Source organism: Lactuca saligna, chromosome 5 (genome assembly GCF_052625555.1).
Source record: "Lactuca saligna cultivar CGN05327 chromosome 5, ASM5262555v1, whole genome shotgun sequence".
NCBI lineage: Eukaryota > Viridiplantae > Streptophyta > Magnoliopsida > Asterales > Asteraceae > Lactuca > Lactuca saligna.
In genome coordinates this window covers 309721770-309780416 of record NC_136421.1, presented here as the reverse complement: position 1 = coordinate 309780416, position 58647 = coordinate 309721770, and the positions used below count along the sequence as shown (strand labels likewise).

The following is a 58647-nucleotide window of genomic DNA, read 5'->3' as shown; positions in this document are numbered from 1 at the left end:
ATTGAAGGGATTCACTAGATTAGATTAGTATATATACAACATTAGGGTTAAACCCTAATGTTGAGCGTCTTGTAAACCGCTTGGTTTCATGACCGTATTTGTGACAACTCGTCTTCTTAGTGAAGACAAAAACTCATTCTTAGTGAAATATCAATTTGGAGAGTCTCTTTCTTTCTTTATGTTTTTTTGTTCTTCATTGTTCTTCACGTTTTCTGTTCTTCATTGTTCTTTATTATTCTTTCTTGTTTATATTTGATCTATGAATCTACAAAGTGTTTGGGACCTTCAACTGGTATCAAATCAGGATAGAACATTTTTTAGGATCTGTTAAAGATTCAGAATTTCATTCCCATTCAGAATCTAAAAAATTAGAAGAAGTACAAGAAGAAGATATCTTTTACATTCATCCAAATATAAGAATACATCAGATATTCAGAAGAGAGAGTATGGTATGTTTTCTTATCTTTAGTATTATCTAACTGTATCAGGTATGTTTGGTCCATATAATGTTTCTTAGATAAGAGAAGAATTTCTAACTGGAAGGATCAACAAAGATACAAATCTTCTTGATGGAGAAGAATACAAGGAAAGTTTGAAATATAAAAGGGAAGTTGATGCAAATCCTTTATCATGTTTTCATGATCTGACGTATGATCCAAATACACTTCTATCTTTGTTCTTCACTGTTGACCTTGATCTGAAAGACAAAATCATCAATCAGAATCAAGAAGATATTGAAGTATTGAAGAAGGAACTGATTCAAAGGATAAAAGAAATATCTGATCTGAAGGAGAAGATTAAAGAAAATGGCGTGAAGAAAAAAAAGTATCTGAAAAATGTTCATCTTCAAGAAACTCTAGTTTTCATCCAGATGAATATCGTAATAGCTTTTGCCCTGACAAGTTTCACGCTGAGAAAGTTCACACTATTACTTCAACTCGTATTGCAAAGACATCAGAAGCTAACAAATCAGTTCACCCTGATAAGGTTCACACTGCCAAGTTAATTCAAGCTGACAAGTCGAGTAGCACTGCAAAGACCTTTCACACTATCAAACGGTCTCAAGTTGTGAAGACTCCATCTCACCTTGTCAAGACTCATGCTTGAACTCCATCTTCAATCATCAAAAGATCTCTTGTTGGTAAGTATTCTAATGTATGTTCTTGGTTCAATAGCTCTCCTTAAAAGGCATCATTTGAAAATAAAAGGAAGTAGATTCACACTAAGCCAAAGAAGGTATAGGTTCCAAAGAAGTCATATCCAGATCCAAGGAAGTTGAAGCAAGTGAGGGTTCCCAAAAAATTGTCTTCTTAATTTGAAACAAAGCCATGTAGAGAAGTCAGACAAAATAAATGGAATTTAAAGTGTCTTGTTAAGTTTGTTGAAGAAAGTTACATAAAGAAAAAGGGAGTTTAGAGTTGTGAAACTGACATTTCTTTATCTAGTCAAAGGCATTCAAAACCTACTCAAATGCAGCACGTGTGTTGGGGGTCATAAATGACATTGACCAAGTCCTCGAACGATGGTCGTTGTGCTGCAATCAAATGTATGGTCCTGGAGGGTTGAATGCGTTATATGGGTTAGATTGCACCATTTCTAACATCAATTGGTTTTAGATCAACTGGTAGCATTGATGTCCAACAGTTTGCTTAGGAGATTCGTCTCTTAGAGTTCAATTCATGAGAATATACCATATTGAAAATGGAGAAAGTGATCACACTTCACTCTAAAATGGTATAATTTGGTTAGTCTTAGTCTTTTCGTCATGAACCAAGAGAGTTGGTTGAAGGGATTCAATAGGTTGATCTTCTTAGTCTTTTAAGGTTGGTTCCCTCTCTACTCTTCCTAATCGATGATTCAGGTAATTTTTTAGTAGGGGTAACTAGAAATTGTATTGATGAGCGCTTGTTGATTGCAACTTCTATGCCTATTTCATAGAATTCGTTAATTCCCATAAAGGCGAATGTTCTTGCTTGGTGGTTGTGGTTGAATAAGCTCCCTACAATGGATAACATGGTGAGTAAAGGGGTTGGCATCCCTTTACTTGGTTGCCCAACTTGTGAAGTGGGATTCAAGTATATTAATCATTTATTCTTTTCATGCCCCATTGCACTTGTATTTTGGTCTTAGCTTGGAACTTGGTGTGGTTTGCTTATTCTAAATTTTACTTCATATTATGATTGGTTAAACTTGTTCATAGCTTTGCGTTTGAGGTCAATGATGAAAAGGTCATTGGAGGATACTTGTTTCACGACTTGGTGGTATCTTTGGATTCATCAGAATGCAATGCTTGTTGGTAATATTAACCTAAAAAGGCTTATTTATTTGATACGTATTCATGCGTTCTTTTGGATTTTTAATAGAAGAAGGAAAGTCAAACCAAATTGTATTGGTTGACATCAAAACTTAATCTTTGTTTTTTTCTATGTTGTAATATTTCTTTGTTTTGTCTAACTTCTTGCTAGTTTTATAATATATTCGTTGTTTAAAAAATATTTAAGATTTTTTAAGATTTTCCTGTTATTTTAAACTGATATTTTCTTCAAAATATATTATTATTTCAAACAAACCCTAGGAAGAGTGTTACAACTTACTTACAACACCCATGTAGGAAATATGTGACTTAAATTGGTTCAATATGTTGATTGATGTGGGGTTGACAATATCAATTTAGATTAAAAAAAGATGTCTTTCTTTTTGGACAACTATAATTGTAACATGACATCTATTCATGGTCATTGTATTCACGTATTCTTCTATTCTTGTGAATATTTACTTATATTTACTTATAATACGTTGTATTCACGTATTCGTCTATTCTTATGAATATTTAAATATAATATAACATCCTCAAACTATTATAGAACAAGATTAAAGAAAGAAAAAAGTTAAAGACTTTAATCGTAAATTGTTTGAGACTCTAAAACAACTTTCTTTTGTGGCCATCGTTCAAGATGCTTGATTTTATCTTCTTTTAGTTGTAAAAGAAACCAAACATCATAAATATCTAATATGATTAAAAAAAGGAAAATGAAATGATACTTGTTGGATTATCCATTAAAATTATTAAACTTGTCAAGCTCTTAATTGGGCATGGGATAATTAATGTTCCTGTTTTGCTAACAATAATCATATTGTATGTTACCATATTTAATTGGAGTTGTAATGACACAAAATTTGAAAGTATATTTTAGTGCATATAATATCTTTTTGTTTTATTCAAAAAAATTGGTTATAGTAATAATATAGTTTTATTAAAAGTTTTATAATATAATTGAAGATTAACAAGTTGTGAATCTAATCTGTCTATTCTTCCACCCTTAATTGTTTTTATTGTTTTTATCAACAAAATAAGTAAAACAAAATACAATATGACATCATACGAAACAATAAACAATTTGTGTAAATGAAAATAAAATGTAGAAAATACTTAGTCAATTATTTATATATTTACCAAAAAAGTTAGGGATCGAAAGGCATGGTTAGTGATGCTAATGATGATGAACCATTTGTATATTTATATATAAAAAAGATTGTGGCTGAAATATAATTGCAATCATAAAGTACAATGATGCCATGCTTTTTAATTTTTTAGTATTTAATCGATTTTGGTCAAAAGAATAGTAGAAATTTTTGTTAGAAATTAGACTATGGTTGATGAATAAATGTTCTTTATTTCGAATGACATAATCCATTTTTTACCCAATATCACTCATGAATTTATCTATATTTGTTTTTTTTTTGGTGACAATGAATTATGATCTAAAAGTTATTAAGAGCTAGAAGTTTTTTATTCGTTTAATAATGAATATTTAAAAAATGATCGATTCGTGTGAAATTTGTATATGAGAAATTTATTAAACTAATCATTTTAAGTGAATTATTTAAAGAAAATAATCATATATATATTTTTTATTTTTGAATTTTTTTTTTCTGAAATGATAATTTCGAAGTATTTAATAATTAATATATTTGTTTTTCGATTAAGTGTATAATCATTTTATGTCCTACTATAGCAAATAGTTTACATTTATTACTACGTTGCTTAACTTTATGTTAAATTTTAATAAAAAATAATTTTTTTCTCAACATTCCGAAATTGTTTATTGGATTCCGGATTTGTTCTTGAACTTGAGAGTTTTTTTTTTTCTGAACTCCGAAATTTTAGTCTGAAATCTGGTATGTCAATCCAGAATCCATAACATCTAGAATTCAAAACGTTAATCCGAAATTTATTTTTAGTCAGAAAAATGTTTTTGTTTAGTCCAAAATGTATCAATCCAAATTGATGGTTATTTTTGGAAAAAATAAAATAAAAAATTAAACACATATAGTAGGTATTTCCCTTGTCTCGTGTGTTGTTAAATTATATAAATTTCAAGATACTTGTAGCATTAATCAAAGGTTTGCTAAGATTTGAAGCACCTACCGTATGTAAGATTGGATAGTGATAGCCTAACAATTGTCCAATCTCACAGCGATCTTTGTAAGCATGTGCATGCCCTAGAAAAAAAATTACATGATATATATATATAATGCATACAAAAAAAATCAAACAAACAATAATGCCTAGAGTTTAATATTATTATCAATTGAGATGTACAAGATAAATAAAAGGAAAAAACATAATATATAGATAAACTAATTAGGATTTTATAGCTAATGTGTCAACATAAAAATAAAGCCCAAAACCTTATTAGGCTAACATCCCCCCTCAAACTCACAATACAACAACAATAAACATTGAGAGTTTGTCAGACAGAAAATGAAATCGAGGGGCAGTCAAAGGCATCGTAAGAATATTAGTAATCTGGAAAGTGGAAGGAACATAAGGAAGGGAGATAGTGCTCTTCTGGAGATGATGTTGTGTGAAATGACAATCAATCTCAATGTGTTTTGTGCGCTCACGGAACATTGAATTCTTGACAATTATTATCACACTCTCGTTGTCACAATACAAAGGGGTAGGGTGAGAGATGCGAACGCCCATATCTGTAAGAAGCCATCTCAACCAAACAATCTCACAAGTGGCGATAATCATGGCTCGATAATCAGATTATGTAGAAGATCGAGAGACAACATCTTATTTCTTACTCTTCCATGATATCAATGAATCTCCAAGAAAAACATAATACCCAGTAGTGTACTTACGATCATAAATATCACTATCCCAATTAGCATCACTATAGGCACGCAGTTCAAGAGAGGATGTAGATGAAAACACAAGGGTGTGAAACTGAGTACCACGAAGATATCTCAAAATACGAAGAACAACTCCTCGATCAACGGTAGGAAGGGCAGTGACAAAATGGCTAACCACATGAACTGCATAAGCAATATCAGGTCTAGTGACAGTCAGGTAAACCAAACTCCCTACAATGGTACTATAAAGGCTTGGATATGATAAGAGGACACCATCAGTTGGAGAATACTTTGCATTACTCTCTATAGGCGTATCAACTATTTGATTATCCGTGAGTCGTGCGCGTTGAAACAAATATGAAATATACTTCGTTTGAGATACAAGATAACCCTATGGAAACGGAGCAACTTCAATCCACAATAAATAACTTAGCAAACCCAAGTCTTTCATAGAAAAATGGTGATCCAAATCACACTTTAAAGACTATATACCATCATAATCATCACCGGTAATAATCATGTCATCAACATATAAGGAAAGAATAATTCGACCTGCAGTCGTACATCGAAAAAATAGAGTCGAGTCATGGTTACTTGGTTGAAAACCAAGAAAATTAATCATTATAGAAAATTTCTCAAACCAAGCACGAGGGGCTTATTTGAGGCCATATAGTGCTTTTCGAAGTCGATAAACTTCACCTGGTTGATGAGCAATATCAGGAGGAGGAGACATGTATACTTCCTCATGAAGATCACCATTCAAGAATGCATTCTTGATATCCTTATAATAAATCTTCCATTAGCGAATGGAAGAAACTGCAATCAAGGTACGAACAACATCATTTTTGCAACACGAGCAAAAATCTCCTCATAATTCATACCATACTTTTGCGTGTACCATTCAGCAACAAGTATGGCTTTATAATGCTCAACGGATCCATCAGACTTTGTTTGATTTTATATACCCAACGAAAACCAATTGTGTGCTTTCCGAGCGGAAGAGTAACCACATCCCATGTATGAGTCTCATAAAGAGTTGCAATTCCCTCAACCATAGTGATTTGCCAAAGGGGATTAGTGATGGGTTTTGAGCAATACATCATTCCTATGGTGTACATGAAAACCCTAATAGCTTTTGGATCTAGTTTGTCTAATGGACATGCAATTGAATATCCAAAGCTATAAACCTTATATCTAGCATAAAATTAATCATATTAACATAAAATAGGGTTTAGATCTAACCTTTGATTGTTATATAGCAATAACAATCAATTTCTTGGCTTCAGAAAGCTTAATGCCTCAAGTATTGCACCTCTAATGGAGTCACAAACACCACTAAGCAACAAGATGAAGGAGAGAAGAGGAAAGGCACCCAAATTCGTCTAAGAACCCTTAGAGATCAGATCCACATGTTTTTGGGGCCTTAGGGGTCCTTTATATACTTGTGTGGGCTGCTAGAGTTTTAGTCAAAACCCTAATGGACAGCTTAAACTCTAAGCAGCCAATGGAACCTTCTGGAATAAGGCCATGGACGAAAATATGATGGGCTCCCATCATAATTTCGTTCACCCCTTGTTCCTTTAGCATTCCCTAGCCCAATAATTCAATTATCCAATAATTGCAGTTAAGTCCTCTATATTTAATTAATCTCTTTTAGCCACAAAATTAATTCTTAATTAATTCTTGATTAATATTAATTAAACAATATGATTTCTTCTTTAATATATTATTCTTAAAATATATTAATAAATCATAATTAAACCTTTCTCTCCTTAATTCATCCTACATATTGATATGGTGAAGGCAACCCAAAAGGACCATGCTCATAATCGGGTCAAGTACATACCAAAATAGTTATGGACTTAGACACTAATCCAACAGTCTCCCACTTGGATAAGTCTAATAATTATTTTGCATAACTTCAGAACCTGATAAGCAATCGTAGCTTTCAAAAGCCGCTGACAACTCTGATCTTATCAGATACGCGTGTCATTTAGATAAGGGATCATATATTCCTCCATTCTCAAGATATCTTTTAGACTGAGACATGTATTTTAATCATTCTCTCTATATTGTTTCCCGACATCCGATTTATGACGACTGACAACAGACTACAATTGAACATATCAACTTAGTCCCGGCTTGGCCAAGCACTTAAGTGTCAGTCTCGGTTTGGCCAAGCGCTTAGGTGTTAGTCCCAGCTTGGCCAAGCGCTTAGGTGTCATCACTAAATCACTGAGGGGCCCACAGATAACGCTTTTATCCCACTCTGGGTAAAAGGAATGGATAAACTTTACTCAAATGCTCGCTTGCACTTACTCATAAAATCACACACAAAAATAAGTTTTATAACACCAAGTTACTGGTGCGTTTACTTATCATCAATGTGCAACTGACCAACAAATAACAACTCACACGTCTCGGTTTCTAGAATATACAATATTATCGTCGCACAATCACTCGTGATAAAATCTATTAAGTGATTCATGTGAGCGTGGGTTTAATCCAATACTCTAATCTTATTAAAGCACTCATGAACTCTGCAGCAAACTTGTGCTATGTCTAAACACTTTAGACACTCTACAGACATATTCATGATAGTTTTTGTTCATACCTATTTCCAACGTATGATCGACTGTGGAGGTTCGAATAACCCAATTATTCTGGAAGTCAAAACATGCAAAGTGAAACACAATAATAATATTTAATCCTATATGGCCCCAAAGCTTTTGAGGGTAAATAAAACACTTTCATTTAAACACCATATTGATTACTCATTATTCATTGTTTACAGTCTCAGAAAATCAACTTATTACTTGAATTACAACAGTAGTTGTACCTTGCTCCGAGCATGCACACTATGTTTCCTATGGTCCATGCTTTGTGAAATAGATCAATTGAAAACTTTTCCAATGATGCTCATTTCACAATTCCTAATCCTCAACGATAGTGTAAGAGTACAAGGTTCTTGCCACTACTAGAATATGTTAGATTCTAAGATTTTATGCAACGATCCTTTTGTAAAGTCATAGCAAAAAAATCACCAAGACTTGGTCAATGAAAATACAAGGTTCTCTATCAGAAATTGTTACAAAACAATTCTATAGATGTCATGTCTCTCACTCAAAGTACATTCCTTTGAACATCCTTTTGCATAAAAAATTTCTAATCTAGACATAAATTCTTAATTTCCAACTCCCAATATGGAAACATTTCCATATTTGTCATACGACAACTCATTCTTAATAGAATCTTATCTATTCACAATAATGTCGATATGGTTCATGCAACACTATACTTCTAACTACTCACAAGCAACAAATCATTGGCGAGCCTTAGATCGTCCTTTGATAGTTGTTTAATAATTTCAGTCAAAAACCGTTCTAGTCCCTTTTCCCTCTAAATACGCTAAGCATTTGGAAAAATTTAGAATGATCAAACATTATAGCATATGCAATCGATCCTATACCCGAAGTGTATGAGACACAATTCATAATGTCTTACATAGAGACGTGATACTTTACCAGTCTTTTGCTATAATATTTCTAATTGCCATGTTCTCACAATTTTGATTATGAAAAGGGATGCCGTAATCATAACCAAACTCTGAGAATGCAATTATCCTTTCCATATATAGAATTTCCTCATGTTGAACCATTCCAACACAACATTCATATATATATATATATATATATATATATATATATATATATATATATATATATATATATATATATATATATATATATATATATATATATATGGCTAAATTTGATTTAAATTCCACAATCTAAGCCTTTAGATTTGAAATGAAATATAATATTATCTCCCTTAATTATAGAAAAACAACTTTTCAACCCTTGCAACTTTGAAAATTGAATCTTTGTTTTTCTATAATTAATATTGCTAACTTGAAATACTTAACATAATAATCATGCTCCCAATAACATGATGATTATTTTTCTTATTGGCTTAACACTTATGCTCTCACTAGCTTTGACATATATTCAGAAAACAATTGAACTTCCAGAAGACAATGCTTATTGAATTCCTTAAGTTCATATTTTTAATACTTGATGCTTTGATAAGCCTTTATCTAAGCTTCTTAAACTTATATACATTTTTCTTAGAAAGCTCACATGTGTGTCTAAACAAATTCAGAACTTATGTTACTAAGTCCCAAATGTTCAGACTAATTGCCAAATCTCACAATTCGAACTATGAAGAGGGATGCTGTAATCATAATCGAATTTGATAATACAATTTACACAACTGCTATCTCCATAAAATCTCTCTTAGTGAAAGCATTTCCTCACAATCATTTTCATGAAGGAGGGAAACCTTATGTCACTTAGATTTTATAGTGTATGTGTTCCTATCCATATGAATTTTTCCAAAACCAAGGTTTGCGACAAATTCAAACTCATATGGACTGAACTTGTTCAATTTTGATTCATTGCCTCACGGTAGCATGAATGCCCACCATGTCTTCCAAGCAACTCACCCCTACATATCAATGTACTTTCTATTGATCAAGGTGCATTGTCTTTATGCCTTCAAATGAGAACTCATAGAACTCACATGCATAATTAAATCAATTGGAATGGCATAGAAATAAGAGTATGACAAGTTATAAACCTCAAGTCACGTGCTAGTGATGATCAACTAGGTTTACTCTTAATTTGTTCCAGAACCTTTTCAAGACCATTAAGACTCCCACTGGCTCCTTGACATATAAGATTTTGTTGTCAAGAAACATTCCTTGACAAAACAAATATTCAAGAGTTAGTGTAGCTTCTTATCAAGTTTAACACTTCACTAAATTGGTCTTTGTCTTATCTAAGACATCACAACTTACCAATTTCAAATCTACAATAATAAGAAACTTTCTTATTCTACATTTGATAAGTGTTACAAACCTACTTAAGACTTGTTACTCAAGTCACAATCTTGGAGTATGACTCAAAGACTTGATTTTGGAACAAAGTATGATTGACTTCTTGATTTAAGCATTTCCACAATTCTCGATTCCTCTTTTTAGACATACAAATGCACTAAGACTCACTTAGAGGATCAATCGTGATATGGTTCTCAATCATCAAGACGATCATAAAACACAATAAAAGGTACTCTCCTTTATTCTTAGAATAGAAAAACTTTTATCTTTCTACTTACTTGATTCTTCTTATTCGTTCTACTATTCATTGAAACTCTTCCAATCAACTTAGAATTACACTTATTCTTATAAGTGTAATCAATACATAAACATAAGCATAAACAAAACTTACATTCATTTACACTAGTGATCTATATCTCCTTAATCTCTCAGTGTAATGTAACTTCACATCGTCACCTATGATACAAGTAAACTAAGTGGGTCAGGTTGGGAAACCTGGTGAGTGCATAGGGTTTTCAACCCACAATAATATAATTATTATGTTTAATTATCAAACAATTAACCCAATTACCCATCCCCATTATCTTCTTTATTCCTAAGTACCTTCCCTAAGGATTTATCCAAAGGGTCGTCTCCTACATCATATTTACCTCTCATCTCCTTACATTGCATTTCCTTATATGTTTGTTCCTAAGGACTCTCCCTAAGGATTATCGCCTACATCGCATAGACAATATTGATTCAGGGATTACTCCTTCAATACGTGTCCAAAAAGGGTTAGGGTATCATCGCATGAATACGTAGTTACAACATCGCCTAAACTCGTAATTCATCACCTACAGATTATGATCCTGCCGGTGTTTCCATGGGGTTGTCTATAATAGTCTGTGGCCGCTATCTATACTCTGGTAGATGACTACATCTCTAAATTTCCGGACAAGGTTATAGTATCTTTCATCCTACATTATCGATTTGTCATCATCTATCTATCCTCACCTAATTATCATCACCTATCTCTCATCATTTTATTTCATCACACATCAACTATTTCATCTACCCATGTTTTATCCCAACATATTTGTAAGTATAAAATAAATATATAGTTTAAATAATTTATAACATGTATAAAATCATTCATCCGACATAGACAACAAGTATCTAGATAATATGCACACATGACATGTAATTTATATAAAATACTTCATATATATGTGTAAGATGAAAGTAACTGTGCACTCACTTGTTAAAGTGATGATTCCAAACTCGGACAACGTTTCGATTCTGAACAATATAATTTCCTTCGATGAAACCTAGTATTATTACCACTAGATTTTAGTCTAATATTTACCGTGACTAATTATTAGTCTTAGCATTATTATTATTATTATAAGGTCCTAATAAAATTACTATATTTAAATAAAAGCTATATTAGAAATAGTGTAGGCTTAGCTCACTTACAGTGAGTTTTTATTAAAAAAATCGGGCTTCACTGATTGATGACAGGATCGTACACTGATGATCAACGAGCTGTTGTTACTTGGGAGCAGTTCAGGGATATGTTCCGCACTTGTTACATCCCACGGGTTGTGCGGGAACAATTGGCTCAGGAGTTTTTGAGTTTGAGACAGGATAGGGAGTCGGTGACAAAGATCACCCTCAAGTTCACATAGAGGGTGATGTTCTGCCCAGAGTTTGCTTCCGAGCAGGCTCAGATGAAATGTTATCTGAGCATGCTCAAGACTGACATCCTACAGTTTGTGTCTACCCAACAATGTGATACTCTTCTGGATTTAAAGGAGGTCATGAGGCGGCGTGAGTTGGAGATGCAACTATAGTTGAGTGAGAAGTGGCAGGCCCCGATGTAGTCGCAGCCGGCACCAAAGCAGTCTAGTACTGCTGATACCAGGATTAGAGGACAGTCAGGCCACACTTGTGGGAAGTGCGGAAAGGCTTATTCAGGGACGTGCCGATCAGGGAGTGGGTGCCACCGATGTGGCAAGCAGGGCCATCTGACCCGGGATTGCAGGTAGCAGACTCCAGCTCCCAGAGGCAGACTTTGTTATCATTGTATGCAAGTGGGCCATATGAAGGCCCAATGTCCTTTACTAGCAGCCAAGCCGGTGCAGGCTCCAACACCGACTACATTAAGGATTGTGGATGGGAGGACAATTAAGGCAGAGCCTCCAAACACTTAGGGGCGTGCCTTCCAGCTTACTACCGAGGAGGCCAGGGCAGCATCGAACGTAGTTGCTGGTATGTTTCTATCATCTATTTCTTTTATTATATCTGTTTTATACTTATATGTTGTACCTGTGATTAGGTACGTTTTTAGTGAACTCCCTGCCTGCATTGGTTTTATTTAACTCGGGGGTGAGTCTATCATTTGTATCACAACCATTTAGTAGGGAGTTCAGTATTCCAGTAAGCGAGCTAGAGTGTCCGTTGCGAGTCTCTATCGCCAACAAACACGGGATTTCTGCTTCTTCAATCTACCGAGAATGTGAGTTGGAGATCTTTGGGGTGTCCTTCCCGATAGACTTGATTCTGATTCCCATGGAGGAGGTGTGTGTGATTGTGGGGATGGACTAGCTTAGTCGATTTGGTGCCATGATTGATTGTGAGGGCCAGTGGGTGGTAGTTCGGACCCCAAGTGGGGGAGAACTGATTGTATATGGCGAGGGCACCAGAGTGGGATTAGGGTTCTGTTTAGCTGCCAGGGCTTGGCAGTATATTTAGCACGGGTGTGTGGGTTATCTAACGTATGTGGAGGATACGCGATCCAGGGATCGGATTTTAGTTTCAGAGGTTCCTTTATTCAGGGAGTTTGTTGATGTGTTTCCGGAGGAGTTGTTAGGGATACCTCCGGAAAGGCAGGTCGAGTTTCGGATTGACCTGGTGCCGGTTGCGGAACCTATCGCCAAAGCGTCATACTAGTTGGCGCCACCAGAGATGCAGGAGCTGTCATCACAGCTGCAAGAATTGTTGGGCAAGCAGTTCATTCGTCCGAGCAGTTCCCCGGCGGGGAGCACCGATACTCTTCTTTAGGAAGAAGGACAATTCGCACCAGATGTGCATTGATTATAGGGAGTTAAACAAGTTGACGGTGAAGAACCGTTATCGACTCCCGAGGATAGATGATCTCTTTGATCAGTTGGAGGGTGAATCTTGGTTTTCCAAGATAGATTTGAGGTCTGGGTATCATTAGGTCCAGGTCAGAGAGAATGATGTGGAGAAGACCTTGTTTCGGACCCGTTATGGACATTACGAGTTCGTGGTGATCCCGTTTGGGCTCACCAACGCGCCAACAGTATTTTTGGACCTGATGAATCAGGTTTGCAGACCGATGCTTGATCACTCGATTATCGTGTTTATAGATGATTTCTTGGTGTATTCCAAGACCCAAGAACAACACGAGGAGCACCTCATGGAGTTTTTGGGAGTTCTGAGACGGGAATGGATGTATGCCAAGTTCTCCAAGTGTGAGTTTTGGTTATGAGAGGTCCAGTTCCTCGGGCATATCATTAACTAGGAGGGGATTTTCGTCGACCCGACCAAAATTGAGGCAGTTATGCAGTGGGAGGTGCCGAGATCTCCTTCAGACATCAGGAGTTTTCTGGGATTAGCAAGGTACTACCAGAGATTCATACGAGATTTCTCCAAGATTCCAGTAACCCTCACTCGTCTGACGAGGAAGGGGGTGGATTCCCGGTGGGGCCCTGAGCAGCAGAGGGTGTTTGAGACCCTTCGACAGCGTTTATGCGAGGCTCCAATTTTGACTCACCCGGAGGGAGTTGAGGATTTTGTGGTGTTCTGCGATACATCCATCACAGGTTTGGGGGCGGTCCTCATGCAAAGAGGATGGGTCATAGCCTACACATCGCAACAACTAAAGCCGCATGAGACAAGATATCCTATACATGCTATGGAGTTGGGAGTGGCGGTATTCGCTCTCAAGATTTGGAGACATTATCTATATGGGGTTCGTTGTACCATATACACATATCACAAGAGCCTGAGACACATCATGGATCAGCCGAACCTGAACAAGAGGCAGTGCAGGTGGCTAGATGTAGTCATGGACTACGATTGTGAGATCCTTTACCACCCCGGTAAAGAGAATGTGGTGGCGGACACTTTGAGCCACAAATCAGCTGAGTCTTCCACCCCAACGATATGTATGAGGATAGAGGTGGATTCTCCGTTTGTGAGTTTGATCAGAGATGCTCATGTCGAATGCATACTACCAGAGCACTAGAAGCTGTAAAGGATTAGGGGTGAGAACGCCCGATTTGTGCAGGATAACCGAGGATTATTGACCCGATGCGGTCGGTTATGGGTACCGATGTTTGTTGGGGTCAGACAGACAATCATCGAGGAGGCTCATAAGTATCACTTTTCTATTCAACCATGGGCCATCAAGATGTATCGGGACTTGAGTTTGAGTTACTGGTGGCCGTGCATGAAGCAAGAATTCACTTGGTACGTCGAGAGGTGCTTGACCTGTAGGATGGTCAAGGCCAAGCATCAGAGGCCGCATGGCCAGCTGCAGCCCCTGGAGATTCCCATGTGGAAATGGGAATAGATTGTGATGGATTTCATTACCAAGTTGTCAAGGACGACGAAGGGGTTTGATGTTATATGGGTCATCGTGGATCAATTGACCAAGAGTGCCCATTTCTCGTTCATACAGAAGAGTTCATCAGCTGGGAAGTTGGCTGATGTATATGTTCTTGAGATCATCGCTCACCGTGGGGTTCCGGTCTCCATTGTTTCTGACCGGGATGTTAGATTTACCTTCCGTTTCTGGCAGAAGTTCCATGAGGAACTGGGAATTCGGCTGCATTTTAGTAAAACTTTTCATCTGCAGAACGACGATCAGAGCGAGCGAACCATTCAGACCCCCGAGGATATGTTGAGGGGGTGTGTCATTGACTTCGGTGGGAGATGGGATTCCCACCTACCCTTGTAGAGTTCTCCTACAACAATAACTATCATTCCAGCATTAGCCCCTGCCTTTCAAGCTATTGTATGGTCGAAAATGTCGCATTACGGTTTGTTGGGGTGAGGTTGGAAATAGGCTGATGGGATGGACGGAGTCGGAAGAAGAGTTACGCCGACAGACGCTGATCTGAGTTAGAGTTCTAGGTTGGTGACGTTGTACTCCTGAAGGTCTCGCCCTGGAATGGTGTGATCCGCTTCAGAAAGAGGGGGAAATTGGGTCCCCGATACATTGGGCCATTCATGATCGTTGCAAGGGTTGGCAAGGTAGCATACAGGTTAGAGCTACCGGAGGAGCTCAGTCGGATCCACAACTTTCACCTTTTGCAATTGTGGAAGTGCATTTTGGATGAGGAGGCAGTAGTATCATTGGATGACATTCAGGTTGATGAGCGCCTGAATTATGTTGAGAGGATCGTGGCCTTTCTAGTGAGGAAGGTGAAGGTTCTACAGAACAAAGAGTTACCTTTGGTAAAGGTACAATGGGAGCATCGAAGAGGGTCTGAGTGGACGTGGGAGCCAAAGGCGGGAATGTCGGAGCAGTATCCAGGGTTGTTCACCGTAGCAGACTTCGAGGATGAAGTCTAGTTCAAGTGGTGGAGAATTATAACCCCCCGACTCTCAGGTAATAATTTTATAGCTTTAATTATCTTAAATTGCAAGGTCTACTCGACGAGTTGGATGCCCTGACTCGTCGAGTGGAAGCGGGTTGGGCCACGTGTTTAATTGACCTACTCGCCGAGCCCAAGATAGGACTCGACGAGTAGGAGCTGGAGGGTGAAACCCTAATTTACGGGGTTTTGCACCCGATTTAAAGGATCATTAGCCTCCCTTAGCCCCCTTATAGCTTCTTGAGAGTCTAGCAAACCCTAATTCATGTGTGTGCTCCATTCTTGTGTGTTTTAAGCCTCGGAAGGTGGATCTTAGTGAGAAGAGCTTGGAGAGAAAGTGGCTAGAAGCAAGGAACATGTGGGGATCTGAAATCTACCTCAGTTAGCATCTTTTGAAGGTATCAAGTCATTACCTTGACCTCATTTCCTTCTAAATCTCATTTGGCTAAAGATTAGGGCTTTCTAGCATATTAGGAAGCTATCCTTGGGTATGAGCTAAGATCTGAAGTTTCAACTTCAGATCTGAACTCTCTTTAGTCTCTAAGTCCATAAAGCTTCCAACTTTAGCAAGTATGAACCTCTCCTTAGGTGTAAAACTCCATTACAAGCTTGGTTTTTCCATTATAAGTCTTTATAGCCTTGCATGCACATAAAGTTTGCAACTTTACATGATAAACATGCCTTGGGAAGCTGGATCTGCAATATGGAACCTTAAAATTGCTTAAAAAGCATCTGAATGGATAATGGACTGAAGGGACTCAGCGAGTTGCATGGCCAACTCGGCGAGTCCGATGAAGATTGTCGTGCAAGGACTTCTGCATGGACTCGGCGAGTCAATGGGGTGACTTGGCGAGTCAACTAGGGTTTTCCAGACATTAGACACGTATGGAATCGACGAGTTGCAGGGGAACTTGACGAGTCAGTCGGGGGATTTCACGATTGCTTGAGTTTTGGAAGGACTCGACGAGTCAGTGACTGCACTTGACGAGTCGGGTTAACATGGACTGTTGACCTTGACCATTGAATTTGACTTTGACCAAGGGTTGACTAATTGAATTCTGGGGAATTTAGGGAAATTGGAAATTTATGAGTATAGTTTTATGGTGAATATAGGTGGTGGAGTTGGTGGCGGTGATCTTACAGTTTGAGCTTATCTTTTGTCACAACTAGGAATTCTGATGCTTTGTAAACGTTGAACAATGATAACAACGTGATTGAAACTTGAAAACATGTATGATGTTTATGCAATGACAACAAAATTTCCATCAAACACTCTATACAACACTCAAATAGTCAACAAAAGGTTGGAAACCCTAGAAATCCCGGTTTAAGTCCAATATGGACTAGGATTTCCTTATTGGGCCTAATGGGCCAATAAACTTCCAATTTGACTATTCTGGGCTTAGAACTCTTAAATGGGCTTTAATTGGACCCACTTTCACGAGACTTAACCTTTTTGGGTCTTATAAGCCTAAAATGGACTAGTTTATCTTTAATGGGCCTTATTGGGCCATATCAAATCCATCTAGCTTTAATGAACTTAAACCCACTCCTTTATGCTAAATTTGGGCCGTGAACTACTCTAAAGGCCCAATGGGCCGAGCACCCTCCATTTAGACCTTATAAAAATCGAAATAAAGCTTTATGGCCCAAACTTCTATTATCTCTTTTTTCTCTTTTCCCCATTCTCAGCCCAAATTAAAACAAAAAAAGAGGAGAAATGTTTGTGTAAACTAATACCATGACACCTCTTTATTATTTTTGTGGTAGTCCAAGCATCCAATCCCATATATCTAGGTTAAATCCCTTAACCCCTCATGTAATGCCCAACTAATCCTCCTCCCTTTCCTCCATAAAATTCTCGGCCCAACATCACCACCATCTTTCCTCATTCAAACTTGTTCAAGCATTTCTCCTTTAGCATGAGAAGTTCCTTCCTTCATTCTTCAAAAATCGTGTGTGCATGAGTGTGTGTTCAAGAACTCTTCAACAAGATCACTTCTAGGTAAGTTATTATCACCATCAAATGAATTGTTTCCATTTTATACAAGGATTCTCACTCATGAACATTCCATTTCGTGTTCTAGTTTCTAAGAGACATCCAAGTTTTTAAAACTCTCCTCAAGAAGTGAGCTAGGCCAAGAACATCTTCAATCTCCTTCCAAAAACCGATCCAAACCCCAAAGCGAGTTCATACCCCTCTATTTTCGGTTTTTATATGATTTATGGGGGAGAATGCAAGTAAAGTGTGTTGATCTATGTGTATTTGTATGTTATGTGTGATTCTATGTGTTTATGTGGTGAATATATGCTAAAAAGGAAGAATATTTCGAGATCTATAGTTTAAGAAGAATAAATATGTGTTCTAGAATGTATTATATTTAACAAGATAAGAAAAACCGCCATGTAATGTTCATAATAAACTTGTTACAACATAAAACTCATTTTGGGCCATTTTTGTCAAATAAACAGAAGTTGGGGAAATGGTTGTCATTCACGGTTTTTACAAGGTTCAAGAAGTCAAAAACAGTTAAATTAGATGTATTTACGAACATTACGCTTTTCTAAGGATTAAAAATGAAAAATGTGGCATAATGGGCTAAACTTTGGGCTTTTCGGCCCATAGGCCCAAAATTGTGAAAATTTTGATTCTCAAGGGACTGAATTCGTAAATTTCATTAAACAGTGGGTAGAAAAGTAAATAAATCCATTTCAGGGGTTAAAAAGGTTTATTTATCAAAAAGGACTAAAATGAAAAGTTTTTGGATTTTGGGTCAAATTTGTAAAAGTTGTAAAAAGTTTTGATTGTGAGTGCAAAATTATTTTCAAAAGGGGCTGAATCTGCAAAAATTGAATTTTGACTGAAAATATGATTTTAAATAAGTATTTTGGGTCAAAAATGTCAAAAAAAATAGTTCAAGGACTTAATATGTCATTTCTCACAAAAAGGGACTAAATTTGTCATTTTTATCAAAAGAAGGGTCTAAATTAGTCAACTAATATTTCTGGGTCAATTATGTTAATATTAAAATAATTAAGTCAAAATATACAAGATTCTTATAACCTATGAATTTAAGTGGAAACATATATAAACACTTTCTATAAACAATTCTAAATCGTTATAAAACAATTAGCGAGTATTGCGACATTTCGATTAAATAAACCGTACGACATTAATGCTATGCAAAACAATAATTATTTATTTGTTTGAGCTTGTATAAATACAAATTATGCTTATTGGGCTTTCGAGACCCATTAGCATAACTACCGAGCCCAACATTAATAATACACGCTGATTCGGCTTCCAGTGGCCCAATGGCATATTTAATGGACCTTCAATGGCTTTACATGGTATTGAGCCTTAGTGGCCCATTAACATTGCTGTAAGGTCCAAATAAATTACACAGCTAATGGACTCTCGATGGCACTAAATGGTATTGGGCCTTAGTGGCCCATTAACATTGCTAGTATAGTCCAAATAAATTATATGCTAAATGGGCCAACGTGCTCGTTGCATAATTCGACAGATTGTTTTAGCATACATGATTAGTGGGCCATAGATGTCCCTTTTTGTGTTTGTTAGACATTCTTCATAATTCACGAAAAACATTAAACAAGTATGGGCAAGGTTATTCATATTCATAATCTATTAGGATCTAGTGAGAATTATCGTTCAAGCACCTACGAGTGTTCTGGAGTAGTCTGTAGTTATAATCAAAGTCTCCTGGAGGGAGAGCGAGAGTTTGTGTATAGATCTATACGTAGGTGACTCCCCCATACCTAAGTTGTTCGCTACAGTTAGACTCGGCCAGTCTAAGGTGACAAAATCTTGATCAGAAATTCAGCATTTTTACGAATGCTAAGATAGGCGAAATAGTCATCATCATGTATGGTTATAACGAATCACATCATGATCCGTTACTCATTTCATCTTTGAGAAGGCGAATTCATTTATAGTTTACGTACAAGCGATCATTCAATAATAAAAATCAACGTGATAGTTTCAAGTGGAAAGCATCGGGTTTTCCGGGGGTAACAATAATATTCATTTCAAACATATACTCATTATACAAAGAACAAATAGGAAGGTTATTCATTTTACAAGTTTTAAATCGCACTATACAGACATTTATGGGGTCATCACAATATTTTGCTTATTCATACAGCCTTTCGACATAAAATATTGGATTTTCTGGGTTTTACAAAAGGCATAAACTATTTTACATCAAACCTACTTATGAACAAACCAACATTATATATGTTGACCATTTTCAAAATAACTTGCATTCTCAAGTAATCGTTAGATCAAGGAAGCATCCAATATGTGTGGAAAGTTTCTTTTGTATTGCTAATCATCAAACATTCTATGTTTTGGAATTATGTAATGTAAACAATGTACTGATGTAAGCAATGCCAGTTGTACTATGTAATGTTTGGTGATGAATGTGTTATGTTTCATGTATATTCGCTGTAATGATATTTCAATTGTAGTCACACGAGCCCTCGGACGTTTCCACCGTCTGGTTCGGGGGTGTGGCATCTTTCGAGTCAACAGTTGCAAGGTGAGTTTTCCTCACTATACTTAAGGGTCTAAGGCACCAACGTCGGCCCTTTTGGATTGTTATCATGATATGTTATGCTAGTATGATCTGTTAGATAAGTATCCTGGTAAATGGGATGTTATATGATGTTATGATCCGTTAGATCAACATCCTGGTAGATGGGATGTTATATGCTGTCATGATCCGTTAGATCAGTATCCTGGTAGATAGGATGTTATATGTTGATATGATCTGTTAGATCAGTATCCTGGTAGATAGGATGTTATATATTGCTATGATCCGTTATATTAGTATCCTGGTAGATAGGATGTTGCTATGTTGTTATGATCTGTTAGATCGGTTTGTCTGCCTATAGACTGTTATGTAATTATCTGTTATATGCGCACATGTTTGTTTGGCGGTTGAGGCTTATCTGCTTTGTGCGAAAGCCAATAGACCTGGGCATTCCAACTTGTTGGTTGTGGGTCGTGAGTATTCCATTGCGAGGATGATTTGACTCATAGTATGTGGGTATTCCAACATGTTGGTTGTGGGCATGGGTTATTCCATCCCGAGGATGACTGGACCCGTAGCATGTCGGCATTCCAACCGGAAGGTTGAGGGCCTGGGGTATTCCAACCCGATGGTTGACTAGACACATAGTATGATGTTTATGATTATATGTGTATTATTTTGTGTATGAGTATTTTGGGGGAACTCACTAAGCTCTCAATCTTACAGTTTTAGTTTATTGTTTTAGGTACATCAGGGGACCACGGCAAGGCAAATGCGTGATCGTACCGCTCCTCACTTTTTATGACTTCGTTTCTGGGAGACTCTGATATAGACTATTTTGAAAACAAATTTGTGATAACTGTTGGTTTTTAAATGTTTTAAAAGGTTTAAATTTGTATGATTTTTATGGGTGTTACAAGACTAGCAACTATACAAGATGATTTTGGAGAAAGAGGTTGATTTATTATTTGATTAATAAATTGAAATAAATGATTAATTAATATATTATGAAAATAATACATTAATTAGTAACCGTAATATTTAATTAACATATAATAAAAAATTAGTTGGAATTAATTTTGGGATTAATATAATTAATTAAAAGTGTAGGGACCGAAGTGCAATTGTTCAATAGTTAAGCAAGAGGCAATCTAGACCTCTCCACAGGCTATGGAAGATTTTCATATGAATTAGGGTTTCCAGAATAGTCTTTGGTGGATAAACAGGAAAATGGATAACTGTCCGGTTTAAGATTATCTTGGATTAGGCTTTATCTAGGGTTTCCTAACTGCACTATATAAACAACCTAAACCCTACAATTTTCGACCACTCATTCCCTTGAAGACCCAGCTGAAAATTTGAAGCCTCTCTCCTCCTTCTCAATCATCTTCCATTGCTAGTGTTGGGTGTGAACCACTAGAGGCGTGACATTTGTGACGCTTGCTCTCAAGGCTTCAACAATACAAGGATTTGGATTGTTATTACAATATAACAATCAAGGTATGACTCTTCTAACCCTAATTGCGTATTTGGATTATATACTAGCATTTTTAGGTTTTCTATTTTATTTAGGGATGCATGCACACATATGATTATATATTTTGCATAATACCCATCAAGACCTTGATCCCGTAGGACCCCCATTTCCTCGAGAAGGTATTTTACAAATGAATTTGAGTTTGGGGGCAGAGGCGGGTGCGATTTTTACGTGTAACACCCCACTTTCGCTTTCTAAGATAAAAAGATATAAAGCATGGTTTATAAAAATGAAAGTGAAAATATATTGCTTTTTATCCAAAGTGATCAACATGAAAGTTGGAGTATACGTCAATACGAATGCATGGATATAAAGAACGTCGAAAACAAAGTTCATACGTGAAAGTCGATGGGTTTTAGCCATATGAACATTCCTGTGTGCACATACAAACCCTAATACTTGGATCTAGGTTTCTCTAATTGAACATGCATGAATCCAACACTTATAATGGTTATTCTAGCATAACAACATTGATAATTTAGAGTTATGAGTTTACCTTGAATCACTTGTTTGATCTTCTTGTTCTTGGAGCTTTAGAGTCACAATTGTCACTCCTCTAATGGCTTACCAACACCAACTAGCAAGAGGATGATTTGAAAGAGTGGGAAAGGACTTAGAAATCGGCCAGGGTTTCCTTAGGAACAAGGTGTGTCGATTTCCATGACCCCAAGGATCTATTTATACTTGTAAGGCTCCTAGGGTTTCACCCTTAAACCCTAATTGGATAACTTAAGCCCAAAGCAATCCTAATCCCTTTATGATAACCCTTTGGACGGATTTTAGGATTATCCTAATCCCTAAAATCGTCCACCATACCATCCATAAAGGATTACAGCCTAAAGTATAACTATCACACATTTGACAGTTTAAGTCCTTCTATTTAATTAATCTCTTTAAGTCACCAAATTAATTCCTAATTAATTATGACTTATATTAATCAAACAATAATAATATTATTCCTTATAATATTTCAACTCTCATTGTAAATCATCCTATCAAGTTGCTATGGTGAAGGCAACCCAAAAGGACTATGCTCAATCGGGTTAAATACTTGCTTAATATAGTTGCAGCCTTAGACACTATTCCAAAAATCTCCCACTTGGATAAGTCTAGTAACTATATTCACCGATTAGCAATCCTAGCTCTCAAAGATGCTGTCAAACTCTGATCTAATCAATCTTGTCCTTTAGATAAGGGATCGTACAGTCCTCTGTATAGATATCATGCTGACATTTATATGGAACCAATTGTCTAGCATTTGGTTTCTCGATCTCAGATTTATTTGATATAGAACTAAATTGAACACATCAATTTAGTTCTGACCGGGCCCGACACATAAGTCAAATCAAATCATCGAGCGGCCGAGAGATCGCTTTTACCTTCTTAGGATAAAATTAACATATAAACTTCGACTTATATGCATTTACTTATTTATTAACAAATTATACACAACAATGTGTTTTATAGCATCAAGTTACTGATGCGGTTTCACATTATCAATGTACAACCAATTAACAAATAACAAACCATATATCTAGGTTTTAAGACCATATGATATTATCGTCTTGCGATCACTCTTTTGTCACATTCCATAAGGTGATTCCAGCAAGCGCAGGTTTGTTCCAATGCTCAAAACTAGTTCATAAGTACTCATGAACGTTGCAACAAACTTTTGCTATGTCTAATACCAATTAAACAATCTACACACCAATTAATGACAATCTTCATTCATACCTACTTCCAACATATGAACAATTGTGGACATTTGAATAATTCGATTATTCTTAATAAACTCAGTTATTCTGGAAGTCAAAACATGCAAAGTGAAACAGTAGTTAAATGATTAACATAGGATAGTAACTTTACTTATAAATAATACTCTTTTATTTAATCATCAAATGTTAATTACATTTATCTATTATACGTTTCTAAAACTATCTAATCTATACTAATATCATCCTTCAGCCCAATGCTCCTAGCATGCTGCAAGTACTTAACCATGCTCAGTACCTTCGTAAGCGGATCTGCTGGGTTATCTTCTGATGATATCCTCTTCACCACGAGTTGTCCTTCTTCTACACGATGTCTTATAAAATGATATTTTCTGTTGATATGTCGAGATCTACCATGATCCCTTGGTTCCTTGGTCAAGGAAACTGCTCCTTCATTATCACAGAAAATCTCCATAGACTCTTTTATGGTAGGTACAACTCCAAGATCACCAATGAAGTTCTTTAACCATATTGCCTCTTTCGACGCTTCGCTCACTGTAATGTACTCTGATTTGCACGTTGAATCGGCTACGGTTTCTTGTTTGGAACTTTTCCAAGTTACTGCTCCTCCATTCAGGGTAAAGACCCAGCCTGACTGCGAACGGTAGTTGTCCCTGTCGGTCTGAAAGCTGGCGTCACTATACCCTCGCACCTTCAAGTCATCACTCCCTCCGAGGACTAGAAACCATTCCTTGGTCCTCCGAAGGTACTTAAGGATATTTTTCACCACAATCCAATGGGCTCTGCTAGGATTCCCTTGATATCTACTAACCATGCTCAAAGCAAAGGCTACATCAAGGCGAGTACAAGTCATAACATACATGATTGAGCCAACTGCGGAAGCGTATGGTACTCGGCTCATTTCTGCTATTTCGGCTTCGGTACTCGGACTTTGAGTCTTACTCAACTTGGCATTATATTGTATCGGTAATTCTCCCTTCTTCGAGTTTTCCATACTAAAACGTTTTAGTACCTTATCCAAGTAAGTGTTCTGACTAAGACCTATTAGTCTCTTACTTCGTTCTCTCACTATCCTTATTCCCAGAATATAGGAAGCCTCTCCAAGGTCCTTCATAGCGAAGCACTTCCCGAGCCAGGACTTAATCTCCTGCAGTGTCGGGACGTCGTTTCCTATGAGCAATATGTCATCGACATACAAAACGAGAAAGCTAACTATACTCCCACTGGCTTTGACATATACACATGATTCATCTTCACTTCGTACAAATCCAAACTCTTTGACTTTCTCATCGAATCAAATATTCCATCTGCGAGACGCTTGCTTAAGTCCATAAATGGACTTCTCAAGCTTACACACTCTATCTGGATGCTTCGGATCGACAAAACCCTCTGGCTGAGCCATGTAAACATCCTCAGCCAACTTCCCATTAAGGAAAGCGGTTTTGACATCCATTTGCCAAATTTCATAATCATGAAATGCGACAATTGCTAGCATCACTCTAATAGATTTTATCTTTGCAACTAGCGAGAAGGTTTCATCATAGTCAACTCCGGGAGTTTGAGTAAAACCCTTCGCAACCAATCGCGCCTTATATGTGTGTACGTTTCCATCCACGTCGGTCTTCTTCTTGAAGATCCATTTGCACCCAACGGTCTTACGTCCGGGAACATAATCAACCAAATTCCAAACTTGGTTGTCATACATGGATTGGATCTCGCTGTCCATTGCCTCTTTCCACTTCGTAGACTCCAGGCCTGCCATGGCTACCCTATAGCTATTAGGTTCATCTAGATTTATTAATGTACTATCACTAATATACGTGTCCCCTTCGGTAGTAATATGAAAACCGTATAACTGGGGTTGAACTCTAACTCTTTCGGAACGTCTAAGAGGTAAGGACTCGTCAATCGGTTCAACCGGAGTTTCCTCCTCGGGTTGAGGCCTAGCGGTAGAGGTTCCTTCATCTATCGACTCTTGAATCTCTTCAAGCTCGATTTTCCTCCCACTGTCTCCTTGGCTTATGAGTTCTCGCTCTCGGAAAACTCCTCTCCTCGCAACAAAGACAACATTGTCCTTCGGCCTATAGAAGAGATATCCAAAGGATTTCTACGGGTAGCCGATGAAAATACATCGCTTAATACGAGGTTCGAGTTTGTCGTGAGTGTCTCGTCTTATGAAAGCCTCGCAACCATAAACCTTGATATGTGCTAACGAGGGAGCTTTCCCTGTCCACATCTCGTGAGGTGTTTTGGCAACCTTCTTAGTAGGGACTCAGTTAAGGATATGGGCGGCAGTCTCTAAGGCATACCCTCAGAATGAGATAGATAGCGAAGCACGACTCATCATAGAGCGGACCATGTCCAACAAGGTTCGATTTCTCCTTTCTGCCACACCATTCAATTGTGGTGTCCTAGGTGGCGTCAATTGTGAAACTATTCCACACTTTTTTAGATAGTCGTTGAATTCAAGACTTAGGTACTCTCCTCCTCGATCGGATCGAAGCATCTTGATTTTCCTGCCTAATTGATTCTCCACTTCATTCTTGAACTCTTTGAACTTTTCAAATGTTTCTGACTTTTGCTTGATTAAATAGATATACCCATATCTACTATAATCATTGGTAAAATTCACATAGAAGCGGTTTCCATCCTTTGTGGTTGATCTAAACGGTCCACATACATCGGTATGTATTAGGTCCAATAAACCCTCACCCCTTTCACATGTGCTATTGAAGGGTGACTTAGTCATCTTTCCAAGTAAACAAGATTCGCATGTGTCATCTTCCCTAAGGTCGAATGACTCCAACACTCCATCCTTTTGGAGTTGGGCTATGCGCTTCTTGTTGACATATCCAAGACGACAATGCCATAAGGATGCTCTATCCACACTATTGGAAGAATCCATGCATAAAACATCATTTCCTAGGTTATCTACAATCATAACAGTTTCATAAATTCCATTACATGGTATTGCTTCAAAATATAAGACACCATTTAGATAAGAACAAATAGAACCATTCTCATTATTAAAAGAAAATCTAAATCCTTGTCTAAACAAAACATGAAATGAAATGATGTTTCTTGCCATTTCTGGCGAATAGCAACAATTGTTCAAATCTAAAGATAAACCATTCCTAAGCACTAGAGAATACACTCCAATCTTGGTCACATGCGACGATCTTTTGTTCCCCATGATTAGATTTATTCTTCCATGCTCCACATCCCTATTTCTTCTTAGTCCCTGCAATTCAGAACAAATGTGGTAACCACAGCTGGTATCGAGGACCCAAGAAATAGCATGAGATGAATCATTAGATTTGATTGTGTATATACCTGCGAAAGACGGCTTGATCTTTCCTTCCTTGATGGCTTGCAGATACTCTGGGCAACTTCTCTTCCAATGCCCTATTTTATAGAAATGGTGGCATTCTACTTCCTTTGGGTTAGAAATAGGCTTGGTGGGATCAACTTTTGTCCCACTAGAGGAGGAACCATCTCGGGACTTTCTCTTGCGGTGGCTCTTAGACGGAGCCTTCCTCTTCTTGCCTCTTCCTTGCCCAATGGCCAAAACAGGAGCAGCGGGTGGATTGGGAGTAGGTGCAACGGACTTTTCCTTGAGATTGCTCTCAGCAACCCTAAGGAGACCTTGGAGCTTGCTTAGGGTGACCTCTTCCTTATTCATGTGGTAGGTCATCTTAAATTGATTGTAACACGGCGGCAAAGGGTGAAGCACCATGTCGATCGCCAAGTCTTCCCCAAAGTCAACATTTAACTTACGAAGTCGATCGACATACCTTTGCATCTTTTGCAGGTGCACGGTAAGAGATTCTCCATGACCCATTTTGGCGGAAATCATGTTAGTGAAAATCTCGTAACGCTCTTGTCTCGCTTTTTGATGGTATCTCTCCAACAAGTCTTGGTGCATTTCGTACGGATACACGTCCTTGTAGGACTTTTGGAATTCGGCATTCATGGTGGCTATCATGATGCAATGTACCTTCGTTGCATCACGCTCGTGAGTTTCAAAAGAAGCCATTTCAGCCGGAGTAGCGATTTCAGGATTGATCTTCTCGAGCTTCTCATCGGGGACATACTCTTTGTCCTCGTAGCGAGAAATCGTGCGAATGTATCTTATCCATTCGCTAAAGTTCGTTCATCGAAAGTCACCTTTTGGCAAAGGCTCATCAATGTGAATGAGCTTGCAGCAACGTTGTTTGCGTTTGACATCTACAAATAGAAAGGATAAAGATAGATTAGAATTTGGATCCCTAATCATCACCCAATAAGAAAAATTAGGGCTAGGATCCAACAACAATATTTACATATTAGAAAAGGGATGCCGTAATCTAACATGTAAACAATGAAGGTAAGTGAATGACGATCCACCAATTCTCCACCACAGAAACATAACTTTGACTCTTAGTGTAATGAGAATTCCTAGATTTAGATGAGATTCATTGAACTTTTCAATGGCATGTTTAAATCTCGATATGCCCCTCTCGTTTGTGATTGGGATACCGGGGATCACAAAGTGGGTGTGAATTACCATGCAAGTTCACATGGTGCCTTCATTGTAACGATCACCTATTCGATGTGCCGGTAAACCACACACGCTCCATCGAACTATGATAAATAATGAATCACCCTTTGCCACCTTTTCTTAGAACCAATTAGTGTGCCGGTAAACCACACACGCTCCACTAACTTCTTAGCAAGGGTGCAAAGTGTAATTTCATGGGATTGCATCAATTCACTTTTCCTAAAGTAACTAGGATTGAGAATTTTGAAAAACATGTAGTTACTTTGTATTTCATATTATACTTTTAATGAGGAAATGAGGTTGCGCTATCCTACCTGTTCGGCTAACGACCCTCCACCGATCAAGCAAGCGGTGGGTGTGAGTGTACACCCATTAAGCGCCATTTTATAGGCAACAACCTTATACCCACCTTATAGACCGGCTTCGTGAATGAGGCCTACTAACGGTAAGACTAGCATTTTAATTATACATATATATATATATATATATATATATATATATATATATATATATATATATATTAATCTTGTAATATTATATTAGTATAGGGTTGAATTTTAAACTTGTAAAATTCTAGGGTTTAAAATTTAAATTTGTCCAAATTAAACTTTTAATAACAAAACAAAAATTTCAAAACTTGAGGGTAGGTTTTAAACTTTTCAAAACATAGAGGATCAAATAACAAATAATCTCAATTAACATTTAATCACATAATTATCCATATTTGATTTATTTAATTATTTCTTGCAAAACAATTTACCAATTTAATTAAAATAATTAGTCAATTATCACATAAGGAAACTAATATTTAATTAATTGATAAATATCTTCAATTAGGTCAAGGATATACTCAAATATATCAAAAAAATCGGATTTATATTGACCTAATATGATTAAGGTAAGTTTCAAAAGGATAAACAACAAGAAATCCCGAAATTAGCTCTTTCTGATGCTCGAACTCACCGAGTACCACAATGGACTCGCCAAGTTGAGGCCTACTCGCCGAGTCCACTATGGAACTCGCCGAGTTCATCAGGCAGGAACACAAAATCGAATTTTGCAAGCATCAAACAAGTAACCAATGCATCAATTCAATAGAAACCAACCTAGGCTCTGATACCACTGATGGGTTTTAGCCATATGAACATTCCTATCTGCACATACAAACCCTAATGCTTGGATCTAGGTTTCTCTAATTGAAAATGCATGAATCCAAGACTTACAATGGTTATTCTAGCATAACAACATTGGGAATTTAGAGTTATGAGTTTACCTTGAATCACTTGTTTGATCTTTGTTCTTGGAGCTTTAGAGTCACAATTGTCACTCCTCTAGTGGCTTACAAACACCAACTAGCAAGAGGATGATTTGAAAGAGTGGGAAAGGACTTAGAAATCGACCAGGGTTTCCTTAGGAACAAGGTGTGTCGAATTCCATGAACCCAAGGGTCTATTTATACTTGTAAGGCTCCTAGGGTTTCACCCTTAAACCCTAATTGGATAACTTAAGCCCAAAGCAATCCTAATCCCTTTATGATAACCCTTTGGACGAATTTTAGGATTATCCTAATCCCTAAAATCGTCCACCATACCATCCATAAAGGATTACAGCCTAAAGTATAACTATCACACATTTGACAGTTTAAGTCCTTCTATTTAATTAATCTCTTTAAGTCACCAAATTAATTCCTAATTAATTTATGACTTATATTAATCAAACAATAATAATATTATTCGTTATAATATTTCAACTCTCATTGTAAATCATCCTATCAAGTTGCTATGGTGAAGGCAACCCAAAAGGACCATGCTCAATCGGGTCAAATACTTGCTTAATATAGTTGCAGCCTTAGACACTATTCCAACAAAAGTTACAATTTTTATAAATTTGTGTGATTTTATAAACTTTGCAACACGCTTGTCGGGTTTAGTGACGCAAGCATTAAATGCACTGATTGTAAAGCCCGAGGGTTGTGTTCACGAAAGGATGATCTAAACTGGTGTGACATCCTCTATTTTTCAGAATCAAATAAAAAATTTCTTTATTCTTTCAAAACCATGCTGTCTTTGTTTGCGAAAAGTCCTAGTTTATTAAAACCTTTTTAGTACATATGTTGTTTCAAAATAACAAAACCTTAAGGATGTTATAATCAATACACAACATAAGTTACATCGTAAAGACATATTGGTCCTGAATATTATTGCAAGATGTCTCATATTCACTCGACATCTTAATCAAGTTCCAACAGCCTTAATACCACTACCTGTGATGTACATAATTTGAGTGGGTCGGTTTGGGAACCTGGTGAGACACATAAGGTTTTCAATCCCATAATATCATTATGATAATAATCTATAAATAATAATCCTACAAAACCATCTGTTACCAAACAATATAAATATATCATACAACATAGATATTTGTAAGACACTATACCCAATTACCTAGCCCGTCGATTCTAACAAGCTGATCCTGTAACAATGATCCCTTGAGATCCAACCTGATGGATCACTGTAAGAAATGAGTAGAATAAACTGTTTCAGGGATTGCTTGGCAAGTATAAGTCATTAAGGTAACCATGTTGAGGGGTGGAGTACAAAAACAACTACATGAGTAAACACCCGACAATGGTCCACAAGATAGTATATAGAGCTTCAATGATTGTCAAATTACCCTGGGCGATGACCGGACATACATTATCGGTTGCATGATACAAACCTATCATATCGATCTGTTTAAAGGAATATTAGTGTAGTACTTCGGTATGTAACCCGTGTCGTAGCACGTAATAGTGCTACTATACAGAGTTCCAATCTCCATTCTAATTCTCACTCACACCCCTAGTATGATACTACCTACTTATTCAAATTAGTGTGAACTAAGTGTCCTTTATATGTCTAAGTTTATAACTATATCAAATTACAATACATGTAATTAGCTCCCAATACAATTTACATGTTCATGCAAACATATGCTTAATATGTATTCCAAATAATAAGCATTCAATTGATATTAAATACTTCTATTAAAATCGTTTTCTTAAAAGTAACTACACACTCACCTGATTAAAGGTAAAAGACTTTCAGGTAGGTTAGCTCATCGCCTAACTTCTTATTTTCCCTTTTAAACAACCTAAATATGAATATTACTATATTTCAACATTCATTTAAATTGTTTGTGACTATAATTACAATATCTAATATTCCTCATTAATCCAAATGAATAATAAGTTCTATCAAATAAGGAATGACTAGATAAGATCATATTGGAAGTATGATTTGTTTGGTTTATAAATATACTGTTTGGAAAATCCACTTTCAACACCTCACTAAGGTCTTGCTTAGACATCACTCCTATAAGTAAATCAATCAGTATAATAACTGAAATTACGGATAAACCTTATTTATAGGTTCATAATAACAATAACGAACATAAATACAAGTTACACTTAAAAGCATAGTAAGTGCAACTCAACTTACATGTTTTCTAGAGAAAACTCAAAAACTTCGCGGGTGGAACTTCGACGCTGAATACTTATTTCTGTCTGGCTTTCCACCGCTGCAATGCCTCGCTAAGAAATCCTGGAAATTCAGAAAAGTTGGATCCTGAGGGTGCGAGAAAAATTGAGAGAGAAAGGTGTGAAGAAAAGTGAAAAAATGAGGCCATATATAGGACTCGAGAAAGTGCGTCGTGCCTAAGGATGGTTGTGTCGCGCCTACATGTCAAAAATAATATGTTGGTGCTACATCAACACTTTGTTGATGGGAGAGTTGGGTCTCGAGGTTCGACGTGACGCGTTCTTGTGGTGCCACGTCACCCTTTGTATGTAATTTCCCGCGTTCTGCAGAAAACATAATTTTTACATACGAGCTTCATTTTCGATATTCTTTGTATCCATGGTTTTGTAATTCCATGTACTACAACTTTCATTTATATCTCAATAACTAATTCACATTCTGTTTTCACTTTATACTTTATATAGATTATACTGTGAATGATCTTGCGAAATTCAGAACTTCTTCATATGAGTTATGTTCTCAACTTTCTTTATATCTACTATTTCGTAATTATGTAGATATCAACTCTTGTTTATAGTACTTTGGCTAACAAGTAATATATATATATATATATATATATATATATATATATATATATATATATATATATATATATTCGTATTTTACAACAAATACTGGCAAAATGCGCAGTAACGCGAATCTTTGAAAAATCATAATTTATTCATATGACGTTAGATTTTAGCGTTCTTTATACCCATGTGTTCGTATTCACGACTACTACAACTTTCATTTGGATTATTTATTCTAAATAATCTTATTTGAGGATTTTAATTATTCAATAGAAATGAATAATTATAACTATAAATCTTTAAACGTCTAGCCTCAATTTACGGGTGTTACACCTGGTCAAAAGTTGTGGCGTGACCAGTGCTATATCACGACACGAATGCTGGTTTTCCCGCCTATAAATAGAGGCCTCAAGCCTTTTTCTTTATTGCACCTCTTCAAATCTCCCTCTCTCCCTCTCGAGATCTCAGTCCCTCGTGTTTCGATTTATCGTTCTGTAGTATCGGTAGTGAAGCGCCAGAAGATTCTAAAGGATCCTTAAGAGAAGGATCAAGCGTTGAAATTATGCTCGCCATTTTCCGAGTTATCCGTTAATCGGGTAAGTTACACTTTCGCTTTAAGTATAACTTGATATAGAGTATACCTATTTTCCTAATTATGAACTCGTGTATTAGATTAATAATTAATCCCAATTACTATACTGATTGATCTACTTACGAGAGTGATGTCTAAGATAGATATGTTGGCATGGTATTTGGATTTCAAAAAGGCTATCTACCAAAATGATTTTGCTTCCCAATTGTCTTGAATGACTAATCTTTATTTGATAGTCATTTAAGTATTAATGAGATTGGTGAATGATCTAGATATTAGTCTTTGTATTCTCGAGACATTGATCTATTGTAGTATTATATGTTGTTACATGTTTAAATAGTTACTGTAACGTTTAAGGTTAATTATTTTATTTTTAAAAACAAATATTAAACTTAGATCCGTCATTGTGTATTATATATATATATATATATATATATATATATATATATATATATATATATATATATATATATATATATATATATAGTATTTAATTAATTAGTGTAATGTTTAAGGTTAAACAAAATAAAAGAGCGAAAATAGGGTAAGAAAGGTTAAACAAAGAATTTCAAGCCAAACCAAAATAACAGAGGATTTAGAGGAAACATGAAAACGGGATGATATTGAAATTCATGATTGAGGGTTCGTAAATACGGGAATTCGAGGTCAAGATTCGGGTTAGGGGAAATAGGCAAATTCATGAGCGGGGGATGGAGAGGCTATTTCCACCCCGATTTGGCCTAATTGACATTCCTAATAGAGATACATATTTGTTATTTTTTATAAATAGTTAATAAATGTATACTTGTATTTTTAGGACAAAAAACGCAACAAAACCAAATTAGATAGATTGTCTGAATATAAAAAAGATTTAGGATTCTAATTTACTTTTTTTTTAATTACAGAGAGCATGTCATTTTTTTAAACTCTTATATAAAACCTATTTTATTACACAATTGATTTTCAATTTAAATAACATTTTTTTTTGGAATGATCAAGTTTTGGTCTATATTGAGCAAAGAATATATATTTATAATTTTTGGATTTTTTGTTGTTGGTTTAGGTGACATTTGTATCTTTATTTGAGTGTTATATATATATATATATATATATATATATATATATATATATATATATATATATATATATATAATTCGATTTTTTTACGTCAAATTCATAATGTGAATCTTTGAAAATTTACAACGTGAATCCAGATTCACACGGTGAATCCGAAAAATATTTTTCACATTCACAATGTTAATAAATGAATCTAGATATTTTTAGATTTTTTTTCGATAAAGAATAAGCTCTAGAAATTGAAAAAAATATTTGGTTCCTTGAAGAACCAATAATTATGGTTCTCTATTGATTTGTCTTTTAAATAAAATTGCTAGTTAGAAATTTAGATTCATTGGCACTATCCTTAGGAATGATAAAGTCATTTAACATGGATTTAAATGGAGTTTGAATAATCAAATTACATAGTCTAAATGAACACGTTACAGAAAGAATGTGTCGTTCAATTTCTTCAATTGAACAAGAATCATAAACCAAATGTGCCCTCTGTGAAATGGGTTTCAAATGAATAATAATATATTCAAATGATTATAAGTTATAACTCCATAAACCATTTTATTAGAAAAAAATAGATGTTAATTTCATAGTATAGTTTTGCGACCATATGATACCAGTTATTTATAAAATTCAAAAAATGATCCGACCCATTTTGACCTTTCACTCCATTTTGTCAACTCTATATCATATAATATGGCCTAAAATAAAGCAAACATTATTATATTTGATTCTCCATTTGGTTTATGATTTGAAAGTAAAATATTGATTTGTGTATGGTTAGGGAACCCAAATCACAAAAGGTAGATTTTGTAGCATAGCTTTTGAGTAACATGTAATCTTAGAAAGGAGACTATTGAGTCTCCACGGTAATGAGTAGTGTTTGATCTCTTTCATTTTTTTCATTTCCCCTTATCAAATAAGTCAATATAGATGGCTTATAAAGCATCTCACGATTCATACCCATATAAATAATAATACTACATTTATAGTGAAATATGGTTATCTACTAAATCTAGTGGCCACTACTATCAAAACCTACATTACCTTTTTCACACTAATTCTTACAAAAACCGATTCTAAAAGGTTTGTGCCACATATATTAGTAGAAAACCATATTTCACTAAATATATGCATTTAGAAATGAGATATTTATTGTTCGATTTGAATATGGTATCATGGACTTGTTGAAAACTACATTTAAAACAAGAAAATGTCACGAAAAGCATCCATGAAATTGATTCTAATTCATTGTTAATTGGATAAAAAAACCGAAAATAATTCATTATTAATTGGATAACAAACCAAAAATAATATGTATTAAGTGTTAGGAAAATATAACGGGGAATTTGCAAGAAAGAACAGAACATAAAATTGGTTCTGAACCCAAGTCAAGTTGGCTCACATTTGAAACCATTGAGAGATTGATTGGTCTGTGCGCCTCTCTTATTACTTTTTTGTATTCCCCTGTTCTTCGGATACAATTCGATCCTTCTACGGCCAAATCTCAATTTGTGGAAAGCCTTCGATGGCTTCCTTATGAAAACATCCATTTTTATTTGGGTATAGACGGTATCTCTTTATTCTTCGTGATATTGACCACATTTCTGATCCCTATTTGCATTTTAGTGGGTTGGTCTGGTATGAGAAGTTATGGGAAAGAGTATATTACAGCATCTCTAATTCGTGAATTTCTAATGATCGCCGTGTTCCGCATGCTGGATCCTCTACTATTCTATGTTCTTCCCGAAAGCGTGCTAATCCCTATGTTGTGCGGAGCTGAGCATCTTATATTCGCTGGGATCAAGCTTTTCCTCTGCAGGGGCCTTGTGCAGTAAACCCCCTACGGGCGGTCGTCCGTCGTCGTAAAGTAGTCCCCGCGAAGCTTTCGGGAAGAGGGGTAGTCTTGTGTGTAAGCATAGCATTTCTGGTCGAACCCGCCCAACCCAACTAAGAAGAACCGAACCTGACAAACACATCTTTTTCCTTTGGGGAGGGTACTCCGAGTAGTGGGTACCTCGTAGGACCTCGACCCGCCTACTCGGGTCTTGTATGGATATGCAGGAAGGGGTGCTCCTAGGTGTGTGTAGGGGTTGTGTTTGTTCGCGAGAATGGATTCCTCGTCAAGTCAGTTTGGGGGGTGTGGACACACTTGCGCGAATTCGGGTAGGTATAGGGCATCTAATAAAAAAGTTTCCATTTCTATCGGTCATAAAATCAATCAAAAAAGAAAAAGCAGACAGGAACAATTTTATTCTCTAAACAAGCAGGTTTGGGGTTCTTTTTTTAACACCCTAATTCTCTTGTTTGTTGGCTTTAATACCATGAAAGAAAATAGAGAAAAAGACCTTCAAGATAATAACCATTTTCAAGAGACAAACTCCAGTGAACCACTTTCCTCCTCTCTTCTTTTCTTCATTCCCCCTTTGAAAGAAGTAAAAAAAAAAAAAAAAGAATCTAACGCTCTAGTCTAATTGAAGACTTTCAACGCTCATGCTATTTGAAAGAGCTTTCAACATGGAGTGGAGACTCCATAACGTACACAAAGAGTAACCGCTTTATGAATATCATCCTAATTCAGGTCTTGTTCCGCACTTAAACGGATAACTCAAAGCCTTACCTTGACCAGGAAAACCTCGATGACATAATCGTTTATAGTCACTCACTGGAGGTTTGGAACCCTGAGTACAGTGTTCCGGGTGTAGCAGGAAAAGAGGCTGTACGTGAAAGGGTACTCAGACTAAAGTGCTATTTCTTGGCCATTGGATCAGCAAGGGTGTGATTCAGATGGATCAAGAGAAGATCAGGTCTGTTTTGGACTGGGAAGTGCCGAAGAAGGAGAGAGCAGGCAGCGGTGGTGAAGCCGGATGCTCGAAGCAATTTTCTTTTTTTTACGACAAGACAGCTCAGGAGGAGTAGAAAGTTGCCACAACCTAGGAGGGGTTTCTATTATAGGAAGCCAAAAAACTTGAGCGCTGCTACTGCTCCGATAGCTGCTTTAGAGGTTGCTTAGCCGGTATCTGACTGAACTAGCTGGTTTAGATTTCATTAGTTGAAAGTCTCGCACTATTTACACTATTTCAACAAAGACTGTGTAAAATGGATATGATATAAGGGAAGGATTGACCTGTTGGTTGACTTCTCAATTGAGAAAAGACTGGAATGAAACTGGCAATGCTCTCTTCGGTTTTCATCCGGTTGGCAATCCTATCTTCGGTCCTAGCTGAGTTCTGTCTTAGCTTTACGGCAAAGGGATAGGCTTAGCCTATTGAATGGGGAGAGCTAGGCTGCATTCACCATCGAATAACGGGGTAAAAGGCTACTTTCAGATCTCTTTCCCTGTAGTCGTACTATGACTTTCTGAGGGATTGAACTCTAGTCGTACTATTCGATATCATCTAGCAAAGAAGTCAGCTATGGGCAAGACTTGGGGCGGGCCACCAAAGCGGGTTTAGCCGGTTAGAGCTCAAGAGAATCGCTTCACGCCTTGCTTGCAAGAGCTAGACAGCAAAACCATTCCTAGCAACCATTGCTTTCGAAAGAGCAACCATTTCAGGGAACATCTACTTGAGAATTTTCTATAGTGAAAGCCTTTTTTCCAGGCAAAGACCCCACTCATAGGGTGAAGGCAGCCATCACTGTCAAATCAATTTTTCTGTAGGCATCAAGGTAAGGGTTCTTCGGGTCGATCACAGATTTTCGGCCCCGTCGTTTCGTTTGGCTTCCACTCCAGTTGACCTCTCTTGTTTCCATCCCCGTGAGAAGGTAGAGAGCAAAACCAACCCAGCAAACCACTATTACTATGCATTAGTAAAGCATGTACTTCTTGCAAGGCTTGCTGAGCTTCTTCATGTGACAGACATCGCAAAAGTAGTCCGTCGAACTATCGCCGATAGAGGGCATCGAAAAAGTATACGATTTTTGAACCCTTCTATCTAAGCAATTATAAGAGCGCAGAATTTGACCCCCCTCAAATGGATGGATCTGGGATTGATTGCGGAACCGAGCAGAGATAACCCCGGACGGGCAGGAAGGTTAGCTGCTTACTACTGGTTGGAACGTAGGCAGGAGACAAGACAAGGGATAGGCTATGAGAATCTATTTCATCCGTCTTTCGATACATCCATATAGTCACAACCCTTTCTTCGATGAGTCTCCTTGCTTAAAACTTCCTTCTCTTGAAAAAATTTCTTACTAAACCGACCTTTCAAAATGGATCTAAGATAGCACTTGCAATCAACAAGGCTATCATCCCCAGGCAATACACCGATTCCGGCTTTTTCGGTGTGATCTTTTCGCTTCCATCGTCCTTTTGAACCCAGTCGAAAGCGGGAAAGAAAGCAAATCTGCCAAGGCTATAAAGTGGTTAAAGATACATTTATCTGTACAGGCCTGTTGAAATGCTTTAAGAGGTCAATACATTAGCCATCGGGAGCGCTCTTTGAAAGAGAAAGAACGACGTATCCGCTCTTCTTGCTTGTTACAAATCGGTTGTGCACAGTTCCATGGGCAGGTATAATAGTAAAAGAAGAGGACGCAAGCACATTCATTGTCTGCTCTTACTGTTCTCGAATAGGCTCTTTCCGGTCCCTTTCTCCAAGTGTAGATGGCAGCGAGTGAGGCATCAACCATAGATTGCGGAACTTTCGAGATGCTTCCTTGCGAAAGCCAACGGAGTCTGTACTGTAACTCAACCTTCTCATCCATGGAAGGATTCCTTATTCGATGATAAATGTCAATCGAGGGCACTCATGGAGATATAGAACAACATATAAGTTATCATGCTTGCATATCCATCATTTGAGTCTCCAACAATTATTCCAATAATTACATATCCGATTTGACCTATGGACGAATATGCAAGCATACGTTTCATGCTTGTTTGAGTAATAGCAATGAGATTCCCCAATATCATGCTAAGAATAGCTAGGATTTCCAGAAGAAGATGCCATTCGTTTGGTCTAATTCCACGCCTTATGACGAAAGGGGAGTCGGCGTGGCGTAAAGTGCAGATTGGGGGGAGTAGATAAAAATTCCCTTCTGGGGTATTCCGAAGGTGTAACCTAGGCAACAAAAAAGGGGCCCGATACTTCAACTAGAGGAGCGACCTGTTGGTTCACCAAACCCCGACTCAGCGTCACACGTTCTCCAGGTCCGAAGGGATCCAGCGCCCAACTACCGACTCCTCCCGGAATTGCGTTATCGGAGCCGAGCCAGGAATGGCCGTTAGTGGACACCCACCTTCACCGGTTAGAGAGGCCCTCTTTAATACATTAAGAAAAGATGTTCACAGGGGCCAGAAAGACTCGGTCATAGGAACTTAGACCACCTACGCGCTGGTGAAAACCACCTCGACCGGATCAGAGTAAACAACAATGTCGAATCAGGCCGCCCCTTGCCTTGAGTTATCCGTGACTCTGAGTACAAGATTTCCGGGATCAAGAAACTAGCAAACAAATATGCTCGGCTGGACTCTTTTCTCGTATGCCCGGAAAATTCAATTTCGGTACAACTCCGCTTGCTGCAAAGCCTTTATTTATCGTCCAAACACTCCAGATCTGCACTTCCCTTTACTCCATAGGGCCGAAGCCTTATTAAGTTAAGAATTAAGAAGGGCTTTTTTTTTATAGAGAGAGAGTCAGGGGCGATCTATATTGCTTACCACAGCTCTATTCCCGACTTGAAATCCATAACGGACTTTAAGAGAGGATGAACATTCCCGTTCTATAGGTAGCACTGCCCCTATTAGATTAGAGAAGGGTGAGGGCCCACTTCCTTCTGATCTGCTAGCACTGTGAATTACCTTAGACCTACGCAGCAGGAACGAGATGGAGCACCTACTCTACTGGTCGTCTGCTCTCTCGAGGTCGTCCTTATCTAGGTACAAAAAGGACATTACGGGATATCTCCAAAATTCGATGTACTTCGTGCAGGACACATCTCATGTTTGCCGAATCTAAAAACCATCGCCTTTGCATCCAAACACTTCACGGCGGCTATGATCAGATCCCAGTGTTGGTTCACTTTTGACTTTATCCTCCACCAAATCTTCTGATCTCCTGTTCTCAATGATGTTAAGCAGCTCCTGATCGCAGCAATCATGCCTTCGAAGGTACGTTTTTTTCATTCGGGGTCTTACCTTGGGGATAGACGATGGACCCGCCATTCGACATGATGCAGCATTTTGAAAGAAAATTCCATCAAATAAAAGGAGTTTACATTTCTGACATCTCTTGACACCCTTACTTTTAATAGGGGGCCTTGCCTCATGATTTTCTTGGCAAGCATTTGGCTGTTGACGTGTCCTCCGCACCCACTTGAATGAGCTTGTTCAACAATGTGTGCTCCTTATTTCGGAAGGGCGAGTGACCTTTTGTAAAGGACATCTCCCAAGATCACAAATCGTCGGGAAAGTTGTTTAAGAATCGATAATAGTTGGTTCCTTATAGTCATTTCTTTTTCTTTTTTAGAAAGAGAACTCTGGTTCCCTCACCTTTTAGCGTTCTGGGGCCTTTATATAATATAAAAAAAAGATATCAAAATCTTTAAAGTACCCTTAGAGTAGGGCGAAAGAAAGTCAATATGAGCGTTGGTTTTTCCAACGAAACAGTGAAAGATGCTGTTTTATCCTTATCCATGGATGGAGGGAGTGGATGGGGTCGCATCCGGGTATACGCCGAATTGCCTACATATCTTCTTCAAAAGAATCAGACCATTGTAGTTCAGTTAAAAAGACGTTTTCAAAAGCAATCAAAGAGAAGATCGAAGAGAATGAGTCACAAGATGAAATGAAAATGAGTTCTCCTTCCAAACAGACTAGAAGACATAGTTGATTAGATCAAGAAACTTCAAAATTGATTGGCATAACCAACTATTTTGTCCATGTAACATTACATCATAATAGGCATCGCTCATATAGCTTGGGGTGGCTAGCGCTTCCTCCCCTATCACTGCCCGAACAAGGTCAGGCATGTCCCATTCGGGGGGTAATTGCTTATCGGCTATCACCACCCACTCCGCGTATTCATTGCAGATTCTCTCAAATAACCGCTCTAACTCAGGTGGAGCGCTTTGTGCGTCCGACCTAGTTGAAGAAAGAGTAGTGCTTCGAAAGGTGTCAGCAGGTGCGCGGAGCCGGAGCCCGGCATGTTCGCCCGCTGGGCCGAGTGTTCGCCCACTTCAGAGTCTTCGCCTTTAGATAACAAAAAGTGTCCGCCCCTTAGGTCGCCAAACTACGACGAGAGTTTCGCCTTTTGAAGCGCCAGTCGCGTAGGGCGACCGGGCCAGGCCGAGTCAGAAAGGCTTTGATGACTCAAGGTTCATATTAGGGAAAGGAGAGTGAGGGGAAGAGGGGGCAGCCCTCGGCCCGATCATCCAATTCGCTCCAACAGACAGGCATGGTTCTGTAGTCAAAGCAACTTCGTCACTTTCGTGTACCCATCGGACGGCAGCCCTTTCGGGGGTTCCTTAGGGACCGATTCACTCTGCGTAGATTGACTGAACGCAGAAAACCTTCCACTGGCAGGCGATCGTGTTTTTCACAGGATTTATCGTTACTCATGTCAGCATTCTCTCTAGACTGGAAAAGATTCAATCCACTTGTTGGCCTGCTTCTATGTCCTGTAGCTTCTAAGGCATTAGCTTCAAAGGGGCTTGTTGGCCCCCTTCTTAGCTCTTGATGTCTGCTTTAAGGGGTGAAATCAAATCCAGTTCAAAGGAAGAGCTCACAAAGACGTGGCCAAATGAGCTACCCAACAGATGACGCCATAATAAGATCTTTCTGGTACGGCAGGTTCCAATGAAGAAGAAGAGCTCAAGTCTGTCCTATGTCCTATCATCGGGCCGTAAAGCCCTCACTCCGCAAGCACTTTGATGAATCTTCTATCAGGTTTGATTTCGACCCTGATGAACCTGGCACCTTTCTTCCAGAAAGCCCCCACGGAGCGGTAACGAAAAGGCATTGGATGGGATGACTCTATCTATGGGCCCAAATGCCACTCTATTATATACGCAACCTCACTCCAGTAGCCGTCGTAGTTGAGGACAGAGCAGAGCAAGAGGACCTTGCCAATGTCTTTACCTTAAAAAAGCTGAGGCCCCAGTCCAATCGAACAAAGGCGCTAGCCAGTGTATTATAAGGGTAGTGTACTTTTTTTCCTTTTCGACAACAAGTTCTTCTTCGGCCCAGCAGCGCCAATTAAGGTTGAGTACTAGAGGATTGTGAGAGAATCTAAGTTGACTCATCCCATACCGGGCGGATCCTATCTCTTGTTATCCCTATTTCTCGGAATCTTTGAAGAAAAGAATCTCCTCAAAGCAGTTGATCCATTTTCCACCTCACCATTAGCCACTTCATTAGGGTCCCCCGCAAAAAAGCCATGGAAAATAATGCACTCTTTCCATTTCAGAAAGAGACTCCCACAAATCATAGCAACAAGCCGGATTAGTGAAAACTCTGTCAAGCCTCGCCCAAACAAAGCCCCCACTCTTGCTTATTCGACCAGGTTTTCTGCCGCAGTCAATGATGCCACAATCATTAATCATTGCATTGAATTCCTACAAAGATACAAGATTTGGAGGTCTGCCACCAAGTTTTTCAGACACATCTGAAATGGCGTTAAAATCACCCGCAACCCTCCATGGACCTTGTATGTCTTAGGACAGTAATGGAAGTTTTTCCCAAAGAATTGAATGGAGCACTTTGCATAAAGAAAGGTAAGCCTTACCAGATCAGAATTAAGGAAGCTGGTGTCGACTGTGATACACTGTTCAAAGGCGTCGACAAGCACTACATTCACTTCATGATTCCAACAGATCCATCTTTTATCATCTGCCTCTTGATTTGCCAATGAAAAGTGGAAACCAATTCTGTTGGAGAATTACTGAATCTTATTAGCATGGTAAAGAGGTTCAAGAATAGCAATCAACGATATATTATACTACACCTTCTTTATTTTCTATTTTATGTTGCCTATGCCTCTGATATTTCACAAGAGATTATTAATCATGGCTAACAATGGAAGAAGTTTAAGAAGAACGAGCCAACGCTCTAGTAATCCTTCTGGAGCTCTTAAAGTTCGATTCTTGTACTTTTACAGATGTATCTGGCTGCTCTCCTTGTAGGATTCAGAAGCTTTCTATTTCTGGGCACAGTCAGTGTTCTTGAATATCGAAGCATAAGACTTTATAGAAGAATTCCTGAAAAAAAAAAATTCCTGCAAAGCAAAGATCTTGACCCAATCATTGCGGGTATCCTTGAGGAGGGCCGGAAGTACCTTCCTAGACTTGTGTTATGAAACTTAAAGGTTAAAAAGTCTTTGTAATTATAAATCTAATTTTCTTTTAATCCTCCCCATGTGGGATAAAGCAAAAGACTCCATTAACCAACTGGTTAATTTCTTCAAAACATCTCATTTTAACATAAAATTTCTCTTTCATCTTTGATCCATTTTGGAAGTATGATATATTAAAACAAAGATATCACGGAGAACACAAATATATAATATTATATTTAAGGTTTGAAATTCATGCTAAAATAGGGGGGAAACCCTTTTTTGGAAATTGGTTAAAACCAATTTTCCAACATGGGCATTTTATTCATTTTAACATAATTTTTATGGTTTGATGACTTTAAGGATAAAATAATTCAACATGGCTTTGTAGTTGTTGTATCTTTATAAAGTCGGCCATTTTTTGTATTAAAGAAAAAGACTTCTAATAATGTTTATTAATGGATATTAAGTATAAGACTCAATCTTTAAATCCTTAAATTAATATGAAATTTACAGACAACCCCTATTACACATGACCGAAAGTAACACATGTGTCAAGTGACTCATTACCTTCCCACAAGAATCCAAGTCTAAAAACGTATCCAATGCCACGATATTCATATTGAATTTGGTATCATGTCACACCAGGCATAATCCGATGCTCACTCACCCATTTGTTTTTTAATTTATTTCTAGTCAAATCATAAAATAATTGAAACATGTTGGTCTTCAATCTAATGGTCCTTTCAATGAAACTTAAAGTTGCATTTGTTCCATGGAACAAAAAAACTTAAGAAAAATGTTGTTTCTTTTTAATCCAATATGTAACAGATAATGATACGTGGTGTCTGTTTTCCGAATCATTTGAATAAAACTAAATAACCATTTTTTTCTTACATTCAAAAAATATAAATTTCAAATATTCATTAGTTTTAACAATATCCAGTCACTTTTAACATGAGGGGAATTGGGAAGGGCAAATAAATCAAGTATTAACGTCATAACTCTTAACATACTAAGTCATGTTTTTTTTTTTTTTTTTTTTTGCTTAACCCATTAAGACATCCAGTATGGATTAAAAAAAAAACATCCATATATAGTTGTTCATATTAAGTGCTTAAACTATTAAGCTCATTTGGTAAAAAAGAAACAACTCCCCAACATGAATCTTTGGAGAATATGGGTGTAATCGGGAGGAAGGTGGATGATTAGTCTATGAGATTGTAACAATTTGTCTGAATTTTTCTCTCTATTTTTTCTCAGAGTTTAGAGCTTTCGATGTCACGAATGCAATAAAAATATATACGCATACAAACGTACTGAAAGCCATTAATGGAATATGAAGATTTGGTGAAATGATGTCATAAACTGGGTTTATATGATAGCCTACCACATCTGTGATTCTTGTCCAATGACCCTGATAAACAAACATAAATAAACATCAAAATTATCTTTTGAACAAAAGATAGAAAAAAAATCGAAGGCAAAAACAAGCTATTACTCTATAGAAATGGGAAAAGAACAGCCTTCATAGCTTGTTAAGAAATTAAAGAGTAATTTCCAATTTGGATAATAATCTAGTTAGAGTTATGGACCCACTGTACGTAGCGCTTAAAAGCGAACACCATAACATCAACAATGAGATCATAACACCTTTCCACAGTAATTACTCACACAAATTTGAAGGAACAAACGAGAAAAGTAACACTAAAGTGAAAATGGAAGATCAATCGAAGAAAATGAAAATCGAGTGCTGTTAAAGTGACAAATTTAGATGTTAGTATGAATGAGTCTGTGAATGAAACAGAAGAAAACATAAATCTGTGTGAGAATCATACAGAAAGGAGGAGCATACCGGAAGAGATTTTAATGGGGCTGCAACGCAACGAAGGAGATGGGGAGCAGATCTGACGAAATTGGGGCTTCAAATGGCTTTTGGTGCAAGATTTGTAATTAGCCTAAACCCTGGGGTGCGAAAGTGAAATATGGATATATTTTGTGGCTTTTGCTGCACCTGAAATTCGTACAAGGAAGAACTTAGCTCCTATACTTTTAAACTGTACAAGTTAAACCCTTCAAAAAGATACTAATGGCTTCTTGCTTCTATTTATATATTTACCTAGGCGTAACCTCGCCACCTTGCGCAAAAATGCATTTAAATGGTTAAAATATTTACGGTTAAAAAATAAAAATATGTTGAAATTTATGTTTTTAGTCATGTTTTGAGGATTAATCGAATTATCAAATAATATAAAAATTCATCAACTCATATTTTTATCTATTCCATACCTTATAAACTTTGCTTTTTTTTTTATTCAATCCAATATATATTATAAGTTTTTGTATAGTATTAATATAATCGAAATACTCTTTAATATTTGTTTTCTACTATTCTTATATCCGATAATATTTTTTTGGATAAAATAAGAAAGAAATTGTTTTGAATGAGCTATTAATAAACAATATTGAACCAATAAACTTTGCATTACACTATTTATATTACACCAAAATATCCAATATTTCATATATGAAGTTTCAAATATTAAACATTAAAATTAAGAATGAAGTCATACAAAATATATCATTATACATAAATGTTATCAAGAGTTTTAAAATAAGTCGATGAGTAAATATGATATTTAATTAATTACATATTTTGTCAGGCGTACGTTTGACTTTATGTTGATGTGCCGAGAATCATCTTCTTTAATTTGTACCTAAAAAACTAAGGTGAACATGAATATAAAATAGATATTACTAAACATTAATATAAAAAATTAAAAAGGTATGTGGATCTTCTACCACCGGTTAAAGATGACATACCTCTTTAGTGGTATCGATTCCTATGTAAAATTAAAGTAGTCATTTTATGTACACCTTTTTTTTTTCTAATTATATGCACTCTAAATAACAAAGAAAAAAATGATAAACAAATATGATTAACCAAACATAAAAATATTATCTTTATGTAGGAAAAATATTTTAGTTAACTAACAAATTAAATATAAGTTTAAGAGTTAGGAGTTTCAAAATATTAATATTTTTATTAATCAATCAATTATGTAATACATGTTGAAATTATTACGATCATTATTAAAAAGCATTTGAATTAGATTTTAAATGAATTTTGGTTGAAGTATTTTAACCTCTATTAATATATATATATATATATATATATATATATATATATATATATATATATATATATATATATATATATATATATAGAGAGAGAGAGAGAGAGAGAGAGAGAAGGAGGGAAAGAGAGAGAGAGAGAAAGTGAGTGAGTGAGAGATAAAAAATATAACATATGTATGAGTTGTAATTAATTATCTTTTTGAAACAGTACAAAAAAAATATATTTAAAATATTTAATTAAATATTTTCCACATCACCCTATATAACATATGATCAATATATTAACGATTAAACCACAATATATGATATGTGCATATTTAGTATGTATTAAGTGTAGTTTATTTATTCATATATTAGCTAAATTGTTGCATATTATGGACAAACGGTACTTAAAAGTGTTAAATTATGTTTTTCAGTCCAAAGATGAAGCTCGGAAGCGAAAGGAAGCAAGAGAAGCGGTTAGGAGCTCAAGAGTGGAATGAAGAAAGAAAACACCCATAAAAAGGCTTCTACTCGTCGAGTCGAGCCTTGACTCGACGAGTCCGGTCGCGGAATCAGAAGGATAATGATTCGGAAGTCAAGATAGTTATCGGATTACGAAAGATGTGAGAGGGACTCGACGAGTCACCATATGACTCGACGAGTCGGAACGCATATATAAAGATAACTCCACAAATCGAGAAGAAAAAATTATGGGAAGTTTCAGAAGTGCTTAGCTGCGAATAAGAAGCCAGGAGAACCCTAGAAGTCGACCAAGGAAGCTAGAATCCAATCCCGGGAGTAATTAAGGCATAATTTCACCATTCTACTTAATTCTTTTGTTTTGTCAACATGATTAAGCAACTTGAACTTATTTGTTTGTTGTTATTTACCTTAGTTATGAACTAAATTCTTTAGACTTCTGTTTGGGAATACAAAGTTGACAATATGGTTTGATTGATTGGTAGGATTAATTCCAAGTTGGTGATTAATTGTTATTTTAGCTTGCTAAAGAACCTTGTGTATGAATGATAATTAATTTTCTGTTAATAGGAAGATAATTGATTAGCATGAACATCTATTGATTATCAACCTCATATGATATGTGACCACTATACCATATGTCTAGAATTAATGAACATGAAACTAGGATTAATAAGGAAATTGAGTAAACTCATGTGCAAGCTTGTAAGATGACCATCAAACAAGAGGTTAATTAAGAATAATGAATTAATTAGCTATTGCAAGTCTAACTTAACCCGAATAATTAATCTAGTAAATATAATTAAATTAAGCAATTGGCCACTGTTTGAATTAGTTTATTTGCTAAGGATTAGGGTAGTGAACATAAACCTAATCACTTGAATCGGTAACCAACGAAAGAATTAATCCATTGCACTATTACCCTAAAATCAACCATAAAGTTAACCGAGTTGAACTAAACAGAAGTTCTTTTCCCATTATTGAATCTAGTTAATTTGTCCTTTTCTAGTCCTGAATTAGTTAGTAAGTTTCTAGTCTTGTAAAACTAGAGAAAAAACCCTTATTTGCTTAATCAACTTAGATAGAATTAGTTTTTAATTTAATTTGCCGTTCCCTGTGTTCGATACCCTGCTTATTTAGCTATACCACAATTGATAGGTTCACTGCCTTTTGTGTGTTATTTGATAATTAAAGTAGGATTAAAACTAAGTGAGTTTTACACACATCAATATACAACGATTGTATTACAATAATTCAAAAACGAAAAAAATATAAAAACGAATTAGTATAACAAACTTGTAAATTAAAAGCTCTAATATAATAGCATATCTCCAAATCTGATCGTAAGACTTCAACCCAACACAAAAACCTTTAAGTTTGTTTTCTTTCTAAAATTTGTATATGATTTGTATGCATGTCTTCCCAAAAGATTGACCTTTTTATAGTAAACTTCTCACTAAATGCTTATTAAACATAATATAAGTTATACAACTTTTGAGTGTTAAATTATAATTAAGAACACTTTTGAGTTGCATTAGTTAAAAAATAAGGTTTCAAATGGATGTGGTTTGAGAAAAAAATTGGGATAATGACTTGAAAGGGTAACGAACTTTCAACTTTGTTCACATTTAGTCACTAAACTTTTTTTCATTATCTATTTGCCATTGAACTATTGAAATTGTTCATATTTTACCCTTATGACTGGCTGTTACCGGTCATAAGGGTAAAATGTGAACAATTTCAATAGTTTAGTGGCAAATAGATAACGAAAAAAAGTTTAGTGACTAAGTGTGAACAAAATCGAAAGTTCGTTTCCCTCTAAAAAGTTCAATGGCTAAATGTGAACAAACTTCCTATTGTATTGTGTTTTAGCAAATTATTTATTTTTGTTTAATTGTAGCAACATTTGTTGATGAAGAAATCTATGAAATAAAAAAACAAAATGTAACATCAGGATTTCCATGTATCATAATTTAAGTATTTTTCTTTTGAGTTAAGAAGAGAGACTCGACGAGTTGACGCCTGAACTCGTCGAGTAAGGTCGCGACTGATGACTCAGATTAATGAATGGACTCGACGAGTCCGCACTGTTGGCAGAAACCCTAAATCTTTGGGCCCGAGCCATATTAAAGGCACTTATGGCCTTCAATTGCGACTACCTTTCCCATAAGTGAGAACCCTAGCGAGCTTGAGTGTGTAGAGTGAGAGGAAGAGCTATCTTGAGCTTTTTGGTGTGATTTTGCAAGAAAGGAGAAGAGTTCCAGCAAGAGGGACCAAGGAAGGTTATTATTCTGAGTTATTCAAGCAAGGAGCTTCATTCTGAGGTACAAAAATGAACCCCTTTCCTTCCCTATTGTGTAGATTCCATTTTGGGGTTAGGGATTGAATCACTTCATCTTTGGGGTTTTGAATGCCTCAAACCCCTCTTGCAAGTTTGTGTTATAGATTTATCTAAGAGCCCTAGTTCTTTCATTGAGGTATGAAAGTAGAAAGGAAAGGTGAGCACTCTTGTCTTTCAAAAGGAGTCACGCCCGTCTGGCGCTTAACTGGAACAATAATTTAATTCTTCCGCGGCCGCCCCCGCTGAAACGACTTGAATCTCTTCTAGGTCCAGAGAGCCGAGAATATGAAGCGTTAGTAGAGTAAACCTTGGGGTTTGAAGTTAGGAATTTGGACCCCTCTAGGTCCAGAGAGCCGAGTATATGAAGCTTTAGTAGAGTAAACCTTGGGGTTTGAAGTTAGGAAGTATTTATGGGATTTTTATGGTATATATAGTTACTTTCATCTTACACACAGATATGAAGTATTTTATATAATTACGTACTATGTATGCATATTATTTTAATACTTGCTGTCTATGCTGGATGAACGATTTTATACAAGTTTTAAAAGATTTAAATGGTATATTTATTTTATATCTACAAATATGTTGCTGATGAAAGATGGGTAGATGAAATAGTTGGTGTGTGATGAAATAAAATGATGAGAGATAGGTGATGATAATTTGGTAAATAGATGATGATGAATAGGTGATGTAGGATGAAAGGAGATACCATAACCTTAACCGACAATGTAACGATGTAGTCATCTACCAGAGTATAGATGACGGCCACAGATTATTTTAGACAACCCAGTGGAAACACCAACAGACTTATAACCTGTAGGTGATGAATTACGAGTTCAGGCGATGTTGTGATTACGTATTCATGCGATGATACTCTAACCCCTTACTATGAATTACGAGTTCAAATGATGTTGTAACAACGTATTCATGGGATGTCACAAATTCCGCATGTCAAACCAATGGTCATAATTTACATCACTGATAATGGTTCATTGTTTTTGTAAAACCAAAATCAAATTGGAAATTTTGATTTTTTATTTTGGAAAATGTCAAACCATTGGTTTTTTATTTCGGTTTCGGTTTTTTGTTTTTTAAATCTATTTTCAGCGTTTTGTTTGTTTTTTTTATTTCATAGATTTCTTCATCAACAAATATTGCTACAATTTAACAAAAATAAATAATTTGCTAAAACATAATACAAGAGTAAGTTTGTTCACATTTAATCATTGAACTTTTTAGAAGGAAACAAACTTTCGGTTTTGTTCATATTTAGTCACTAAACTTTTTTTCGTTATGTATTTGTCACTAAACTATTGAAACTGTTCACATTTTACTCTTATGACCGGTAACAGTCGGTCATAAGGGTAAAATGTGAACAGTTTCAATAGTTCAATGACAAATAGATAACGAAAAAAAAGTTTAGTGACTAAATGTGAAAAAAATCGAAAGTTCGTTACCCTTTCAAGTCATTATCCCCCCAAAAAAAAAATACATTAATTAAAAAATGAGGTTTCAAATGAATGTGGTTTGAGAAAAAAAGACGTCTATTATATGATATATAGATAGATCCTTGGGTTAAACCGTAAACGACTACATCACCAATGATGTATGTAAAAGAACAATTTTACCTTAGTTTATGGATAACGAGATATTAACATAAAAATCTTTTAAGTATTTTAAAAAGAGAAATTGAGTAATTTAACCATTTTTTTGTTTTTTGTTTTTTTTTTTTTTAATTTAGTTTTTTTAATTTTTTTGCAAAATGACAACTTAGTCCGAAATAGATTGTTCTAGACCCGATTTCAAATTCGGTTAAATCGGTAGATAATTTCGACCCGATAATTTGGTTCTCTTATAAATATCATTTAACCCGTTTCGTACTACATTTTGACATCCCTTGTTTTAGACTACACTTTGACATCCTATTCGAGACACCTCTACAACTGAAAATATCTTCTGATAGCAGTGAAGAAATGCAGTTTTTATTTGTAAGTTTCAAATTTGTTTCTAACTAAATGCATTTATTTTTTATTATACGTTAAACAAATTTAGTTTACGCAATTATATAGGTATGATAGGGTTTTCTGTGAAGTTTAATCTTGTTATGGCAATTATAGGATTACATAGACTTATACATTTATACTACATGATACATCATAATCAAAAACCCTAATTTTTGCTAGTTCGGAACGTGTCCGGAATCCGAAAATTATGTCTAGAATACAATGAACTAGGTCCGGAAGTTTGGTCTGATGTTTATGGTCTGGAATACCGCACCCAATTTTCGGATTCCGGAACATACATACAAAAATCCTAATTTTGGAATACAATCAAAAACCCTAATTCGAAAATACAATCAAATCCCCTAATTCTAGTCTGAAACATACATACAAAAACCCCTAACTAACAATTCTTTTGATTGTAGCACGATAGAACATACGCAACAATTGTTACTACAACCTGCAGACCTGAACTTAGCGTGAAATCATGGTGCGCTTACAAAGCCGACTGGTTTGTGCGGCGATGTTTAGGCAATCATGTTTTGATGATTAGGTGAATATGCCGATGGGTGACGAATGTCACCCTTTACTATGTCACTATCTTATGTGCAAGGAAGTTACTACTTTTGATCCAATTGACCTAGAAGAGCTTCTATTTCCACTTGGCGACTATCAAGTTTGCTTTGATGGGAAAGCATTCTCCTTGGTCACCGGCTTGTGGTTCGCGGATTATTTCCATCCTAGTTTTGGGTTTGCAACATTCAGAGAATGTATGTTTCCATTTGTGCCGCTTTCACGTTCGGTGAGTATGGATGACCTTACGAACGTGTTCAATAACTCACTTCATCAATTAAGCAATGAAGACGTGGTGAGAGTCTCCCTAGTGTATATGCTAGAGCAAAGATTTTTGGGAAAATACCTGCGACAACCAGTTTAATAAGATTGAGGACCATTTGAACCCAAACAACAAGGTACCCATGGGGCAGAGATTTCACTTACAAATAACTCCGTACTGTGTTTGATAAGATTAAGGACCATTTGAACCCAAATACGGCAAGAATCAACAATAGACACACATATACTCTGTAGGGATTTGTCTATGCATTTAAGGTATGTACACTATGTTTAAGATCTTTGAGACATTTTCCAACAGTAGTATTGTTGGTTCCCCTATACCGGGTGTTATCCCTCGGGTAGTTGCATACCATAGGATGGGGCGTTTACATGCACCTGATTGTGAACGTATTCTCGTTGTTACTAATGTATGTAGTTTATTCCACCTTATAATTTATAAGTTGATATGATATAAATAACTTATGATTAACCTTTATATATATATTTTTTATGCAGCGTCCCCGCAACGAGTTGTTGTAGCCTACTGCGGAGGAGCGTGCTGTAGGTGGTAGATTGAGAGTGTGCAGTGGATAGATGTTGCATATTACGCTAATGTTTGAGTTATGGTTTTATTTTTAATGTTTTAAAACAATTGTGTTTTGAAGATGTAGCAAAAACAAGTTTATCCTTCCGACCAACATTTTGTAGAATATTATCATACAAACATCACTACAGGTTTTTTTAAATCAACAATATCATACTGTTGGCTACCTTTTTGACTAGTTGGCTACCTTTTTGACTAGTATGTTTATTCTTAGATTGAACATTATTTTTGCCACTTGACTTGGTCCTACTTAAATATTCACTTTTTGTTGACTCTACGGGAAATAGAGCATCACAGTTTCTGCTGTGTGACCGGTCCTTTGGCAACGACTACATTTTTTTTAATCAGACCTTCACCTTGTGATGGGATACAGTTGTGGTTTTTAGGTCATCCGACTTGTCGTTTGTCCATCAATGGTGGAAAAACAACCATAACTTCATCCGGTTCTTCGTATTTACCTGGAACTGGCACAGAAAACACAACCTCTTCATATGTTCATGAATATGTTTCCATTGTGAAGTACGATGACACCCATGCACTGCAGTGTTGATATCTTAGTTCCTTGAATACCGTTATAGCATAAGTACAGTAAATTACACTACAATTATTATTGAACTATTACAATATAGGGAAACACTTACCTCCAATATTACATTGTTGACACCACCATTATTGCATAGTTGCTCGAAAGAAAACGATCAACATCGTTATTGGTAGTTTCCTTGCATCTCTTTATAATGCATTAACGAACTCGACATAATTTGATGTCATAATATTGTACCAAAGCATGGGGAAACACGACCTTTCCCATCTCTCGTTACCGATTCTGTCTAGCCATGTCTGACAATCATCATTTAGTGCACGACGTAGCCTACTCAAGCTTTCTTTGAAATCAGAATCTCGGTACGCCTTTGCAGCCTCCCAAAACAAAATCTTTGTTCTCTCTTGCTTGCCGATATTTTTTCTCATATTCATCAACTAATGGTGACAACAAAGTCCGTGATATTCATTCAGGAACACGGCTTGAATGGTCATTTCAATTGAATTGGCTTTGTCTAATATGATAGCCAAAGATGGCATGTCTCTAATACATTCTTTGAGTCTTGATAAAAACCAAATCCATGACTCTCCACTTTTAGTTTTCCCAACACCAAATGCAATAGGAAGGATTTGGTTATTACCATCCATGACTACTGCTAGGAACATGGACCCCAAGTATTTCCCTTTTAAGGTGTGTGCCATCAATGATAATAATAGGATGCAAACATCTTTGAGAAACTTGAACCTAAAAAGTAATTAATAATCTAATTAAAACGAACGCATATGTATAGACATTAAATATAAAGAAGTGGGTATATAAAATATATTACCGCACAAGCTATAGCCATGAAAAAGTATTCAAATTTGTTGTCATCACTCGTCTTTATATGTGTAACCGTTCCCGGATTCTTATTCTCCAAGCTGTAATAGTATATAGGTAGTCTAAGAAAAATTTCTTCAGGGGTCCCTCTCAATAGATTTAGAGCATACATTTTAGCATTCCATGCTTGACAATATGAAATATGTACACAAAGATGGTCATTTAAAGTTCGTTGTATCTGTTCCCCCGCAACATATTACCGATACTATCAGCTAATATGCCCTTGAAGAAGTGACCCAATACCTTTTTGTTGGCTTGTCGGTGATGAAAACGTAGTTATGTGTTTGAGCAAGTGTGTTTCTCCGATAGCCTAACCACTTGAAATGAATCATTAGTATTATGTTTTGTTTCCCTAATCCGCCAGTCACAATTATCCATATAACATACAGCTTCAAAACTGTCTTTTGTGAAAATTTTCACTTTAATTCTAAATTAAGCTTAAGTTCTTATCTGTTTTTGAAGATTTGTAATAAATTAATATGGGAATTATATCTGTGTGATGTGGCCTATTTACGATTTTTTTGAGCTAATTCAGGCAGTGGTAAAGGTCAGGCATACCCCAATGGGTGGGTTGTGTTTCTTCAAAATCCGAAAAATAATAATGAAACTTTTCCTATTGTGCTTTTCGAGGTTGTCGTAAGGGATCAGTTTCCTCTTCTCCATCTTCATGACCATCCCCATCAAATTCAATGTAACTCTGAAAATGTTCCACTGGTTCTCCGCGTAGAACTATATTACCATCATCAACCGACATCATTAGTTTTGCCTCATCATTCGCAGATTCATCAACATCAATAGTAAGGTCATACTGAACAACAACCTTACTTTTAGAGCTATAATCACCCCTATGTATAAGTCCCTATAATAAGGAACATGGTTGGTTATCATAGGTAATAAATTACAAATTTAGTTACTTCCAACACCGGAAGAACCATTTCCAAAATGATTTTTCCTGGGAAATCGATTAGTACCACTTTCCATAACATTATTAACAACAAACCATTGTACTTTGTTGGGAGGCATAGTAGTAACAAAACTAAGAAAATATCTAACATCACTATCCTCAAGAATCTGCATAACTATATTTGATTCAGGACATTGAAAAGATATACGAATTTGATTTGTGTGTAACCTGTACTTGGAAGTAACCAACGTAACTAACCCAAAAAAGTTGATATCATTGGTTATATCTACACCAAAGCATGTGTAACCTGGAGCAAGATACTGTATACATTCATCGATACGTTGCCATTACCCTCTACTAGATACTGGAACTCGGAAAAAACTCGTATACATACTCATTCTGGAATGTTTATGGAAAGTAACGAACACACAAATATATTAAAAACACAAATGTATTACATATTTGAAAAAAAAAAACCCTAATTCTATCTCTCCGGAATATACGACCGTTCCGGACGTTAGTCCAGAATACACTTTTCTAGCCCGGAAGGTATGGAGTGTCAGATTCCGAACCTCATCCCCACCAACCGACACATACTCTGGAACAATATCATAAATACTCCAGAATATCATATTTCGGAGCACACCTCTGGAACAAAACATCGTGCTTTGGAATATGGTATTCCGGATCAAGTGATAATTTTTCAAAAAAAATTTGTTGGTTATTTTTATTAAAATGCTTATTTATAAGGGTTAGATTACTTAATTTCCCTTTTAAAACATATGATTACATTTTAATATCATTTTTGTGGTGCGTTAAAATTGAAATCTTGTGTGTGTGTCTTTTTACTTTTACCTATGGGTGAGTAAAACCAAACCCGAAAACCAAAAAACCGATGAAACTGAAACCAAACATAAACCGTCGGGTTTGAGTTTCGAAATCGAAAAACCAAAAATTTTGGTTTCGATTTCGATTTTGGTTTTTTTTTTTTTTTTTTTTTTTTTTTTTTTTTTTTTTTTGTAAACCCATCTAAATTTGACTCGACACATTATTCATAAAACCAATCCAACCCTAGAACCGACCTGTTATCATTTATTTATGTTTTATTTAAGATTTATTTAATATTATCAAATGTAAAAAAGAAAAGACCGGTAACCCTAACACTCCGTTCCCGAGTTGTAGCAAAGAAACGAAAAGAAGAGAAAAAAAAAATAATGAGAGAAAAGAAGAGAAATGAAAGAAAAGAAAATTTGTCTTTGTGTTTCCGAGTTGGAGAAAAGTTGAGGAAAATTAAATATTTTGTTCTTTCTATCCAAATCCTCCCAAATCGGAAGGAAAGTTAAAAGGAAAAGTGATCCTGCTATTTCCTTCCACTTCTTTCCTTCAATGAAACCCGGGAACACCAATTTCTTTTCCTTTATTCTGACTTCCACCAATTTTCTTTCTTTTCTCTCATTAAGTTGAACTCGGGAACAGGGGGTAAATCTATTTGTCCTGAATCACAACTTTCTCACTTCTCCCTCTCACTCTATCAAGCTCATCGATGAACACAGGAACCGGTGAAGTCGGAACATCGATCTCGATCTATCAAATGTTCCATTCTCAAGTTTGAGTTAGTCTACAAGCAACATCTAGATCCCTTTCAGGTTCCATTCTCACGCTTTGCATTTTATCTCGATATGCTCCATTGCTTTACTCTCTAACTCGACATCAATCTTCATTCAGGTTCAGTTCTCGACATCTATCTTCTATTAATGCTTTTGATTTCTCGATTTCTTCATCTTTTCTGCTTCTACCTACTATTTGGTGTTTGAATTTCATATTAAAGTGTGAATTTTAATTTCTCTATATATTATGCTTCTCCATTTATGTAACATCCATAAAAATTCAATCCAATTAAAAACTTTTTAAAACATTTAAAATCCATTAAGTTATTACAATTTGTTTTCAAAGTAGTTTAAGCATCAGAGTATCCCCAGAATCAATCATGAAAATATGAGGAGGTGCACGATCACGCCTTCACCTTCCCGCGGTCATTAGAAGTACCTTAAACAAAATCAACAACTGTAAGCCCGAAGCTTAGTGAGTTTCCCCAAAATACCAACCTCATATAACCATAATCATATCATATCAACAAATACAAAATAGCATGCATAATGAGCCTTCAGCCTGACTAGCCGCCTCGCAAGTCCTACAGCCTATCTGAACCGCTCCCGAGCCTTTGGCATGATTGGACCATCTCGCAGGGATTACATCCTATCTGGACCGCTCGCCAGGTATGTTGGCCTATAACACAAACCGGGATCGCCTCAACCCAACCCCTAACCAAACAAACATTTTCACCCAAATATCATATGCTAGCTTATATCATATAACAGTCAAACCGATCTAACAGATCACTAATCATAACAACATCCCAATAACCAGGATACAAACCTAACCGGTCACTAACATAACATCATCCTATAACCAGGACACGGACCTAACCAGGTCGCTAAGCATAAGCATAACACCATCCTAACTACCAGGATGTAATCAATAAACATATAATGCCATAACTGGATACAATCCATGAAGGGTCGGCCTTGGTGCCTTAGACCTTGTTGATATAGTGAGGATAACTCACCTAGCATTGCTGAAGTTTCGCGGATTAAACTCCAGCTGCTGGTTGACAGATTCCCGAACTGCCAACATCAAACAACACCCAATTAATAATTGTGTTCCAAGCCCAAGGTCCAACTCACACTCCAAAGACCCAAAAGTAATGTAATGGGCCAAAGCCCAACATATGGCCCAGTTTTCCAAATTGGGCCCAGACCTCTACATGGTCTTTCCTTAAGGCCCATTCAATTATTTCAGTCCAAACTCTTGGTATTCCCATGGCCCAATATCACATAATCATAAAGGCCTAATTATGGCCTATCTATGGCCTAATTTTCCAAATTGGGCCCAAGGCTCTCATATGGGCCTTATCCTAAAACCCATACAATTATTTAGTCAATTTAATTATTCTTGGAAAGCCCATTAATAGTCCAATCACCAAAGCCCAATAGAAAGGCCCAACTTAAGGCCCAAGTGAAATTAAGGTTTCCACATGAAATGACGATTAGGGTTAAGTGTTTCTCACTTAACCCATTAAGTCCATCACTCTACTAGATAAGTCATATGGTGATTACGTGTAATTTACAATCTCATTCCAATGGCCTAAAAGTGGGTCCCGATAAGTCCAAGGCCTATAAATCCAATATTAGGGTTTCTAAACCCTAATTAGGGTTTCCGACCCCTTCTTAGCCCAATAAGCCCAATAGCTAGGTCTTTTGATTAGTTAAGGTTCATTAGGCCCATTAGTCACATGTTTGGGATTTTAAATCAGTTAGGGCTTCATTGGGTCCATTAGGGTTTATTAGGCCAATTAGGGTTTTATTCCCTTTGCCCAAACATCCCAAACGAGTCACAATACAAACAAGGCACACTGCCACCCGACACGGCGGATGGTGGTGGCAACCACCACCTCACGGTGGTGGTTAGAGTTTCTTTTCATTATTCACATTTCTAATTACATTTCACATTGCTAATATCCAAAATAACACACACAATAATGCTAAACACACACACACACACAACCACCTTTGTGGTGGCCGACGATGGCACCTGGTGGCAACCACCATGGTTGGCGGCCATAGTGGTTTTCTTCTCCATTTTCTAGCCAACAAAACACATACACATACACTTCATGTGACAATATACACTCTAGCCACCCACCAGGTGGCCCTTGGTAGCGTCAGCAATGGTTTTGGGATGGCCCCCGTCAAGCAACAACACACCCCGCCAAGTCTTTGCTCATATTTCGGACGCAACCACCCCCGATGGTGCACGGTGATAGCAGCAGCAACACCAACAACGAC

At 36.5% G+C, this 58647-nt stretch overlaps 2 long non-coding RNA genes across 2 annotated transcripts; both read right to left on the bottom strand.

Annotated features, from left to right (window-relative positions):
* Positions 1-35511: 35511 nt before the first annotated feature.
* On the bottom strand, positions 35512-43259 carry LOC145048570 (uncharacterized). The gene is made up of 3 exons (XR_013682901.1): positions 42710-43259; positions 42491-42632; positions 35512-42273 (listed from the first exon to the last, which is right to left on the bottom strand). It is a non-coding gene; the product is annotated as an uncharacterized LOC145048570 (long non-coding RNA).
* Positions 43260-44113: 854 nt separating this feature from the next.
* On the bottom strand, positions 44114-45008 carry LOC145048569 (uncharacterized). Its single transcript, XR_013682900.1, has 2 exons — positions 44892-45008; positions 44114-44453 (listed from the first exon to the last, which is right to left on the bottom strand). It is a non-coding gene; the product is annotated as an uncharacterized LOC145048569 (long non-coding RNA).
* Positions 45009-58647: the final 13639 nt, after the last annotated feature.